Here is a 72089-nt window from a genome sequence, read left to right as displayed (position 1 = left end):
TATATATTTCGCCCGAATTATCACCCGATCCACCCGATTCATCCATGGATGACGGATGGATCGGATGTGGATGAAGGAAAATTAGGTGATGGATGGGTCGGGTGATGGATGGATTGTTGGCGGATGGAGGCGGATGAAGCATCACCCGACCCACCTCCGATCCATTGCCATCCCTACCAACAAGTTTTAGGAACTTGTAAACCGTTCACAGGGTGAAGGTTACACCCCTTCACGATCCATGAGATCACTAACTCAATAGTGGTCCTGAACCATGGCTGGATATTCGGGGATGAAGGTACAAATCCAACCTAAAAGAGATTGAACCTGCCCTAAAAAGGCCTCTACTTTATTCTTCTCATATTCATGTGCGCTTTCTGACTAACATACAATCAATATATTAATCCTAAACCTGTTTAATCTATGTTGGTTCAATATTAATGCACAAATAAATCTATTATTGGTGATTACTTGAATTAAAATTATATTAGCCTAAAAAAAATTATCAATTATCTTATTAAGCGTGATTTCAAATACAAATTCCCTTTAAACCTGCAAGAGAGGGCGTGATCAAGTAATAACAATAATATCAAGCAACATATAACATTAATACAGAAAATCATCATTATCATGATAACAATCTCATCAAAGCATAATAATATTAGCAAGATCCTAGGCATGATACTAACATGATTAATAACAAATCCTAGCATGTCACTAAATAATAAAAATCAAAGCTTTAAACCTGACATGATACTAACATGATAGAAGAAATAGGAAGCAACCTAAGCACAATACTAGAAAGCAATAAATAACATCCTAACATGATACTAGGAATCAAAATAATCTAAACATGCTTTCTAAAGATATATAACAATGAAATTACTCACTTTGTTGCCTTGTATCTCTTTATATCAAAACAATACACACGTTAGTAACTTCTAAAAGTATTAAATCAAACAATTAATTTAATCAAAGAATTGAAATAAGATTAGGGACCAAACCCTCAAAAATTATTAACCTTCCACGTCTAGGGCGAAGACAACTTCGAGCTTGGTTATGTGTGTCTAAGACTCGTGAATGCGATATTGTGTTTTTGAAAAAGGTTAGGCTTAGAAATCAAGAGAGAGAGAGAAAGAATAAGCTTTAGCTGAAAGAGAGAGAGATGGTGATTGTTGGTGATTTGAAAACGGGGAATAACGCCCCTATTTATAGAGAAAAACATCTGGAAACGATAGAAAAGAGTTTGAAATCGACTCGAAGTAAAACTGCTCCCATCGCGATGCGATAGAGCTATCGCGATGCGATAAACTCCTCGCAGCGTGATGGGCGGATATGATAAAAATGTTGTACGGAGTCATTTTCCCAATATAATTAGGTAATTAGATTCCGTAATTATCACAATTAAAAATCAGTTTTATCATTAAAATACTTGTTATATTCCAAATTAAATTTATTATCCTTTCTAAATAAAATAAAAGTATAATTATTAATCCTAATTCCACTAGAACTTAAAAGGACCTTCTAGATTATTCTAGAAGATTAAGGTCAATCCTAATGACTTTAGGAATGATATTTAAATGGACCCTTCACTTGATCATTGGGCTGTATATAAAATTCATTTTGGGCCCATTTTAGTATTTTGGCCATAACTTCCTCATTATTCATCGAAATTAGGCTTATAATATATCGCTGGAAAGCTCTTTTCGAGCCCCATCCAACTACACTATTATAAGACCCATATCATAGACCAAAATAAGCTGGACTTGATATTTTCATAAACAGGGTACGAAAAGAAATATTTTGGAAAACAGAAAGAAGTATTTTTATTAAAAACAAGTGCATCACGAGACTCTTTCACATTTCACCTTTTTCGATAATCAATGATGCGAAAGATATTCATCACTGAGCTTGGTTTTTGGGGAGACACAATCAGGTGTCTACATAAGCCCCCACTTTAACCGAGTTTGGAAAAACGTAAGTTTTAAAAACAAAAGTCAAAGTAGCGATAGGGACAGAGAATGATTCAGAACATTCTGCGATCTTAAATCATTCTTGTAACGTCGATACCTACAAACTAGCGCTAGTTTAAACAAATAAAGAGTTAAGAAACGCGTATCTTGCACCGTCGAGTGCACGTCTCTAGGGTAACCGATTTGTTACTGCATTTTATGACGACCTTCCTCAAGCTAGGGGATATCGCCGAAGACCACTTCGCTTGTAGCTTTCTTCACTTTTTTTGCTGTGACAGTCCTCCACAAGCTAGGGAACACCATCGAAGATTGCTCCTCTTGTAGCGATCTTCTGCTGTTTTGTGACCATCTTTCGCAAGCTAGGGAACATCGTCGAAGATAACTCTGCTTGTAGCTATCTCCCATTTTTATGACAACCTTCTGTCATTGAAGGTTACTCTGCTTGTAGTTATCTTCAGTTATTTGTGACTACCCTCCACATCCTAGGGAACGTCATCGAAGACTATTCTGCTTGTAACGATCCTCAGTTTGCTGATGCTTTGCTTGAATACCTGTTGTGCTGTTGTTTGTAATTTTGCTGTGCTAACACTGATGCGTTGACGCTTGTGCTTGTTTGTGAACCAATATCTTGGTGCAAAGTCAATATTTTGGCGATTAAGCTAAGTAAGACGATCGTCGTCAGGTCGATCACTTACTGTGATTGTAATCGAGATGACTACTAATCATGTCAATTTGCTTTATGGGGGCTAACTGGCATACCAAGGAACCCAAACGTTGAATAAGGTCCACATAAACCAATATGGGGCCTAAGGAATTGCATCGCCGAGGAAAGAAGATTATCGCTTACTGCCACTTGCCATCGCGACGCGCCAGACTTATCGCGTCGTGATAGCCTTATCGCGGTGCGATAACTTTATCGTGTAGCGATGGAGTCTGGTTTTCCGGATTGAAACCTCTTCTTCCTCATTTCGCCGTTGCAGCTCTCATTTTCGTTTTCGCTCGAAAAAATTTCACTTTGCTCATTCTCCATCATTTCTCAAGGAAATTCGCTCAAGTTTTTTGCAAATCGAAGCTTTTCATCTCTAGTTTGCCGATCTATGTAAGTTTTCTTCAAACTCAACTTTATTTTGTGCGAATTTTGTCCGTTTTTTGCTCGCGGGTTTTTGAAAATTTCGAAAACAATTTTGCTTTGTTTGTTGAATTTCTTGCCATGAAATCACTTGTTTATGCTTGTATATTGCCTTGGGAGTACTTTGAAGCTTGTTTGGGTTAATTTGGTGAAGAAACGAGCAAATTGCCATTGTTGAACACCTTGAGTTCGTGAATATAATGTAGCTTGTTCTTCATGTTTTCACTTGCTTTTCATGCTTAATTTGTCACAATATTTGTCATGATATTGCAAGAAATTGTTTGATTGCCCAGAAATGTTATTTTTGTCGAATAAAAAAACATACTCTGTTTTAGTACTACGTACTCTATTTTTGATGAACATAGCGTCATGCAGCTAGGCAAACCTTAGATACTATAGAACCATTAATTTACTGTTTTTCATGTTTTGAACATAATTAACATGGCTCGTTGTCGAGGTTTTGGTTCTTGTTCTTGCGGAGCTCACCGAGAGGACAAGCCTGTCGACACAGGCAAGGGGACTTCCACTAGCCTTAGGGAGTTCCCTGAGTGGGATGGGCGTACTCTGTACTTTGCGCCCAAGTTCCACATTTTGGAGTGCGTTCGGCACGGTATGACCTACGAGTGGGTTCGTTGCCATGGCTCGGGCAACGATACCATCGGACATTTGTACGACACCTACTTCATCAACAACACAGAGTTGCGCGCGCTGTGGGAGTCATGTGGCTTGACTCCTTTACTGCAGGCCACTAGGGCTCTTTATTCTTTGCGGTTGAGCCATTACATCATTCGAGCTTTGGTGGAGTTCTTTTGGGACACCACCAACATGTTCCATTTTCCATCGGGTGAGATGACCATTACTCCCCTCGACTTCTCTGTCATCACTGAACTAGAGTTCTAGTCGACCGCGGTTCCTTTGGGTAGGGGTATTACCCTTTCGTCACCAGAGGTGGATGAGCTGCTGGGTCCTATTGTCGTTCGGGCCCGTGCTGAGTCGAGATCAGTACAGATGAGCAGCCTATTCATTCACCGGGCTCTACTAGTAGAGGCCTTTTGAGATGATGTGATCACACCTGAGCAGCAGGTGCGCATCTTTGTTTTGATTATGTTGTCAGGGACCTTTTCTCCTGACAAGGGTAGCCGAGCGCTACTCTACTATTTGCCTGCTCTTCGCGACCAACGAGCGGTCGGGACATTTGACTGGGCTAGCTTGGCCTATGCTAACTTCCTGCTTGGATTGCGACTCTCCTGTCGCCATCGCAGCTACGAGCAGGAAGTCACACTCTCTAGCTTCTTGAGGATCGTAGTGGTATATTCTATTTCATATAACAGAAGCTTACTTTTGATATACGTTAGGTTTTGCTGACCCTTCCCTGTTGTACAGGTGTGGTTCTATGAGTACCTTCCGTCTTTGACACCAGCCAGGCCTTCGCCATGAGGGCTCCCCATTGTTGCTAGTTGGGGAGGCTGTTATGCTGGCTTGACCACTACCACTCTTGTTCAAGGGGCACTTCTATCGGTATGAATTGTCGTTGCTATTTCTGTTTGTTATGTTCAGTAGGATTCTGACTCATGGATGTCTCTTTTACAGGAGTTTGAGCCTTGTTTTCGTCCATGGGCTGAATTAGACGTTCATGCCTGAGCTGTCTCGTATACATCTCAGATGTCGCGGGTAAATTAGGTCGTTGGGACTACTAACCCTAACCAAATTAGAAATTTATAATACCTAAACTCTTCACTAAACTAGTTAGTGGCAAGTAAAGGGTCGAACCACGAAGACTAAGTGTATCAATCTATGCTAATTAGACTACTAGGATGATCGAGATATAGAGAGAGGAACATCTAAAACACTACTTAGAGTAAACAACGAAAACTAGGAAAGTGAAATCTAATTACATTAATGCATTCAACAACAACATTGCAATTAGATGAAAATGACCTCAATTAGGAACAATCAACACACTCAACTCACTCTCGTGCAATTAAGCATGCTAATTATCCAACTAAGCTAATTCACTCTCGTGCAACTAACCTAGCATAGGTATGGAGGAATTTAGACTCTCAAACAACTCACTTTCGCACAATTGATTGAAAGCACAATTAAGAACATAGAATCAATTAGCTAGAAAGATTCTAATCCATATAAGCATCATCCATACACAATAATCAAGGATCAATTGCATACAAATCACAATAAATCATTCAATTCATCAACATAATCTTCATCCAATTCCCTAGAATAAAATCTAAACTAACATGATAAAGAAGAACATGAAAAGCAAGGTAAAACAAGAATTAAAGCTAAAACTAAACTATTAAACTAATTAACAACTCTAATCAATAAACAAATAAAAAAAAAACAAGAAATAAAGGAATGCAATAAAGATGAGAGAAAGTTCGGAAAACTCATTGAATGTATGACAAGAAAATCCACCAATAGTTTCTTCAACCTCTCAAAACTCCATGAAAAATCTAAGCTTTTTCTCTTTAAAACTACTCCTAAATTAGAGAGAGAGACTTCTAATCTAACCTTAAGAGAGAGAAAATAACAGAAACTAAACTAATCTAATCTTGGGAGAATTATTGTTCTTTTAAAAGTCTTCAGAAATAACCCCAAGAGAAGTATTTATATTACAAGCTAATAAAATAAAATAAATAAAACTAACTAAAGTAATTAAATAACAAAACTAAAAAAAAAAAAGAAAAAAAAATGAAAAAAAAACCAAAAAACCCCCAAAATCCCATCAGACCCACGAAATTGGCTGCTCTGCATATCATCTCAATCACAACCGTTCATCCATCATCATCAATCATCACCTTCAATTTTCTTCACCATCAGCGCATCATCACCGCCATCTTCATCAACCGGCAATCAATCACAGCCGTTGGACTTCGAAAGGCTTAAGGAATCACGAGAAAATCACGTGATTTCTAATGACCCATAGGAGCGTTCGCGCACACCCATCGGAGTGGCCGCTCACACCTTCTGCCTCGAAATTGAAACAATAGAAGAAATTTGAGCGGCCGCTTCGCAATACAGAGAGCCCGCTTCGGTGGGTAAATGAAACAGGGGCTGAAATTAATGGTTTCTTGCGGGTTGCTCAGTTCTTGCGATTTGCAGGCGTTTGTTGGTTGCGGACGGCTGCTGATTGGCGGAGATCCGGCAGTGGTTATTGGCTGGGCTCGCAGGTGGGTGGCGCGAATTGGTGAGCTAAGATTGAATGTGGATTGCGTGGGAATGCGCGGCTATGAGTTGCGGGGGTTAGAATGGAAGTAGAGGTGGTGCGGCTTTTGCTTTGGTGTTGCGGTGGTGATTGCTGGTGGTAATGGTGGTTAATTGTTGTTGTTTGGTGGGTTATTGAGAGCATAGGAGCTAGTGTTTGTGAGGTGAGAGAGCAGGGGAAAATGTGAGGTAGGTTTGGGAATTTGTGTGGTGTAGGATAGGTGGTGGTGGAGTGTAGGATAAGGGAATAGCAAAATGGCAGCAGCTTGGTTATGGCAAGGGAGTGAGGGAGTTCGACTTTGCTTGTTAGAACACCTTGGATTTTCGAATATGACTTTGATTATAACCAAGCCTCCATCCGAACGTTCCTACAAACAAAACCAAACACGAGGGTAGAATCGGAAATAAAATAAAATAAATTAAAATAAAATACTAAACTAAAAAAAATAAGGATAAAATTAAAGTAAAATAAAATATTAAAACTAAAAAAAATAATAAAATCAAATGAAATGAAATAAAATAAAGAAAACAAACATGAAAATAAAAGAAAATAAAAGGAGGAAAACAAGAAGAAAAATACTAACAAGAACCTAGACTAAGAACATTATAAAATATGAATTATAAAATAAATTACGAAAATAAACTAAAAACTATTAAAAACTACTAAAATTCACAAAATAAAGATCAAATAAGGAAAATAAGAAAAAGAGAGAAATAAAGCCTAAAACTCAGGGAAATTATTAGAAACTAAACCCAAAAATAAGCATAAAAGTACCCTAAAAGTGACATAAAAGTCACTTATCACTCAGCGTCGTTATTTCCAGGGGGACGTACGACGTTGTGGTGTATTTTAGTGAGAGAGTCGCGATTCAGCACTCTATTGAGTTTTTTGTGGTTCCGAGACGTCCTCCACCACATATGATGGACCAGGAGGGTCTTAGGACTCACATGGAGAGGTCATCAGCTGGTGAAAGTTGGCAGAGACATAGCTATCCGACCCAATACTATACCGAGAGACTCTTGCCGCGGCTGGCTCCATCACCTTGCATATTGGAGGAGGAGGAGGTGTGCTTTATATCTTTTGGTTTTTTTATCCTTTCGGTAGAACCCCTAACGATTTTGATCGTTAGAGTTTATTTTTGCAGGCTGCGGCAGCGACTGTTGCGGAGTTTGTACCTTCGCCCATGTCTGTCACCTACTAGGGATCCTTTGGGCCCATAGAGAAGATGATACCTCTAGCCCCCGAGGAGTGGCGTCTGGTGGAGAGATCGATCCCTCGACGTCAGGCTTTGGTATCTCTGAATTTTTTCTGTATGTGTTTTTTGTATTTTTTCTAACCTCTTGTACTTTAATTTGCAGTTTTCTCGCGAGGTGATGATGAGGATGGCGAGAGCCATGGATGCCTTTCATTATCAGCTGGTGAGGTTGAGCCACTAGGCATCGTGTCGTGGTGATGGCGATGTGGCAGAGGTATGTCTCCTTGTATTGGGTTAACTTTAGTTTTTTCTCTATATTTGACTTGGCTTATTTTTCTGTTTCAGCCTGTCCCTCCGACGCGTACTCGCACGAGACCTGAGGGTAGGAGGAAGAGATCTAGATCTGGGTCGAGACGTCACCGCACCTCGGTTGAGACTCAGGGCCGAACGAGAGGGGTCAGATCATACTGTTGTCATAGAGTGCTCTTGCTCCTCTACTGAGGAGGAGGTGAGGCAGCCCCCTAGTCAGGGTGCTTCGGTGTTGATTCCTTTCACGGCTGGTGGGATGTACGAGGTTGGCTCGTCGCCGCAGCAGCCACAGCGGCAGGAGCCTCTAAAGGGTAAGCCAGTTGGGCTGACCCTACTCTTTCGATTCCTCCGACTGGAGAGTCTGATGTTGGGCAGGAAGTGACTCCGCGGACTTTGCGATTTTACGATACCTTCGGCATTCGTCCTCCGGGATCATAGATGTACCTGTGTTTATTTATTGTTTGACTATACAGGACTTTGCTATTCGCGTTGTATTATTAATAATTATGTTTCAGTTAGATATATTGTATATACATACTATTATTATGTTTGTTTTATTTCTTGCATTTTATTTTTCATTTTATGTGCATGTGAGTGTGTGAAAAATTGTGACAAATTTTTACGCAAATATTTCCGTCATTTTTATTACTAATGGAGGGTATCCGACTTTCTCCCTAAAAGAAAAAATGAAAAAATAAAATGAAGTTTGATTAAAAATAAGCTTAAAAACTTAAAATAATGAATATGAAATAAGTGTTTGAAGGAAAATTGCCAAAAATAGAATTGGATAAGGCTTTGAAAGGAAAAAAAGACGTAAAGTGAAAAACTGTAAAGTCAAAGTACAAATCCGAGTCGAAGTTGGAAAAATGCGCGGTCAGCATGACACGTGGCACTGTCGCAGGCAAGAGAAGGCTATCGTGTCCCGATAGCCTTATCGCATATCGCAGCGTGATAAATTTAAATTCCCGAATCCGTTTAGGTTTCGATTTACGTCAACTTCTGTTTGTAAATTGGCCCCCGAATGTGTTGAATCCATCATATTTCGAGAAGATTAAAATACTTAGCTTTTAATTTCCAATAAAGTAGTCATGGCTAAGAATTTTAGTGATTTTACTCGTAAGTGGTGCTGGTCTTTGACTGCTAAGGAGAGGAAATAGCTTGACTTTTTCCACTTGGGGAGTTTATATGGCATTAAGGGGGTAGATCTTGACATAGACTTTATTCATACCGCCTTAGAATATTGGGATTCAAATACCTATTGCTTTAGACTAGGTGATGACGAAATCTGCCCTTTACCGGAAGAATTTGGTTCTATTCTTGGCTTTCCTTCTGAAAATCTTGCGGTAATTCCTAAGGTGAGCGAATATTACTATAAAGTTTTGTGCATTTCCTTAACCTTAGGGATAGGGATTTGAAAGATATAGTGCATGGCAATGTGGTCAATTTAAAAGAGTTTGCACGTTGTTATTTTGATAGACTACGATCCGAGTCATTTCATGTTTATAAGAGGAGGGCTTTCCTCTTTTCCATGTTTAGTCAATATCTCCTCACTAGTGGAAATATTCATGAGGGTCAAGCAATTTTGATATCTGTCATGGAGAAAATTGACTCAGGGAGATATCCAAACCTATTAATTGTTCGAGAAACTATGCTTAGCTTGGATGAATTAAAAAGGGATCCAAAAGCGCCTCTTTGAGGTTCTCCAATTTTATTACAGGTAGAAAACAATACTTTTAATTACAGAAATTAAAAATATTTAATTTTGTATAGTATTATTAATTATTTACATTGTATTTTTGCAGATTTTGCTAATGGAAAGGCTTGAATTAATTAGCCCTCCTGACAAAATTGAAAAGTATACACCAAATTGTCTTGTAAGAAGGAATAAACGTTTTTCCATAAAGATGGACCGTCGGGAGTGGAGTAGAATCTTTGAAACTCGCGACTTCTCCATTAAATGGGTTGTTCCTTGGTGGAAAATTGAGAAGATGGTTGATGTCAATACTTAACCTTTTTGTCGTCTTCCAAGTTTGTCCAAGATAACTTTTTACTATCCTTCTAGAGTAAAAAGACAATATGGCCTTGCTCAAACCATTCCTTTTGGGGATCTTCGTCACCCTTATGAATTTCCTGTTTCACAAGATTTAGAAAGATTTGATGACTATTGGTGCGCTATGCCTTTATGGGAAGTTGTGTCCTACAAAGTTCCGCCTCCTTTATCTAGGGATATGAAGCAATGGCTACTTGGTAGATGTCAAAAGGACAAGAACAAAGTCCAAAACATGACTAGAGACAAAACTAGTGTTAAAGATCGTCTAGGGGATAAGAAAATTCCTCCTAAAGATGCCTTGGTGCAAAAGTTGAATTCAAGACTCCTATTATGCCTAAGAAAAAGAGTGCTGCTAAAGGCAAAGATAAAAGAAAAGCTGATTTTATAGAAAAGAAAGTGTGGGTTGAAAAGAAGATTGGTGTAATGGCCAAGGGAGAAACTATCTCTACAAAAATTGTATGCAGATCATCTAAGGGATTCCTATTGGTGAAAGAAATGGACGATGAAGAAGAAGCAGACAAGAATTGGAAGAGGGCTAGAAAAGAGAAGACCGATTAGAGCATTGCTTTAGTTTCAATTTATTAGACATTTTTTTTAATTTTCATGTCAATTTTATTTTTAAGCTTTTTTTTTAATTCCATCAATAATGTAATTTTACTTTATTAATTATTGTTGCAATTTTTCAGCTTTTCAAATTGAATCAACTTTTTATATTTGAAAATAAAAAATTTATTTTATTAAAGCAATGAAAACCACTTGGATAAATTTCGAAAATAGTTCGAGTACGGAAGTCGAAAATACCCGAAATACACCAAAATTTGCCCAGATCGACGAAAAGCACCTGGTGCTGGAAATTTGACCCATCGCGGCGCGACAGACCTTGTCGTGGCGCACTGGCCTTAAATTCTGCGCGATGTTCGTTCTGTGTTGGCGTGCTGATGTAAATGTGTGCGATTGGTAAAAATAAAGTGGCCGCACCCCGTAAAGGGTTGCCTACATATCCTTTTCCTTAGGAATCAAGATAAAAGTCGCTCTTTTGGGTATACTACTCAAGTTATCATGGGTAGAATTTCTTAAGTTTGTCAAGATTCGTCATATTTGAGAACTCATTACCATCCATATTAGTTAGTTTTGCGGCACCTCCTGATAGGATAGTTTTGACGATGTATGGTCCAGACCAATTAGGCCTAAATTTGCCTCTTGGGTCTAGAACATTTTTCCTTAATGCTTTTAACACCAAGTCTCCTACTTTGATGTTTTTTGTCTTAACCTTCTTATTAAAGTGTCTAGCCAAGCAAGTTTGATAGCACTGGGTATGATGTAGAGCCTCTAGTCGTTTTTAATCCAGTAGAATTAGCTCTTCATGACTTGCTCTAGTCTATTCAACTTCATCGAGTTTACTTTCCAACGCGATGCGTAAGGAAGGTATTTCCAGTTCTACAGGTTGTACGACATATGTTCCATAGACTAAGGAAAATGGCGTATTTCCTGTGGATGAACGAATTGACGTGCGATAACCCCAAAGAGCGAAATGGAGTTTGTCAGGCCAATCCTTGTAGTTTTCTGTCATTTTTTCGATAATAGTTTTTAAGTTCTTATTGGCTGCTTCTACTGCGCCATTTACTTGAGGTCTATATGGGGAAGAGTGATGATGTTGAATGCCATATTTCTGAAGCAATTCTTCACATTCTGCTTGAAAGTGAGTTCCATTGTCACTTATCATTTCATGTGGGACTCCATATCGACATAAAATGTTCCTTTCGATAAAGAGTGCTACATGTTTTGCGATAAGGTTTTGCATATTGTAGACACCAAATTGTGTCTCCCCAAAAACCAAACCCAGTGATGAATATCTTTCACGTCATTGATTATTGAACGAGATGAAATGTGAAAGAGTCTCGTGATGCATATGTTTTTATTAAAAATAATTCATTCTGTTTTCGATAATCATTCATTTCGTTTCCTATTTATGAAAAACGTCCAAAACAGTTTAGTATAATCCATAATCAGGGTCCAATTATTGTGTAGTTGGATGGGGATTTAAAAGACCTTTCCAACGATATATTATAAGCCCAATTCCGAGTTATAACGAGGAAATTATGGTCAAAATACTAATCTGGGTCTAAACGAGTTTTATGTGCGACCCAATGATCATGTGGAGGGTCCATTAATCTTAATCATATTTCTAAACAAATTAGGATTAATTAGAAGCTTCTATAAGTTTCTAAAAGATTTTAATTATTCTTTTTTGAAAAGATAAGATTAAAGAGTTTGAAATTGAATAAAACTTTCCTTTTTTAAGTGCTAATTCTATTCGAATTTAAAGATGTTCATAGACAGTAAGATATTATTTTTGTGCGTCATAATTTTTATCCAAATCATACATGGTTTTATAGCTCTTGAAATTATCTTTCCAATGATCTATTATAATATTAATTCCGAGCTATAACGAAAAAGATATGAAAGAAATACAAAACTCTATCCAAAATTAACACCCTTCCACTATTTCGGTCAAATATTTTTATCTATAAATTATTTTAATCTTATTCTAATTGTGTTGGAAATTAGACTTGAAGAGATTTCCAAAGACATATTATATGCCTTATTTGGACTTCCGGATAAAAAGTTATGAGAAAAACAAAATCCGCAAAAAACTGTTTTTATCGCGACCGTGATAGTCTTATCGCGCCGTGATGGTCCTTATCTTGCTGCGTCCAAAGGAATTTTAATCCGATTCAAATTCTAACTTTGTTCTAATCTTTTCCGGATGTTTTTCTCTATAAATAGGGTCATATTTCCCTGTTTTTATTCACAAACAATCATCAACAATCATCTTTCTATTCTATTTTCTCTCTCTCTATAAGCTAGAATCTTATTCTTTCTCCCTCTTTCTAAGCCTTCCCTTTTCAAATACACTATTCCTCCATCACGAGAATTAGACACGCATAGCCAAGATCGAAGTTGCCTTTGCCTTAGACATGAAAGGTTGATAATTTATTTGGGTTTGGTCCCAAATCCCTATCTCAATTATTTAAATTAATATTTTCATTGAAGTTACTAACATGTATATTGTTTTGATAGAAAGAGATACAAGGGAACAAAGTAAGTAATTTCATTATTATATCTTTAGAAAGCATGCTTAGATTATTTTAATTCCTAGTATCATGTTAGGATGTCTTATGATTCCTAGTATCATGTTTAGGGTAATAACTAATATTTCTAATATCATGTATTTCTAGTATCATGATTAGGTTCCTTCCAATTTCTTTTATCATGTTAGGGTTAAAGTTTTAATCTTTAATGCTTAGCGACATGCTAAGATTTGTTATTAATCTTGTTAGTATCATGCCTAGGATCTTGCTAATATTATTATGCTTTGAGAATATTATTATGATGATGATGATGATATGCTGTGTCAGTTATTATTATTATGTTGCTTGATATTATTGTTATTTCTTGATCACGCCCTTGCTTGTAGCTGTCTTCACTTTTTTTGCTGTGACAGTCCTCCGCAAGCTAGGGAACACCATCGAAGATTGCTCCGCTTGTAGCGATCTTCTGCTGTTTTGTGACCATCTTTCGCAAGCTAGGGAACATCGTCGAAGATAACTCTGCTTGTAGCTATCTCCCATTTTTATGACAAACTTCCATCATCGAAGGTGATTCTGCTTGCAGTCATCTTCAGTTGTTTGTGACTACCCTCCACATCCTAGGGAACGTCGTCGAAGATCATTCTGCTTGTAACGATCCTCAGTTTGCTGATTGATGAGTGACATTTTTGGCACTCATTTGGTTCCTTTTTGGATGATTTTTATTTCATTTTATCTCTCTTTTCTTTAGTTTTCCTTAGTTTTATTCTTGTTTTCTTCATTTTATGCTTTTTGTAGTTAGTTTCTCTTTTTCATGTCTTTTTCTAGTTTACTTGTTATTTTTCTCTTTTACTTGCTTTTTTTTTATCTTTTGCTTGTAGGTGGTAATTGATTGTCCAAGAATTCCCGAGCCTCCTCTCTACGAGTTTTCATTGCTTTTATGCCTAAAGAAGGTGCAAGAAGTTCCAAGTCAAAGGTGGATCCAAGGGGCGAGCTTCAAGGCTTTGTTTATGCCTTATTCATGGCTTTAATTCTTCAAGAAATTCAAGAAAGTTTCTGCCCACTTTGTCCTCCATCATCATCATCCTGGATGCGTGCACCACTTGAGCTAGGACGAAGAGAAGAAGGGGAGGAAACCCAGCTATGTGCGGGCGCACAAAGGGAGTGTGCGGCCGCACATTGGTCGTGTGCGGCCGCACACCAGGTGCGTGCGGGCGCACATTCCTGGGTGAGTCCCGTGCGCGCCTTTCTTCCTCCTCCGAGCGCCCGCACTTACGAGGGTCTATTTTTGGGTGTCATTACCGACCTCTCCTTTGTATATATAGTTATTTCTACCTATTTTTGGAGGGGAGTTAGTTTTAGTTTTTAGATTGAATTTGATAGTTAGTTTTTGGGAGAATTTTAGAGAGAGAAACTCAAGAACTAGAGAGAGAAACCCATGATTTTTGGTGATTGCTCAAGGATTCCTCATTGTATTTGATCTTTGGATTAAAGTTTTGTAAGGATCTTCTTCTTGATTTCAATACAAGTTTGATTTTAGTTGATTTCATTAGTTTTTCATATTGTTGATGATTGATTTGGTTATTGATTGAATTTTGATTGATTTTGATTGATTGTTGGTTTAATCTTTGAATTCAAGCATGTTGATGATGAATTTGATGAATGTTGTAGTTTTGATCTCCATTTCTATGGCTAGTGAGTAGTTTCCTAGCTAGGGAGATGGTGAAGCATGTATGAATGATGGAATAGTGTAATTTGGGGATAATTGATGGAGTTGATGATATGATTAAATTTGGTTGATATTTCATGTGCATGTGTGTGATTAATTGAGGTTTGGCCATCTTTGATTAATACACTAGATTACATTGTAAGCTTGCTATGATACGGACCATTGATTAGTAGACTTGCAATTTCATGATTAAGGTGCTTTGTGACGTTCCCTAGGTAGTGTTTAGCGTAGTTGACGCTAGTTAGACCTCTAGGTGAACCACCTTAGTATGTTCTTTTGGATACATGATGATTTTCCTTCATATCGCTTGACTTAGTCGGTTTGACCTCCCAAATTACTGTTTCCATTATGATTGCATGTGGATCCATTGCCCTAGTGTCTTAGATTGATTTTATACAAGTTTGCATTACCTAGTTTAGCCTTAGTTCTACCTCAAACCCCTTCTTGATTCCGAAATAGCTTGATTTAGACTTCGTGCACTTGATATCCATTCCCTTGGGTTCGACCTTGACTTGCCACTACGCTAAATAGGGGTTAGTTAAGCTTACAAATATTGTTTGATAGGGTGGGGTGGTAGCCCAACGACCTACCGTTCTCCTTCCCATCAAAATGGCGCCGTTGCCGGGGAATGGTGCTTGAGTGTATGTTGTTTTTGAGTCTATTTCATTTTGATAAAATACAAAAAGATTTTACACTTTAGGCTACACTTGTAGTCGTGCTACTAACATTTTCTTTGAGTTTTGTGTGCTTAGATCCCTAGCCATGGGAAGTAATTCAAGAGTTGCCTTGAAGGAACTTGGAGTGCCCGGTGCTTATAGGTATGAGAGCGGCATAGCTCCACCTACAACACCGGCAAGCGATTTTGAAATTAGGCCGGCAATGATCACCCTAATTGAGAGGAGACAATATAGTGGGGCAAAGAACGAGAGCCCATTGAACCATCTTAAGGAGTTTGAAAAATATTGCAACACTATCAATGTCAATGGAGTTTCTCAAGAGTTTATCCGCCTTAAGTTGTTCCCTTTCTCTCTCATAGGAAGATCTTTGGAATGGCTAGACAAAGAAGTGAAGCCCAATTCCTTGAAGACATGGGATGATGTCACAAAGGCTTTCTTGTCCCGTTTCTACCCACCAAAGAAGACGGCGGAGGCTAGAGCCTTAATCCAAAGTTTTAAGCAATTGCCTAGAGAGAATCTCTATGAAGCATGGGAGAGATACAAGGACTACCAAAGGGAATGCCCTCACCACGGAATTCCAACATATCAAGTGATCCAAATCTTCTATAGAGGTTTGAGCTTTCAAGGTAGATCGAGCCTAGATGCCGGAGCCGGAGGGCCAATCATGAACAAGACGGAAGAAGAGGTTGTGGATGTAATTGATGATGTGGTAAGGAATTACATGGATTGGCATGATGTAGAGAGGGAATCGGCAAGCACAAGTTGCTCAACCGATCAATCTTATGTCATCAACGAATTGTCCACAATGGTCTCGGAGTTAGGAAAGGAGATGAATTATCTCAAGAACAAGCTCGAGAGTCCTTCACAAGCTTCTAGTCTTCCCTCCCAATTTAAGGGGAGAGGTACATCTTCCTACTCTAACCCTCCTTTTGCTTCTTGTTGCATGATTAGAGAATGCTTGGTTTGTGATATGTGTGGAAAGAATGATCATGATGCTTCTAATTGCTCCAATGTTCCTTGTGATAGATATGATGGATATGAGAATGTGCATGTGAATTGTGATGATAATAATGATTTTGGACCTAGATTTAATGCTCAAAAGATTGTTGGGAATAGGAATTATCAAAATAATGGGAGCTATGATAATTACAATCAAAAGAGTGGTAATGGTAACCGTGTGACCCAAGAATTTTGTGGTAACCATAACAACTTTTGTTGTAATGATCAAAGCTATGGCCAAGAATATGGGGATCATAACCAAGGTTATGGTGACCATAATCAAAATTTCGGCCAAAATCATGGTAAGGGTAATTGGAGTAATCAAGGTAGGGGAAATTTTCAAAATGATGTTCAAAGAGACACCCCACCCCAAATTACTCCAAAGACTCAAAGCCAAGGTGATGATTTCTTTACTCAACAATCCCAATTGAATAGGCTAGAAAATTTCATGATGGATCAATCTAAGATGTTGAATGAATTCACATTGTCTTGTAACAAAATGTTTGAGGTCCTATTTACTCATGGAAAGATGCTTGAGAACCAAATTGTTCAACTAGCCAACCCTTTGAAAGATTGTGCTAGTCCATCTCTTTTTCCCTCACAAGAAGTTGATTCTAAGGAACCGATGTGTGCTATGACCACTAGGAGTGGTAAGGTCCTTAAAGAGAGTGTTCCTAAGAAGAGTAAGGAGAGTGAAAAAGAGAATGATTTGAGTGAAGAGAATAAGAATGAAGAGCCTAGCAAGATGAGTGAGGATTCCAATGATAAGCCTAAGGAGAAAGAGCGGAAGCAAGATGAGGTTTACAAACCTAGACTTCCTTAAGCACAATAGGCATAAATCGGATGAGCAATTTGGGAAATTCATCGACATGCTTAAGCAACTTCATCTTACTCTTCCTTTTACCGATGTTGTAGAACAAATGCCAAACTATGCTAAGTTTCTTAAGGAAATTTTGAGCGGTAAGAGAGATTGCAATTTGGTGGAACCGGCGAATCTAGGGGAGTGCTTTAGTGCCTTTTTTCAAAACGACCTACCCCAAAAGTTGAAGGATCCCGGAAATTTCTCCGTACCTTGCAAAATCAAAGGAAAATTGTTTCAAAATGCTCTTTGTGATCTTGGTGCTAGTGTTAGTATCATGCCTTATTCCGTTTTTAAGAAACTTAAGCTAGGTGAACTTCTTCCATCCAATATGACCCTTCAATTGGCCGATCGGTCTATCAAGTTTCCTAAGGGGAGAGTTGAGGATGTTCCTCTCAAGATAGGAGAGTTCACCATTCCCGTTGATTTCATTGTGCTTGAGATTGCGGAAGATGACCATATCCCTATCATCTTAGGAAGGCCTTTCTTAGCTACCTCGGGAGCCTTGATAGATGTTAAGAGAGGTCGAATTACCTTGAGAATTGGTAAGAATGAGGAAAGTTTTGATTTGAAACCAACACATGAGTCTTTATCCCTTGTAAAAGGAATTATGTGTGTTAATTCCCCTCGCCCTATTGATGATGTATGCACTATTGATTCTTCACATACCGATTTTCTTGAGAATTATGATGATGTGCTTTTGAGTTGTGATAGCAAGAAGGTTAGTGAAGATAAAGTGATGATTCCCAAGCTTATGGACGAGGAGGAAGTTGATATTCCTCATTGGTTTGAACTCCATCCTCAAGATGAAGGTGATCTTTCTATGAGTTTAGATGGTGAAGGACCATTTACGAAGAAAAACAAGACAAAGAAAAGAGCACGAGCTTCTAAGAAAAAGAGAAAGAGAAAGAAGTTGAGGAAAGAAAAGCTTGCATTTGAAGGGTCTTTGTATGAAAGCTTATCAAGCAACAATGAGAGGTTGCTAGAAGTTGAAGAGGAATTTGCTCTTTCTACTACCTTGAAGAAGGTGGTGTTCTTTGACCCTCCATGATTTGGAGGAAGGGTCGAGCTTAGGACCTGAAGCAAGCGCTTCCCGGGAGGCAACCCGGAGATTCTAACTTTTCTTTTTGATTTTTGAGTTTTCTTGTTTTTGTTTCTTTTATTACTTTTTCTTTGCTTTCACTTTTCTACTTGTTTAGATTTTTAGGATGAACTTTGCGAGATTGGATTTCTTCATGAATGCATGGTGAATGGAAGGTGTTCATGGCACATATCATATTTTGTTCGTTTCTACTCGATATTTGAGGTAAAAGGGGTAAGAATTTTAGAAAGGTAAGATAGGAATTTCATGTTTTAAAGGTTGGAGGAAGTTGATACTTAATGAGTTTTTGTGGTGAGCACATGAATCTTTAACTTTGAGCTCTTTTAAAATGTTTTTAGCTACTGCCTATGGTGTTCCTCATCACCATCATGATTCATGTGCGCACCCAAGTGGTCAGTAAGTATCAAAAATAAGAGGAAAAGCTAGAACGGAGAAGCACAGCAAGGTGCGGCCGCACATCAGGTCTGTGCGAGCGCACACCTTGCGTGTGCGGGCGCACAAGCTACAAGTGCGGCCGCACACCCCCTGTAGCCGTGCCCTTTTATTTTCTTCTTCCTTCTTCTTTCATTCATTACCTCATTCCTCATCTCCTACCTCACGCTCTCCCTCTCAAACCCTCCTCACTTGTGCACACTCCTCACTCACCATTCACCATCAAAAATCCCTTGAATCCAAATCTTGTAGTTTAGTTTAGTTCTTTAGTTTGTTTAGTTACTTTCTTCCTTTCTTAGTTTCCTTTCTTTTATTCTTTTTATTCTTTGATTAGTTTAGCTTTTATTTCCTTTAGTTGTATATACTTTTTGCTTAGTTTAGTTTCCTTTTATTTGTTGTTTTCTTTTCTTTGTTTTGAAGTTACTAACCATTTTCTTTGTTTATAGTTTCTTTTATTTTCCTTTTCTCACTTGGTTTCTTGAAGAAGCTTTTGGATAAGGAATGCAACGAGGTGGTTTCTACTTGCTTCGTTAATTTTTGCTAAGCTTGGAGCCGGTGAGATCTTTCTTATTTTTCTCTTTATTTTTCTTGGTTGCATAGAATAGGATTAGTTTAGGGGAAGTTGAATGGTTCGAGGATGGATGCTTGTTAACACGTAATGTGTTTGGGATCGATGACGATGATGTCGATCGATCACTTGTTTGTCAATTGGGATTCTTATGTGTTTAACTTGCCTTCTAGTCCATTTCATTTTATTTCTCCTATTTTCCTTTTCTATGTTCCATTACTTTGCTTTTATTTTTCTTTTATTTTCCCTTTCTTTTATTTCCTTTCATTTTTCTTTGTGGTATGATTTTGAGGCTTTATTTTTCATTTTTTCTTTTGAATTGGACTTTGTACATTGGACTTTGTCTTTTGCATGACTTTCTTCCTAGGTTGTAAAGGTATGCACGGTTTGAGATTATGTTCGGTTGACTCTAGGATAGTGTATGCTAGGGTAGTTGGTTTGAACTAGGAGGATCATGAAGCCGGATTCTACTTGCTTGTGGTATGTTGGTAGTTGCTTCCTATAGTTGATTTGACACCATTAGTGAGTTTTTGCCACAACCTTGTGAGGTTACTTGTTTTTCTAGCCTTCAACATTCCTTGTATGAGCGGCGTGGATCCTTGACTATGCAAACCTATTCTAATAAAGCTTGATTTATGATTCTCAAACACGAGACCGAACTATCTAGGAAGGACAAAGGCACATTTTTCGGGGTGGTATTTTTCATTTTTGTTATATTTTGTTATTTTCTTTTATTTTGGGTTAACATTTGCCTTCTTGCAACCATTTGAGCCTTATCCCTTCTTTTCAAGCCACATCTTTAGTTATTTGACCTTTTGTTTCATTTTCTACCTTTCTTGATTTTTGTGAAGCAATATGATCATTTGAAATGAAGTTTGTGGTGGTTAAGTTGGAATTTTGGTTTTTATGAAAGCAAGTTTGTGATTTCATCCTTTTTGTGAATAATGGCAAATATATTTGGAAGAGCCGTCCTACTTCTCAAAAGGCATGGACTAATATATTGCATTTAGAAAAAGCCGTGCGAATTTAGCAATAGGCAAGGACTTTGCAATTACAATATAAAACCAAAAAAAAAAAAAAATGAAAAGTGAAAAATTCAAAAATATTTTGATGTATTCTTTTCTCCTACTAAGCATTGAGGACAATGCTCCATTTTAGCTTGGGGGAGAAGCGTGTACGCTTTTTGTATATATTTTTGTGAGTATAGCTTCAAGTAAGCTTGGGGGTGTTGTTTTTGTTTGGTAATTTCTTGATTGTGGTGTTAAGGATTGATCACCCTTTTGCTTCACTTTTTAGGAATATCACCAAATTTTTAAATTTTAGCCTACCTTCACCCTTTATGCCTTACGTTACAACCTTGGGGAAAGACCTTTCGACCTAGATAGTTGAGTCACTATTCGGGGGAGGGCATCATGGGTCATTGCCTAAGGAAAGGGGATGCATAGTCAAGATGTCGAGTAGCCTAAAAATATTTCTTTTCCGGTTCCTTCGAGGAATCATTGGGACACTCACTAAAGGGAGATTTGAGACTAGTGGGAAGAACGCGGTAAGATTGTTTGGGATGAAAGTGAATTGTGATAACTAGTTCCTATGCCTAGCATACCCTATGTTTCAATCAACCTTGGATATCTTGAAACGTGCATACTTTAACTACTTGAGAAAGATTGTCATTCATTTGCTTTATAGTCTTTATGTTGATTCATTTCGTAAAGGTTTGTTTTTCTTTCTTTTTCTTCTATGGTTTGCCTCATTGATGTTTGGTGGAGAGTTATGGGTCAAACTCTTAGGATACCCTTACGAGACCTCACTCGTCCTCATAGGCGACTTTGGGGTTTAAAGGGCTTGTTGTAGCTAAAAACAACCGTGATTCCTACGACAATGAGTTTAAGTGTATATTCTTATCTTGAGTCTTTCTTTTTCGTTTTTAATAAAATTTTCATCCTCTCTTTCTCTTGCTTTGTTTTGCTCGAGGACGAGCAAAAGTTTAGCTTGGGGGAATTTGATGAGTGGCATTTTTGGCACTCATTTGGTTCCTTTTTGGATGATTTTTATTTCATTTTATCTCTCTTTTCTTTAGTTTTCCTTAGTTTTATTCTTGTTTTCTTCATTTTATGCTTTTTGTAGTTAGTTTCTCTTTTTCATGTCTTTTTCTAGTTTACTTGTTATTTTTCTCTTTTACTTGCTTTTTTTTTATCTTTTGCTTGTAGATGGTAATTGATTGTCCAAGAATTCCCGAGCCTCCTCTCTACGAGTTTTCATTGCTTTTATGCCTAAAGAAGGTGCAAGAAGTTCCAAGTCAAAGGTGGATCCAAGGGGCGAGCTTCAAGGCTTTGTTTATGCCTTATTCATGGCTTTAATTCTTCAAGAAATTCAAGAAAGTTTCTGCCCACTTTGTCCTCCATCATCATCATCCTGGATGCGTGCACCACTTGAGCTAGGACGAAGAGAAGAAGGGGAGGAAACCCAGCTATGTGTGGGCGCACAAAGGGAGTGTGCGGCCGCACATTGGTCGTGTGCGGCCGCACACCAGGTGCGTGCGGGCGCACATTCCTGGGTGTGTCCCGTGCGCGCCTTTCTCCCTCCTCCGAGCGCCCGCACTTACGAGGGTCTATTTTTGGGCGTCATTACCGACCTCTCCTTTGTATATATAGTTATTTCTACCTATTTTTGGAGGGGAGTTAGTTTTAGTTTTTAGATTGAATTTGATAGTTAGTTTTTGGGAGAATTTTAGAGAGAGAAACTCAAGAACTAGAGAGAGAAACCCATGATTTTTGGTGATTGCTCAAGGATTCCTCAGTGTATTTGATCTTTGGATTAAATTTTTGTAAGGATCTTCTTCTTGATTTCAATACAAGTTTGATTTTAGTTGATTTCATTAGTTTTTCATATTGTTGATGATTGATTTGGTTATTGATTGAATTTTGATTGATTTTGATTGATTGTTGGTTTAATCTTTGAGTTCAAGCATGTTGATGATGAATTTGATGAATGTTGTAGTTTTGATCTCCATTTCTATGGCTAGTGAGTAGTTTCCTAGCTAGGGAGATGGTGAAGCATGTATGAATGATGGAATAGTGTAATTTGGGGATAATTGATGGAGTTGATGATATGATTAAATTTGGTTGATATTTCATGTGCATGTGTGTGATTAATTGAGGTTTGGCCATCTTTGATTAATACACTAGATTGCATTGTAAGCTTGCTATGATACGGACCATTGATTAGTAGACTTGCAATTTCACGATTGAGGTGCTTTGTGACGTTCCCTAGGTAGTGTTTAGCGTAGTTGATGCTAGTTAGACCTCAAGGTGAACCACCTTAGTATGTTCTTTTGGATACATGATGATTTTCCTTCATATCGCTTGACTTAGTCGGTTTGACCTCCCAAATTATCGTTTCCATTATGATTGCATGTGGATCCATTGCCCTAGTGTCTTAGATTGATTTTATACAAGTTTGCATTACCTAGTTTAGCCTTAGTTCTACCTCAAACCCCTTCTTGATTCCGAAATAGCTTGATTTAGACTTCGTGCACTTGATATCCATTCCCTTGGGTTCGACCTTGACTTGCCACTACGCTAAATAGGGGTTAGTTAAGCTTACAAATATTGTTTGATAGGGTGGGGTGGTAGCCCAACGACCTACCGTTCTCCTTCCCATCACTGATGCTTTGCTTGAATACCTGTTGTGCTGTTGTTTGTAATTTTGTTGTGCTAACACTAATGCGTTGACGCTTGTGCTTGTTTGTGAACCAATATCTTGGTGCTAAGCCAATATTTTGGCGATTAAGCTAAGTAAGACGATCGTCGTCAGGTCGATCACTTACTACGATTGTAATCGAGATGACTACTAATCATGTCAATTTGCTTTATAGGGGCTAACTGGCATACCAAGGAACCCAAACGTTGAATAAGGTCCGCATAAACCAATATGGGGCCTAAGGAATTGCATCACCCAGGAAAGAAGACTATCGCTTGCTGCCACATGCTAGATCTAAGTGCTTGGGAATCTACCACTTCTCTTTGCTAGATCTCCGTTTAGAACACTTATGGACTCCTTCTTGTTGAATCAAAGGGGTGAGTGTTTAGGACAAGAGGGGTTAGGTAGCACAAGTTCACAAGTTTTTTTGCCAGAGTTTAGGGTTAATTTCTGTCTTTTTAAGCCTCGGATTAAGCCTCTATTTATAGGGAATGAGTAGGTTTAGGGTTTAGAACATTCTGCCGTAGCAGGTATCGCGCGCAACTGGATAAGTTGCGCGCGACCACCCAGCGCAAGTGGTTGAGCTGCGTTGCTATAGGAAGCACAACTAATTATCTTGTGCGTGGCTTTATGGCAAGATTCGATTATCCAATTTTCTGAAATTTTGAATCTTTCACGAGCGCAACTCTGGAAGTTGCGCTGAGTGTCACGCGCAACTAAATTAGTTGCGCGCGCCAACCCAGCGCGACTCCTTGAGATGCGCGTGTTATTTTCTGCGACAGCTCTTATTTTGACCTAGGCGCTCCTAAATCCGTCATTATTTGGGTTTTAAGTATGGGCTTAAGCCTAATTATGATCGGATTTAATTAATTGGACTTTATTTGGCTTTGTTTCTTGGTTTGGGCTAGTCTTTTGTGTTTTGTGGTTTAACCAGTTATCCATAAGCATTCTTCACTTCGATCCAACACGAAGATGGTTTTATTTATCGTCATTGCACTTCCTGTCGGGATAGGAGGCCAAAAGTAGGTGTCTACAGTTAGCCCCCACTTTGATCGAGTCTAGAATAGACGATAATCAAAGTAGTCAAGGAAATAAATCCGAGACTCATTCTGCAAAGTTCTCAAAGAGTAGAGAATCTTTTAGAAATGCTAAGGATGTAGAAACGATCCTTGATTCGCTAAGTGTATGAAACAAGTAGCTATTAAGGCGAGAAAAAGTTATTTCTAGTCTTAACTCGCTAAAGAATCTAGATTGATCCTTTGCTTTTGTAGAACGCTTTTACAAGTAAAGGTGTTCTGGGTGATGTCAAATCATGAAAAGAGATCGGTTTAAAAAGAGTAAAAGGGGGTGATTTCCTCTCAATCATGTCATCGTTGGTCTAAAGTCCCTCGATATGTCATTGAAACTTTAGCCTGACTTTAACAAAGTAAAAAGATGAAAAAGGCGTTTTCGGCATTCGAGCCTAAATGTTTCGGCATTCGAGCCTCATCGGTATTCGAACCGGATGTCCACAAGATAGAAATACATGTCTCAGGACTGGAGGCACATATCCAAATCCAGTGAGAGAAAAGAAAGTTAGCAACTCTCTCAGAAGTTTTGTCCACAAGATGAGTACACGTCTCTCAGGACTGGGGGCACGTGACTACATGGGTGCGACATCGTCTCGTCACTCTTTATACAGGGGGTGGACGGACACCCTAACTGTCCAGTAAGCTAGTAAGCTCACTAACTACCGTATTTTCTTCCAATCAAGAAGTGTCTGTTCCTGATGGTTCGGCGGGCCTGTCTACTCGTGAGCTAACGCCTAAAGTAAAGTAATTCTCTACCTTTTAGTTTCGAGAGGTAGATCTCGCAAAGCTTGGGCTGAAGTGAAATTTTGCGCAACACCTACGCCATACAATTTTACGATGTACGATACACCTTGCATTTTTACGCTGCATGATGACGCCTTCCTTTTTGTTTTGGACGTGAAAAAAGAAGAAAAGTCGAACATTTATAACGTCAGTACAGTAAAATGACAAACCTGTCTATGGGAGCTTTTACGTAAAGCACCACCACGGAATGTCTTAAGACACTTTTACGAAAAACGTTCAAAACGTATGCTTAGGGAAGGCATAAAGCACGGTGTGCATGTAAAATGATGCAAAAAACTATCAAAGAAGAAAAGAAAATACTAGATGCAAAGCAATTTTAAAAGATTTCGATAATTCACGCGTTATTACGTACAAAACTGTTGAGAAAAATTCAAAACGGATCAAAATCTGAGTATTGGTCTTTTAAGTGATCAGTGTCCGCGCGCAACTCAGTAGGTCGCGCTGGCCAAGCGCGCGCAAGAAACTGGGTTGCGCTGGGATGCCATGCGCAACTTAATGAGTTGCACGCAACATGTGAATTAGTGAAAGATTTGGAGAAGCACGATCTGCAGCTCACTTTCTTCTTCTCCTCTTTCTCCAATTTTGATCTCTTTCCATTTTTGGTTGTCGTTTGAAGCTAAGGAAAGTAAATCTTTCTCCTTTTATTCTACCAGACTTTGATCTTGGTCAATAAAATGGAGAAATCGAATGAAGAATCCTAACAAAAGTTGGGGTTTTCGATTCGATTTGTTGTCATGAATTTGTTTGTTTGTTGTTGTGACATGTTAATTTTAATGTAAATTGAAGTGTTTTTCTCACATAGACTATACTTGTTAATTTTAATGTAAATTGAAGTGTTTAGATCAACAATTATGCATTAAAATTATGAAATTTTGAACTTTTATAATAGCATTAATTTGTTCTTGCGACTCATATTTTTTTTCATGCGTATGTTGCAAATTTGGCTTTATCAATGATAAAAATAACCGATGGTTATTATTGTTCACTTATAAAACTGTGATTTCAAGATTTGCACAAAAATAGTTAGTTTAGGAAATTCTTGAAGAGATCATCGAACTAGTGTAGCTTGATTATATTTTGGGTTCGTAAGCCCCCATTTTACATTTTCCAATGTTGTAGCCCCCAGTGTCGAGTGACTTCGATGATTTGCTTGTTGTCAATAATTAGACCCTTTCATGTTGCTTGAAATGGGTCTAAAAAACTCCTGTGTTTCTTCTTATTATGATAACAACTAGGATCTTGGAAACGATTAAACTAGTGTGTTTAAATCGTTTTTGACCATTCATAGTTTTAACAAAGGAAAGTTGCTAAGTCTAGTAATATTGGTCATTCATTAGAACAAGTGAGAGGAAAAAAATGAAATGTTGTTCAAATTTTTCGTCTATTCTTGCTACTTTTGAATTCTTCTTTTTTGAGTTCAAATTTTGTCACTGTCTTGAAGCTCGAGAAATTAGATGTTATCCTCCTTGCGTAATTCCAATGTGTGCAACAATGGAGAATAATTTTAAATGAAGACTCCTTAATTTAGAATTTAGGAGTCTTTTGTTTACATCTAACTCAAGAAATTGTTTGTCTTATGTTAATAAAGTGTCTTGATACAATTTTCATGATGAATGATTGAGTACTAAACTTTCATATGAGCAAGTATGTATCATGATTTTGTTTCTTTGCTCTATACTAGTCATACTCTCTAACCTTTAGAGTAAATTGAAGTATCGAAACAACAATTATGCACTAAGATTAGTTTTTGAAGTTGAACTTGAAAATGGCTCGAATATGTAACTTGTTTAATGGCCAAGTTCAGTTGCAAACTTAGTTTTCAAAGGAATAAAATGATCATTAAATCATTGTGATGCATTTGAAAATTGTAAGGCTCGAGATCTACGTAAACCATTTGTAGCTTAGGCGATTCCCGAAAGTAGCTCGAATGGCATGAATATCTCATTTATTTTTTTTCTTGTGGATATTGGAGCCCCCATGTGTCGGGTCATGCGCATTCTTGCTATTTCACAAGTCTTGGAGCCCCCAATTTGGGGTAGTTATAATGACTTGCTATTGTTTAGGCCATTCATATGATACTGAGATGCACCTATGTATATGTCCTATTTTTGTTTTGAGATATTTAAGACAATGACATGGCTTTTGCATTTTAGTTAAAGTCATGTTCAAGAAAGCAAGTTAGTTCTTTGCTTGTTTATAAACCAAAACAATTGTGTTTAAGGTTTAGTAATCTTACCTAATGTCTAAACGGTTGTAGTAATCTTACCTAATGTCTAAACGGTTGTAAGGATCATTGCGGTGATTTTATTCTCAAATTTGATTTAGAGCATCAAATATTTTCTTTGTTCTTATCAGTCTTTGATTTTGGTCTTGTAGGTGGGTTTTTTTTTACCATCCCTTAGCCAATATTCGCAGGGGAACTAAGCGAGAATAAGTTCGAGTCAAGAAGAAGTCGAATCTTAATTCATTCCTTATGGAAATATTTATGTATATACATGTATTATCCAAACGGTTATTGAGAATCTGAAAATTTATTTATTTGAGAAAATGAAGCAAAAATTTAGAAAGGAAATTTTGAATACAATTTTTTTTGCTAGAAACCTATTATTTCGAACTAGAATTCAAAATTTGAAAAGGGGTCCAATAATTATATTATTTTCAAAACTGGACCCAAAATGGAAAGAAAAGTCTAGCTCGTAATTGAGTGTGACTTTTTTGTCCAAGATTGATGAAGATAAGTTGTAATTTGCAACTTATTTCAACAATGATATGAAAATGTGAGCAAACTTTCGTATATCTGATTTTGTTTATGTTTTTCTGTTTGTCGTCATTGTCATATTTTGCTAATTGAAAGTGAATTTCTTTCAATTAAATAAGCACCGTAGTTTGAAAATGAATGTTTATCAAACCTAGGTTTGGTGAAGTGTTAGAATAATTTGTAAAATCATTCGAATCACTTTCCAAAATATGGACTCATTTTAAAATGAAAGTTAAGGTGAGACCTATATTTTTAATTTGAAGCCCCCAAGTGTAGACTTAGGTGGCTTTGGAATTCATGTATACATATGCTAGGGGATGTTTCTCATGTTTATTTAAGGTCCCAAGATTTGTATTTTCAATTTGCGAAATATTGCATATGTTTTTCATAAATTGTTTGATCAAGTAACATAATTAATTATCTTGGTCAAATAATAGGAAGTGGTATTCTTCCCTTTGTCATTTAAAGTTATTAAGATGGTTCGTAATAAGCTTTGCATGACATTGATTTCGCAGCATAAATAGCGTGTTCAAATCTGTAAATAGAGTGAAGTGGAGATGTCCTGGCTTTTTTAAGCCCCCAATTTGAGGCAAAGAGCGGAAAAATTATACTATTTTCGAGTATTTTAGTTGCCAAATGGGAGGGATCATCCCGACTTACCCCCTAAAAAAGAAATGAACAAAAAAGACGGATTTGTATAGAAAGGAAGGGGAATCCAACTTTCCTATAGAAGAATAAAGAAAGAAAATTAGACATGTTTTCGAAAAGCAAGGATTATTGACTTAATATTTGAATCATCGTGATGACTTGGCAGTGAGGCATACGTGTGATAGCGATAACGATCATTTTTTTCATGTAGCGATCATGTTCAATCAATGTTCCTCGCTTAGAGAAGATGGAGATATCTCACGCAGGCGGACATATTAGTTGCTCATGATAAGTGAGAAGACCAATGCTCAAGAGTTGTAAAAGACATCTAAAGTTGACGTCAAGGCTGTCGATATATCAAATCAATTTATTGTGTTAACTCTTTTTCTTTCTAGGCAATGTATATAGAACCTGAATTACCTTGGTAATAAATAGCCATATTATTAAAAGAAAATAAGATGATTTTTTTTTTAGTGATAATCATCTCATTTTCCTTTGGCAAAAGATATGGAAAACATCGAATTTAGTTTGATTCGATTGCTTTACTAACATGATGTAATCAAGCCAATGGCTATCAAATCATCCAAATCATTTGAATTTTTTTTATATGATCTTGTAATCATAACTCAACACTTCATGCGTTTTATATATGGGCATAACTACTCAATAGTAGGTCCATATGTGCAAAGGCCTAAGATTGGCCATATTTTCATGGAATGATGATTTTGGTATATGGTTATGGTCTACCTCAAGGAGGGCCTTTCCAAAGTCGTAACGTGGCTAGGCTTAGGGTTATGAACAATGGACATGCTCAAATATACTCCCAAAATCCCTTACTTTTGGTGCTTCTCAAATTTAAACCTTTCTGCTTTGTGTGGCAACTTCCTACATTAGGTGCCTTTTCCTTGTCATCTCTCTTTTGTTTTTTTTTCTCTTTTTTTTTTTGACAAGTTTTGTTTTGGGTTCGGAACGATTTTTTGATCATTCCTTTTGGGTTTAGAATAACTTTGTGTCCCCCTCTTATGCTTCGTTCCCCCAATTTCCTATTGTCACTTTGCACCATTCCCATCCCAAGGTATGGAATAATGTAGGTTGAATAACTAAGGTTCAATTAACGAGGCTCAAAAGGGATTTCAAAAAGATGGATTTTCTCTAAGGTTAAGAACATGGGATTATATTTGTGGAGTTTCAAGTTGCCTCCTGTGTTGGTGAAATCATCATATCCTTTCTTTGTGGGCCTAAGATGGGCCTCTTTTCATTCAATACATCTTGTAAGCCAAAGCTCATCAAGATTCTTAAAGTGTTGAGTATGTATGCCTTTTGATATTGCCTGTTTGTATGTATACATTTTATTTAATTCAAGTCAATAACAATAAAGAGATTGAAAAGAGAACAAGATAGACGTACTTGAAAATATATATTTTTTATTCATTAATTAATGAGAGTACAAAATAAGTAGATTCGACAGCATGAATCTCTTAGTCTATCATAAAAAAAAAACAAAGGAAAGAAACAAAACAAGACCTAGGGTGCTACATCTTGAATTGTTGACAACTTCTTGAGATTGTGTCTTTTAGCTTTGTCTGTTTCCGACGTAGGTGAAATCCTCTCTAAAAATCAAGTCCATCTATATGATTCATGGTTTCATTTATCAAGTCCCTTTCAATTAATATTTCCACAGTATAGACTTTTTGAAATGTGACTAAACTAAGGTATTGTAAATGGCACTTGTATGGTGGAGACATATTGTCTATAAACTTTGGGACAAATTCATGATCCGGAGGTCTTTGTGGAATAAGAGCAACCTTTGATCGCCATCTGGAAAAGAAATCAATGAAGCCTTCTTCTTCCCCTTGATTAAGAAATTCGAGATCGCACAAGGTAGTTGTGAGCTCGATGTTATCTCCATATTGGGTTAAAAACGCTTTTACAACGTCACTCCAAGTGGAAGTTTGTTTTGCATCGAGGTTATAAAACCATGATCTAGCAGTTGGGTCCAATGAAAGAGGAAAAGTACATGCATATAGGCTTGGCTCAACCCCTTTCAATGCCATAATTCCAATAAAGCTCATTAAGTGAGTCCTAGGATTTTCTGTAACCTTAAAGGTTGGCAAATCCGTAGTCAAGAATTTTTCTGGGAGAGTCTTGCCACTAGGTTGTGGTGCAAGCTCATAATTGAAGTACTTATTCCCTGAGTTAGCTCGAAGGACAAGTTTCTCCAAGGCCTCTACTCTTTCGGCTCTTGCTTTTTCTTGCAGAATGATTTCTTTTTCTTTTTCTGCTTTTATTTTAGCCTTTTCTGCTTTTTTATAAGCCTTCATTTGGGCTTCTTCTTCTCGTAGGGCCTTTAGGTTTTGGAGTTCCTCTCTAAGTTTCTCCAATGCTGCTTTGTCACCCATGATTGGACTAGTATACGAATGTGAAAGATGATCTAGTAATGTGTATCACGAGAAATTGAGCGCGTTCACCTAAACCTTTTCTGCCAAGCATTCAAAAAATGAACCAAAGTCAAAATGATGGTTTTATTTAATTTTTTTTTTAATCTTGTAATACGAATTCACTTTAAGCAAGTTTCTTGATGAAGAATGTCAAAAAATTCACGAACAATCATTAATGGAATGTCATGATTTGTGTTGACTTCAACAAGGTAATCATCTAAGGATTTTACTTTAAATGAATTGTTTTCGAAAAAGGTAGAAGAGAAAGACAAGAAAGTTGGATTGAAAGTGCTCATCAATTTTAGGAATAGTAATCAACCCGAACATACTCCTTAAAATGATCAAATATACTATGGTATTTGTTGATCACTTAGATTGCAATAGAGATCTATATCATTTTTTTTCAATTATGATTCTCATATTGCTCATCTTTAAAGGATAATATTTTACTATTTGCTTAAAAAGAATGATGGCCTCCGAACGTAAAATCCAAGAAATAATTAAATCATTTTCTCGGTTTTATCATTCATTATCTTCTCTTTTTTTTTGAGAATTATAATAATTTTTTTTTTTTTTTTTTTTTTTTTTTTTTTAAAAGAACAATTTTTTCGTTCTATCTCTCTCTCTCTCTCTCTCTCTCTCTCTCTCTTTTTATTTTTTTTTTTGTGAAGCAAACATCCCATGTAAGGTTCTCGGGATTTTCTTTTTAAACCATAGAAGATGTAAATAAATTACACTTTTAAATCAAGGTTGATCAATTACAAATAAAACATGATGAACACGAAATAGGCACATTTAAGAATAAACATATTGATGACGTCCTATTAAGGGATGCGAACTTCTAATGACGAACCTCATAAGAAGTAATGTCATTAGTTCGATTGTAAAGTGCGTAAACGAATCATTATAATAAAAAATAGTACCGCGCGCAATTTTCCACCTTGCGCTAAGGTGAAAAGTGCATCCACATGCGTTTTTTCTTTTTTTTTTGTTTTGTTTTGTTTTTTTTTTTTTTTTTTTGCGAAAACGCAAAAAGAATGATAAAAAAAACATTTTTTCGAATTTTTTTTTGTGCGAAAACGCAAAAGGAAAGAAAAAAACACATTTTATTTTATTTTATTTTATTTATTTATTTATTTATTTTTTTGAAAAAACGAAAACGACGATCAAAGTAAAGGTAATTAAGTTAGACAACGTTGTTAGCCAAAGAGATACTTTTAGCATCTACTTAACGATTAACCTTGAAGCAGTAATATCGTTTTCTCCGTATGATATTGCTCGTAACGAGTCAAAGTCAACGTTGAACAGTTGGCTCGTGCATGACACAGAGTTGCGGGGAGGTGCTGCGCGCAACTTCTGAACTTGCGCTTGGAGGGCGCGTGCAACTGTGACAGTTGCGCGTGCCACTTGGTAGGTTGAACGATAAAAAGAACTTTTTTTTTTATTTATTTATTTTTTATTATATCTCTAGGTAACAAGTTGGAATTAGTTAGATTAGACACGAAGCACATATTCATGTAGTCACATAAGCACATAAAAGGAACCGTCAAAGCATACAATGTAATTCTAAGGTCAAGGCTTGGGTGTCCAAGGGTACCATATCTTAAGAGACGATGCACGAATCAATCACTCAACGTGTTGACCCATGACATAGCCTTCTCAACATTTTGTTGGCGATATGGGTGAGATGATTGTTATTGATTTCGGGATAGAAGCCTAATGTTGGTAGCCCCTAATCAATGAGCCAATCCCCAATGGTTAGATTGTGCGATGCTTATGCGTGATGCAATGTTGCTTGTTTGGTTTTTACTTTTGTGCAAAAGGAAGATATTATGCGTTCAAGTCTCGCTCTCTAACTAGAGATTATCCAAGTTAATTCCCGTTACAACCCATAGGCAACCTAGTGTTGGAAACCTTGGACCATAACTAAGAACTAATCTTGTAACCTCTAAGTCCCTAGTGGAGTCGCCACTGTAAGAAGGGTGATCCCATCATAAGGGGGTCCTTCCTTAGATTCCCATGGCCATTTAAAAGCCTAGGACTTTACACTTGTTAAGGTATAGTAGGATTTGAATTCCTGACTATTTGGGGGACCTTGAATTAGAATTGATTCTATCATTACACTTTTTTATAAGAAACAAGTAGGAGTCGCCAATGAGTTTTGGGAAAACTCATAAACCTCGTTCATGCCTTTCTTCCATGTGGAGTTCATGGAATAATTAGCACGAATCGTAAGTTTACCCATTCCCAAATTGGTCTACATAAACCAGAAATGAGTTCGGGAGCGAGGGTACTAAAATAACATTCCCTTTAGAGGGGAATCGCTATTCTAGCCCTAGTACGACCTCTACTAGCTCTTCCTTTCTTACAATTTCACCACCAAACAATGTACACAACGCGATACCTAAAACTAAGTTAGTTGATTTTATTTACACATATTCATTCACGTAGGAATTACATTGCAACGTCATTATTCTTTATTTAATCAAATTCGTGAATATGACAAGAAATAAACAATATTCGCCTTGGCTTAAGTGATCAACCAACAATTAATTATTCAATTCTAATCTTATTTAATGCAAGATACTACGTGGAATTGATTAATTAAACCTTTTAAAGTGATCAAGCAACACTAATTAATTAATTAAAGTTCTTTTAAACAAGAAAATAAAAATGATTTATCTAAGTGCTAGGGAATTTACCACTTCTCTTTGCTAGATCTCCGTTTAGAACACTTATGGACTCCTTCTTATTGAGGAACCTCCACCGTAGTAACAAAATATCAAAGGGGTGAGTGTTTAGGACAAGAGGGGTTAGGTAGCACAAGTTCACAAGTTTTTCATCAGAGTTTAGGGTTAATTTCTGTCTGTTTAAGCCTTGGATTAAGCCTCTATTTATAGGGAATGAGTAGGTTTAGGGTTTTGAACATTCTGCCACAGCAGGTATCGCGCGCAACTGGATTAGTTGTGCGCCACCCAGCACAAATGGTTGAGCTGCGCTGCTATAGGCAGCGCAACTAATTGTCTTGCGTGCGGCTTTATGGAAAGATTCGATTTTCCAATTTTCTGAAATTCTGAATCTTTCACGAGCGCAACTTCTAGAGCGCAGCTCTAGAAGTTGCGCTCAGTGTCACGCGCAACTAAATTAGTTGCGCGTGCCAACCCAACGCGACTCCTTGAGATGCACGTGTTATTTTCTACGGCAGCGCTTATTTTGACCTAGGCGCTCCTAAATCCATCATTATTTGGGTTTAAAGTACGAGCTTAAGCCTAATTATGATCGGATTTAATTAATTGGACTTTATTTGGCTTTGTTTCTTGGTTTGGGCTAGTCTTTTGTGTTTTTTGGTTTAACCAGTTATCCATAAGCATTCTTCACTTCGATCCAACACGAAGATGGTTTTATCTATCGTCATTTCACTTCCTGTTGGGGAAGGAGGCCCAAAGTAGGTGTCTACATAGTCCAATAATATCCTTGGAGCATTATCTTTTGGAATAGGATTTTTCCATTCATATGAGTTCTACATGCTCCTTCGTGGATTATCCTCATTGCCATTTGAGCTTCCTTTTTGCCCACACATAGGAGAGCCCTACCTTTAGGTATCCTTTTATGTAGCTCATCATTTATGAGCACATATTGGGAAGCCAAAAGTCTTAGAGCTAGTTTTGCTCTTTTGTTAGCATGAAGTGGATATTCTCCTTTGGTGACATAGTTGAGGATGTCAGTGGACCAAGGTTCCTCCTCCTCTTCTTCTTCTTGAATGACCTCATCATCTTCTATAGCTTGGATATAAGCTGGTTTATGCCTTTTTTCTATTGTTAGAGGCATTTGCTCAATTTCATTAGGAATTCTAACCATCGAGGCTAGTCTTGCCAAGGCATCAGCAAATTGATTTTCTTCTCTCGGTAGATATGTGTATTTTACCTTTTTGAATTAATCGGTAAGAGTTTCCAGATATGTTTGGTAAGGAGCCAAGCTTTCACTCCTTACTTTCCATCTTTTGGAAATTTGGTTGATTAAAGAAGAATCTCCGAATATTCGAAGCTGTTTCGAGGCCTACCACACATGCTTTATATTTCGCAGCACTATTGGCAACGTCGAAATTTAACTTTATTGAGATTGGGACGGTTCTTCTTTAGGTGATACCAATAATACCCCTAAACCACATCCTTTTTGGTTGGAGGCTCCGTCGAAGTATAATGTCCTGGTAGCATCTTCCGTAACCATCAAATCTTCGTTTGGGAAATTGTCCTCATGCATTGGCGTCGAATCTTCTATTGGAAAGTCCGCTAAGAAGTCCGAGACCACTGATCCTTTAATGGCTTTTTGAGGCATAAACCTTACGTCGAATTGGGCTAAGTTGACTATCCATCTAGATATTCGCCCGTTGAGTGTAGATTTCTGGAAGAGATACTTAAGTGGGTCCATTCGAGATACTACATAGACCGTATGGACGAGCATGTAGTGTCTTAGCTTGGTTGTTGCCCACACTAATGCGAAGCACAATTTCTTAAGCGGCGTGTAGCGTACTTCATACTCGAGCATCTTTTTACTTAAGTAGTAGATGGCGTTTTCTTTACCTTCTACTTCTTGTGCAAGCATAGCTCCCATTGTTTCTTTAGTGACTGTTAGGTACAATCGAAGAGAGATTCCTGGAAGCGCTGGACTAATACAGAAGGATTAGTGAGATAGGCTTTGATCTTATCAAAGGCCTTTTGACACTCATCATCCCATATCACTGGAACATTCTTTTTGAGTTTCTTATATAATGGTTCACATATTGTACTTAGCTTAGATATGAACCTATTTATGTATTGTAACCGGCCAATAAACCCTTGCAACTGTTTCTCGGTCTTGGGCGGTGGCATTGACATGATTGCTTTGATCTTGGTTGGATCTATATTTATTCCTCTAGAGCTAATGGCATAGCCTAAGAGTTTTCCTGAGGTGACTCCAAAAGCACACTTTGCTGAATTTAACCTCATATTGTATTTCCTTAGCCTTTTGAAGAATTTTCTTAAGGCTATTTGATGTCCTGGACGGTCCTTTGATTTTAAAATCATATCGTCGACATACACTTCAACCTCTTTGTGCATCATGTCGTGGAGTAAGGCAGTCGCTGCTCTTTGATAAGTGGCACCCGCATTTTTCAACCTGAATGGCATCACCGTGTTATAGTAACTGCCCCAAGGTGTTATAAATGTAGCCTTTTCTGTGTCTTCTTCGGCCATGAGAATCTGATTGTACCCTGCGTACCCATCCATAAACGAGAGAAGTGCGTGATTCGTTGTGTTATCTACTAAAATGTCGATGTGTGGTAAAGGAAAGTCGTCCTTTGGACTTGCCTTATTTAGATCTCTGTAGTCGACACTCATTCTTACTTTTCATCTTTCTTAGGAGCTGGTACCACATTTGCGACCCATTTGGGGTATTTGGATACCTTGATAAAATTTGTAGTTATTTGTTTTTGAACTTCTTCTTTTATCTTAAGAGCTACGTCGGGTTTCATTCGACGTAACTTCTGTTTTACAGATTTCATTCCTGGAATTAGTGGTATTGTGTGTTGAGCTATTTCTCTATTTATTCCTGCCATATCTTCGTATGACCAAGCAAACACATCAATAAATTCTTTTAGTAGATTAATTAAATCAGTTCTTTCTTCCTTGTTAAGAGTTAAACCAATTTTAACCTCTCTTTTAATGGTGGGATCTTTTGAGATATCAACTGTTTCGGTGTCTTCAATTACTGGTGTATTATTTTCAAGTGTTTCCATTGCTTTAATTATTTCTTTGTCACTTTCATTGTTAGCTATGTAATGCTCATCATCCTGGGTGAGAGAATGACACGAGGAGTAAGCGAATAAAGACATATTACTAAACTCGGAAATCATTACATCAAATAAAGAAACGTATGTTGGTAATGACTATCCTAGGAGTAGGTTTTGAACTAGAAGGGATAGAAGGAGACGCAACTATAGAAGGTTTAGAAGACTTGACTACAAAAGACTTGAATTCAGATTCAGGTTTGATGAGTGTCATTTATGGCACTCATTTAGCCTCTTTTAGGATGATTTTTCATTGCTTTTACATCTCTTTTATCTCTTTTTCTTTAGTTTTACTTGTATTTTCTATAGTTTGTGTTTTCCTTAGCCGTTTTCTTATTTTCTTCCTTTTCTTAGTTTAATTTGCCTTTTCTCCTTTACTTGTTTGCTTCTCTTTGATTTTAGGAGATTGGTGATGTTCGAGAAGCTCATTAGCGTTCTCACGATGCATACATAGCTTAGGATCCAACCTGGTTCTTCCTCTTGAAGCTCAAAAGTGAAGGAGTGCAAAAGCCAACTCTTCAAGGCCGCGCTCTCATGCCGCATGGACATCAAAGTCGGTGTTGAACCCACCGTGAATGCCTCTAGTAACTGCCTCCCCCAACGTGTATCAAGTAGAGCACACGGGAGCATCAACAAGCGCACGAAAGAGGTCTCCCGTTCTCTCAGGCGTGGGCGCGCACAAGGGAGAAGCGGTCACGCAGGTGGCTTGAGTAGCCGCGCAGCCTACTTCCCCCTGTTCCGTACCCATTTTGTTGCGGTCGCGCAATGGGATGAGAGGCCGCGCCATTTGGGGTTATTTTTGGACGTCTAACTAACTTCTCCTTAGTTAGTTTTACTATATATAAAATTCCTTCATTTCTAGAGAGAGAATCATTAGAGAATAATTAGAGAATTAGTTTTGGATTAGACTTTGATTAGAATTTTTGAGTGAGAAGCTCAGGATTTTGGATGATTGCTACATTTTGATCTTCCATCCTCTTTAATATTGATCAAAGTTTTGTAAAAATTCTTTCCTTTTTAAAGAAATTTTATGTTTGATTTTTGATATATTGTTGAATTTCATTAGTTTTGTTTGATTTGATTGTTGATATTTGGATTACAGTGCTGATGATGGAATTGATTATTAGTTTTGTTATGCTTTTCAAATTTACAATGTGTAGTGAGTAGTTCCTTTGCTACGGAAGTGGTGAAGCATGTGTGAGTGATAAATTATAGCTAATTTGGGGTTTTTGATTGATATGATGATGTGATTAAATTGGTTGATGAAATTTGTGCACGTGTTTGATTTGAAAAGGAGTAGCTAACCTTGATTATCAAGCAACATTGCATAGTAATTTTCAATGACACGAAAAATTGATTTGGAAGCTATTATCATCGATTGATCTTATTTTGTGATTTTCCTTTGAAGTCATTTGTAGAGACATCTAGCTCTACCCTAGGAAATAGCTCTTTTAGTGATTTTGATTGCGAATATCGATTTCCCTCACATTGCTTGATTGATCAAATTCCCGACAAATTAGCAAGTTTATCATGAGTGCATGTGGATCCTAAATTCCCTAGTTCTTTGATATTTGAATTCAACTTTTTAAGCTTTGATTGAGTTGATTCGATAGTATAGCTTAGACCAACCCATTGTTTTAAGACTTCAGAATAGCTTTGCTAGAGACCTTAGCAAATACCGCATTCCCTTGGGTTCGACCCGGACTTACTCCTATACTTAGGGTTGGGTTTTGTTTTATATATTTTGTTTTGATCGGGGAATCTTAGTATCCAATGACCTGGGTTTCACTCGTGTCAAAAATGGCGCAGTTGCCGGGGAATGGCATGGTGATTTGCTATTATTGATTGAGTCTATTCCATTTATTTGAAAAATACAAAAAGATTTTCTTCCTTTTAAGCTACATTTGTAGCCGTGTTATCGATATTTTTCTTTGAGATTTGTATGCGTGGGGCACGAGATCGAAATTTAGTGCCATTTTTTATCTGGAAATTGAGAGGAACATAACAAGGATAAGGGTTGCTAATCGTTCCTCAAGCTCAAGTCCCCCAAGAAAGGAAATCCATCAAGAAGAAGAAGAAGAACGAGAAAGAATGGGTGCTAATCTGAGAGTAGCATTGAAGGAGTTGGGAACTCCGGGAGCTTATAGGTTTGAAAGCGGAATTGCTCCTCCTACAACACCGACAAATGATTTTGAGACAAGACTGGCGATGATTACTTTGATAAAGAGGCGCCAATATAGTGGTGCAAAGCATGAGAGTCCCCTAAACTATCTTAAGGAATTTGAGAAGTATTACAATACCATCAAGGTGAATGGGGTTTCTCAAGAGTTCATTCCACTTAAACTTTTCCCCTTTCTCTCTTATTGGACGTGCTCTAGAGTGGTTGGACAAAGAGGTGAAGCCAAACTCTTTGAGAACATGGGATGAAGTGACTAAGGAGTTTCTATCTCGGTTCTATCCACAAAAGAAGACGGCCGAAGCAAGAGCTCTCATTCAAAGCTTCAAGCAAAAGCCAAATGAAAGTCTTTATAAGACATGGGAAAGGTACCCACACCATGGGATTCCCACCTATCAAATCATCCAAATCTTCTATGGAGGTCTAAGCCCCCAAGGAAAGTCTTGCTTAGATGCCGGTGCCGGAGGCCTTATCATGAACAAAACGGAAGATGGAGTGGTGGACTTAATTGAAGATGTGGTAAGGTATCACATGGATTGGCAAGAAGGTGAGAGAGAGTCGATAAGCAAAAGCGGTTCTACGTTTTATTCAATCGACCATCTCAATGCCATCAACAATTTATCCTCACAAATCCAAACTTGGGAAAGGAGATGACCTCAATTAAGGCAAAGCTTGAGAGTGCTTCTTCACAAGCACCAATTCTTCCCTCCAACAATAAGGGGAGAGGTACATCTTCTAGCTCTACTCCTCCGTCTACTTCGAATAATATGCCAAATGGATGTGTGTTTTGTGATGTATGTGGGTCATATGACCATGATACTTCTAATTGTCCACATGCATTTCAAAATTGTGATGATGTTGATAATAATGAATGTGAGCAAGTGAATTTTGTTTCAAATAACAACAATGGACAAAGATTTGATGGACCAAGGAACTTTGGGAATAGAAATGCTCACCAACAAGGGAACTTTGATAATTATAACAATGGTGGTTATAGAAACCAAGGAAATCAAAATTTTCGAGGAAACTATAATAATCAAGGCTATAAAAATCAAAGTCAAGGTCAAGGGTATGGAAACCAAAGCCAAGGTCAAGGCTATGGTAACCATTATCAAAACAATGGCCAAAATCAAAACCGAGGTAGTTGGAGCAGCTAAAATCGGGGAAATTTTCAAAATAACAATCAAAGGGGACCCCCACCCGGATTTGCTCCAAGAACTCAAGGTAATGGTGAGAATTTCTATGCTGAACATTCATCTTCTAAAACTACCTTGGAAGAAATCATCGAGAACCAAACTAAAATTTTGAACACTTACATGTCGGTAAGTGACCAAAAGTTCAATGAGATGATGACACACAACAAGATGCTTGAAACATAAATCACTCAATTAGAAAATACCTTGAAAGAGAGTGTGAATGCTAGCCCTTCTTCATTACCCTCACAAGGAGTTGAACCTAAGAAGCCCGTGTATTCAATCACCACAAGGAGTGGGAAAGTTCTTGAATAGAGAGTTTTTAGGAAGAATGAAAAAGGTGAGAAGGTGAGTGATTCAAGTGAGGAAAAAGAGATTGATGTGTCAAAAAAGGTGAGCAAAGAAGCCCAAGAATAAGAAAAGAGTGATGAAAAAGTGCAAGAGGAGGTGATCAAAGCTAAACTTCCATATCCCCAAAAGTTTTTGAGTAACAAAATTGATGAACAATTTGGGAGATTTCTTGACATGCTTAGTGAAGTTCATCTTTCAATCCCTTTCACCGAAGCCATGACCCACATGCCAAGGTATTCTAAGTTCCTTAAAGAAATCTTGAGTGGTAAGAGAGAGTCCAATGAGATTGACTCGGTAAAGGTTGGGGAATGATGTAGCGCTTTGATTCACAATGATTTACCCAAGAAAATGAAAGATCCGGGTAATTTCTCTATCCCTTGCAAATTCAATAGAAAATTGTTTCAAAATGCTCTTTGTGATCTTGGTGCTAGTGTGAACATCATGCCTTATTCGGTCTTTAGGAAGGTTAAGCTAGGTGAGCTTCTTCCAACCAACATGATTTTGTAATTGGCTGATCGATCTATTAAGTTTCCAATGGAAGAGTTGAGGATGTCCCTCTCAAGATAGGAGAGTTCACAATTCCGGTTGATTTTATTGTTCTTGAGATAGCGGAAGATGACAACGTACCTATCATTTTAGGGAGACCTTTCTTAGCTACTTTGATAGATGTGAAGGGTGGCCTTATTACTTTGAGGGTTGGTAACAATAAGGCTAGTTTTGAGCTTAAATCGACGCATGAATCTTTGTCTCTTGTGAATGGAATTATGTGCATCAATTCACCTCATTCCAATGATAATATATGCAGGAGTGTTTCTTCGACTAAAAATGTTCTTGAGGTTTGTAATGATGTGCCCTCGAGTGTTGAAAGCAAGAAGGTTAGTGAAAACAATAAGGAGCCTTTAAAGCTTGTGGATGAGGAGGTGATTGATATTCCTCCATGGTTTGAGCTCTACTCGAAAGAGGATGAGATTAACTCCAACAATGTTGATGGTGAGAAGCCGTCCACTACAAGGAATAAGAAGACAAAGAAGAAAAAGAGAGTTTTTATGAAGAAGAAAATGAAGTTAAAGCAAAATGAGCTTGTTTTGGAAGTTTCAACAAATGAGAATACAACAAACAATGATTAGAAGTTGCCCAGGAATGAGAAAAAGTTTGTTTCCTCTACCACTTTGAACAAGGTGGTGGTCTTTAACCCTCCATGATTTGGAGGAAGGGTCGAGCTAAGGACCCTAAGCAAGCGCTTCCCGGGAGGCAACCCGGTTTTCTAACCTTTTCTTTTGATTCTATCTTTCTTATTTTTCTTTAAATTGTTTTTCTTTCTTTCACTTTTTTTGTGTTTGGATTAATAGGTTGAATTCTTGGAAACCAGACCCTCAAAGGAGCATAAGCACAATGGGAAGGTGTTTCGTGGTAATTTGTGAGAGTATGCTTAATATTATTGAATTTGGAGTTGAATGGGTAAGGTAATCAAAGAGGTAAGATTGGAAAAGTTGTGCTTAAATGTGAAGCAAATTTGTGCTTGGTGGGTTCATTATGGTGCACTCATTAATTTGGGATGTTGAACCCACTGTCAATGGGTTTATAAACTGATGCGTTTAGTGGGTTCAATAATCTCGGGATGATAAAGATCATTAAGCCCATGGATGAATGCACCAAAGCAAGAAGGGCAAGCAAAGAAGAAGAGAAGCAGGGGTGCGGGCGCGCGGGCGCTCAGGCTGCGTGCGCGAGCGCGCACCCCTGCTGCGCGGCCGAGTAGGTTCCCAGCCGCACCTACTTTTTCTTCTTTCTCCATTCTTTTCCTCATTTCACTCTGAACCTCACCCTCGTCTGCACTTCTCTCTCTCTCAAACCGAAACCCTAACCCTCAAACAACAAAAATTATCCCTCAAATCCTTCAACCAACTCTCAAAATCAACAAGTTCCTACTCAAATTCCATCATTTTCATCAAAAATCATACTACCTTCCTCCATTTCTTCTTCTCCAATCTCTTTCCTCCATTGAAGAGCAAATGGGGGATATTCAGTGTGGTGGATTTTGGTGCTCAAAACTTGATCAAACTTGCTTCTGGTATGGTATAACCACCTTTTCTAACTTTATTTTGCATTATTACATTAATTTGTACCAAGAATTTGATTATGCATACTTGTGAATAGTAGTAGTATTGTTTTGGTTGAATTTGATGATTAATTGAGTAATTTGGTTAATTATATGTGTTGTTGTGATTAATATTTTCTTACATTGTGTTGTTGTTGATTGTGTAGCTTATTTGTGAAATTTGGTGGATATTTGTGGAAGGTTAAATTTTGGTATTGGTGGTAGTAAGTGGTGATTGGAGTATTGGTTGGTTGAACCAAGTATAGTGGTAGTGTTGTGGTTGTATTGTGATTGTGGTGAATTGTGAAGTTGTGATTGAATTTTGGTTGTGAATTGGTGAAACAAACATGTCTAAGATCATGAAATCCCTCACTTCCAAAAACAGAAAAACAAACATTTCAATTGAAGAACCTTCTCCCTCAAACACACCTACTTCCCAAACACAAAATGAAGACCCTCTACCACTACCCAAAACACGATTCGCCAAACCAAATCATAAACCGCTTTGGAATGAATTCAAGAAAAGAACCATAAAGCCCTCACGACACTATCATCAATCGAGTATGATTAAATTGGGAATTGATGAGGACTTGTGGGTCATATTTGACAACCTTAGGTTGGGTAGATTCGTTAACAAACACTACCGAACCTACCTTGAGCCGACTAGGGAGTTCTTAGCTTCTTTGACTACCACTCTAGTCGGTGACAAGGACTACCAAATAACCTTCCAACTCTTTAATGTGGAGCATCAAATGTCTTTAGCCGAATTCAATGCGGCCCTTGATTTCAATACGGGGGCGGATATCCTTTTCTCTGAGCATGATTATTTGGATGGGTACGCCCAAAATGCATGGTAGCATGATATCTCGGGGTTGGATGACTTTACCGCTCGCTATTCTCTTGCAAGCGACATTTTCCAACCATGCCTTCGAGTGCTTCATCGGTTGTTGGGTTACTCAGTATTCCAAAGCAAGACTTGGGAAAGATGTCGCAAGCCGAGTTGCGAGTTCTTTGGATGGCAACTAGAGAAGAGTTGCGTGGGAGGTTGAATTTTGGGAACATATTCTTGAGGATTTGTATGGATATGCGGGGCAAGAAGTCGGGAGACATTCCTTATGGTAGCGTGGTGACTAGGTTGGCTACCAACCTTGGTTATGGTAGATATCTCCTTTCTTGTACTCCGGTGGGGGACGTCGACACCCTCCACCACGACATTGCTCAACTCAAGAAAGTGCAATTCATAGCAAAGGGCAATGACGATGAGGTGTTTGATTGGCTAGTGAGGAATGCTCATCGATGTTTTCTTCAGAACCCACCTTGACCTCCCTCCACCAGCATGCCTCGAATGTGTGGTTTTTTCCCATTAGCAACCTCATCCCCGATGAAGATGAAGACATGCAAGATGTCCTCAACGAAGAGCAACAAATCCAATAAAATCAAAATCAACGTCAACAACAACAACAACAAAAAGAGCAAAAAGTGTTTCAACCTCAACATCAACCATATCGATTCTCCAACCCTGACATGGAGGCTTTGAGTGCCCAAATGGCGGGCATGCAAGTTTGATTAGAGGGGATGTATGATCAAGACTTCGAGGCGATCTACAACCAAATGAGAGGCATCTCCGAAATGCAACAAGGTATGTTTCTCCAGCAATAACTCTATGATGCTAGTGTTAATAGTGGGGAGATCACTCCCCCGGTTAATTATCACTACTAGAAAATCAGTGTTTTTTGGACGTCTTTTTAGCTTTTTTTCGTCGCCAAAAAGCGTCGAAATATTTTTTTTTTTTCGACGCCTTAAAAAAGCGTCGAGAAAAGGTGAGTCGAGAAAATTAAACGTCATAAAAAAAGCGTCGCAAATATCGACGCTTTATTTTGTCCAAATTATTGTACGAAGCGTCGCAATTCGAAGTAGTTGGCGCACTTTCTCAACTTTAGCGACACAAAATTTGTGTCAGAATCATTAAATTGGCGATGCTTTGTTATGTCTAGAGTTTCATACATTGATTTTAATATTTTGACGACGCTTTTTTCAGTTAATATTTTCTATGTTGGAGACGCTTTCTTGTCCAAATTCTTAAATATATATCTAGAATATATATTTTATAAAAAACATTATTTCACACTGATTATTATTATTACTATACTTTGTATTACTAATAAAAATAGAGAGAGAGCAAAATTATGGCAATCTTTTTTAGTATACATGTACAATATATCATATATAAATATATTACAGTATATATGTACAACATCTCTTAGTAATGAGAAATACAACAGCTATATTTCCATCTTATAAGTTGTAGACTTGTAGTGGAACAAATATGCTCATTTCTTTACAAAAAAAAAAAAAAAAAAAAAAAAAAAATCAATCAATCTCTAATTTAGCTGCTTCTTAATCGTCTTGCAAAAGCGCGTAAAGCAATGTTTTGACCAATAACTCATTGTTAGCCTTGAATTCACCGCACACCCTTTGATGTTTATGAATCCTTATGCAAGAACTACTGCTTTAGTGTGGCTTGGGGAGACAGAAAGCAACATCATCGTGGAACAACAACACCGACATTATGGAGCAGCAACATTAGCAATGAGGAGCAACAACAGTGTGGTCAGCATCCTAAAGCAACAACAACATCAATATATTTATTATACAACTTATTGTTCTAATTTTGATGCTATTTGTGTTTAGAAGAAACAAGGGATGGTGAGAAATATCGATGAAAAAAACAAGTTGAATAGTGGAGATGCATTGTCATGACAATACATGGGATATTCCATTCAGATTTCCACATAATCATTTCTATTTCTCACTGATCTAGCTCAAGCTAAGACATAAACTCATTAGTATATAGAAAACAACTTCAAAATATAAAATACAAGGGAAAAAATAAAGAGCTAGAGAGCCAAAATGAAAACATGTACAAATTTTAATAGTTACAACACAATATTACTACAAATTATTATATGCAAAATATCTTAGTTGAAGTAAACTTAGATGAATAACATCAAGGCTAAGGAAAAAACTTAAAACTAAATAATGAATTCACTATTATAATTATAATGCCTACAAAGAGGAAGCCTCCATCAGTTCACCAATTGCACATAAATAAATAAAAAATTAAAAACCAAAGGTCTAACCAGCAGATTAGAGGTTACCTTATCAGGAAGGATCCACCTCTTGAATCACTTAGCAAATAGCTATGTTGGAAATCCACCTTGAACTGAAAAGGCACCAAAAAGTGATGACGTTGGGATTTTGGGAACATTACGTCGGTTTTAAGTTATTTTGAAACACTTGGAAACTACCAAAAAAAAAAAACAAAAAAAAAACAATTTAGAAACTTCAGTAAGGCTAGACACTCATATCCGAGTCTGAGCAACATAAGTATAATGCTTATTTTAGAAAATGGTCAAAATCACCCCCATTTTACACCAGACACATCATATAATTTGTAGTCACCTCTCAGAGCATTCTAAATAGAATGTAACACAGAGTTGCTACCTGGAACCATTAACTAGCCAAAATAAAAGTTCAATGAGCAGAATCCTCACCTCTCATGAATCAATAAATTAAAATTCTATATTATTAATTACCTAATTTCGAATTATTCTTCTTGTGAAAAAATAAGTAAAATTCTGTAAAAGTAAAATTCCAGAATTTAGAGAAGATAAAAGGCATAAAAATACAATTTTTTTTTCAAAACAAAACCTAAAAAAATAAAAGTTCACAATAATAGAAATATAGGGAGCAAGCAGCAAAGTTATAATAGAAATATAGGGAGCAAGCAGCATAGTTATAACAAACGCAATATTTGAACAAAATTTATGCAAATCAATATAACCAAAATCATGAAGCTAACCATCTTGGAATCTAAACACTAAATTTGATGTAATTCTGCAATTAAGGAAAAAAAACCCACTAACATCTATCAAACCTCTTCTTACCCGAAAATGAATTTATCTCAGCCTAGTTAATCACCAATAATAAATCACATCAAAGCAACAAATTAAAATAGAAATCAAAGTTTCATAACAAAGAGACATAAATTCAGCAATTTTCGCTCGTATTGTTAGAGACCAGAGTTTACCCTGCCCAACATTTACTGTGATCTTCGGTTGCAAAAACCATTTTAAACTTTGCTTTGGTCCAACCAATTACTTTGTAATGGAGTAACAAAATCAATTGAAACAATAATAAAGTAAGACTTACCCAAATCAATTTAAAAATACCCTAACCATACTTAGTTTGAAATTAGGGAAAAAAACAATGAAAATAACATCAATTGGAACTAAAAATTGCAAAGAACTACTCTGTAGCACGTTAAAATAAGCCATATATTTCATATATTCGTTTCAAGTTTGCAATAGTATCAGAAATTAATTAAAACTCGTTCAAACTCATTAAAAATTACTTACATGAACAACGAGATCTGGAAAATTTTCAATCTAAGATAAACACCAACTTATTATTCTGGAAATTCGATAAAATTGTGAGCGAAAAGATAAGTTATTACACCAAAATAAGTAATTAGAAGTAGATCTTGAAGAAGAAAAAAATTGAACAATGAGAGAGATAGAGAAGTAGAGAGAGAAAATGCATAGAGAGGCGGTTGAAAACGAAGATAATGGGGAAGATAACCCTAAAATTTGAACACGCGGGCTCCAAGATAGTTTCACAGACAGGTCACGTGACTATTATTAATCTCTCGACGTGAAAAGTAGCCGACAATTTTAAAAGATGCTTAAAAGCGTCGACAAAACACGCAAAGTCCAAATTCACAATGACGGTCTTCCTAGGCGTCGAGATGATAGCGTCGAGAAAATAAGGTTTTTATAGTTGTGTACCTGTACTTCCCTCCCCAACTCGGTCTCGTACCGTCTAGAGGAGGTGATGGGAAGCTTACCTACCCATATTGACAAGGACCTCAAGGGTCTAACATCGAGACTCGCTCATTTCTGGATGAGCATGGTAACTATGACTACCGTGTGCCTAGTGGGAGCGACTTTAGGGGTGATTCTAACTACCCTATGTCAATCCCACCCATTCGTTACCACTTGAGTTGCCCAATCAATTTACTCCCTTGGCCCCTTGGCAACAAGATAACTTTAGGGGTCACTATGGTTGGCCACTCGGTTACACCGGGGGATAGGATTTTTATGGTCCCTATCCGGCTTCTCATATGATAGGAGGATGATGATGATGGTGCCGGGCATAGAGGTAACTAGTTCCCCTCTTTAAGCTTTTACCTCCATCCCTTTTATTATGTGATCTTTGTTTTATATCGATGGGATGTTGAGATGTATTTTGTTTAGCTTGGGGGGACACTAGTCTTATGGAAGGGTCTTGGTGGCCAATTTTGTTCTTGTTGGATGTCCTTAATTTTTCATGCCTTGATAGTTTATGATTGTTTGTCTTGATCTATACTTGATGTTGTTGAGTGTTGTTGTTTTCCATGATTATATCATGTTTTTCTTGTTGAAAATCGTTTGATGTTGATTTTGATGATGATTGCTCTTTCATGATGAGTTGATGATTTTTCTTCCTTGAATCCATATCCCTAAATCCAAAACCCTTGAATCCAAATCCCTTTGATCCAAATGATTGTAGCTTAGGTGTATAGTTGATTTTGCTATTTTGAGTGTATAGTTGATTTTAATATTTTGATTGGTTTGTTTTTATTTGATTTTGTTGATTAGTTTGATTTTGTTTCTTTGTCTTTTCATTTTTGATTTTGCTTTCTTATTATTTTGTTTTGAAGTTACTAACCGTTTTCTTTGTATATAGTTCCATTTTCTCTTTTTCATTCTCACTCAGATTTAACAATTCTTGCTATGCTTGATTGGAGCTTCATGGAGGTGGTATTTTCATTACCCCGCTTTTCTTAGCTTAGCTTGGATTCCCGGTGAGATCTTTCTTCTTTCCTTCTTTTCTTTCATTGTTTTCATAGAATAGGATTAGTTTAGGAAGAGTTGAATGGTTCGAGGATGTTTATTTTGTAACACCAATGGTTTTTAGGGTCATTGGCGATGTTGTCGAATGACCACTTGTTTGACGATTGGGATTTATATGACATGCATGCATCTTTGTACTTTTTTTATCTTTTCCTTTCTTTTCCTATTCTTCTCTTTTCTATTTTCCTTTTTCTTTCATTATTTTCAAAAATGCAAAAATCCAAAACTATGATTTTGAGGCTTTCTTTTCGTTTTCTTTTCATGTTATGCTTATGTTATGGACATAATATCATCCGAATTTTTGCTTTTGAATAAATGGTTTCCTATGTGGTAACGGTTTGCACAGTTTGAGAGTATCTTTGGTTGACTGTAGGATAGAGTATGCTAAGGTAGTATCTTTAGAACTTTTGGGACCTTGAAGCCGGATTCTTACTGTTTGAGGAAAGTTGGAGTTGCTCCCTTTGGTGAATTTGAAACTAATAGTGAGTTATTGCTATAACCATGTGAGGTTTAATTCTTTTCAAGCCTTCTACATATTTTGCATGAGAGGCACATGGATCCTTGACTATTGCATGCTTTATCTAGAACTTGACTCTTGTCAACCGAGATCACGACCGAGCCATTTAGGAAGGACAAATACATCTTTTCCCGCTGGTGATTTTTCTTTTTCTAGGAAGTTTTCTATTTCTTTATTTTGGGTTTTCATTTGCCTACTTGCTAACCATTTGAGCCATTAACCTTCATTTAAAGCCATATCTATAGATTTTGAGCCTTTTATTTCATTCTTGTTTCCATTATTGGTTTTTGTGAAGCAATTAATCATTGTTGGAGATTACGGTGGATTACTTAAATATTGGTTCTTATAATGTATGCAAGTTTGTGTTATAAATATCTTGTGAATAAAAGGAAAATGCCAAGTTGAAAAAACCGTCCATAGTTAAAATAGGCGAGGACAATGAAATAATGTGAAATATTGAATAAATTAAAAAATGAGAAAAAGCAAAGCGAATTCAAAAACCTTTGGCAAAATTGAAAGAATGTGAAAATTGAAAAAGTTCAAAAATATTTTGATGTAATTGTTTTCTCCCTATTTTAAGTATTGAGGACAGTGCTTCATTTTAGCTTGGGGGGAAGCGTTCTTATGCTTTTTGTATATATGTATGTGATTTTGGCTTTGAATAAGCTGGGGGGTGTTGGTGTTTTTTTTTTGTGATTGCGTAATTATGGTGTTGAGGATTTATTACCCTTTGCTTAACAATTTAGGTATAACACCAAATTTTAAATTTTTGCCTACCTTCACCCTTTTTGCCCTTACATTACAACCCTTCTCAAGACCTTTTGACCTTTTGGGTTGAGTCACAAGTCGGTGGAGGGAGATGGGAGTCAAGCCTGCAGAGCGGTGTGCATTAGTCAAGATGCCGAGTAGCCTTAAATCTCTTTCTTTTTCCAGTTCTGATCACGATAAAGTAGGTCGTTGAATCTACTACCCTAATCAAATTAATTATTTATAAACTTAAACCTTTCACTAAACTAGTTAGTGGCAAGTAAAGGGTCGATCCACGGAGACTAAGTGTCAATGGTTTAATCGATTAAACAACTAGATTGGAAATGAAGTTGGTAAAGAACAATAAGGAGCACAAGTAAGACAAATAAAATCAAGCGTTAAAAGCACTAGGGAAAGGGGAATCGAGGCATATTAATGAATTCAACTAACCAAATGTGCACAAATTATCATGGGCTTAATTAGGAGAAATTAACACATTTAATTCACTTTCGCACAATCAAACATGCTAATTAACTCGACTAGATCAATTCATTCCCGTTTAATTTAACTAGCCTAAACATGGATGAAATTAAACCCTTAATTAACTCACTCTTGCACAATTAATTAAGAGCACGATAAAAATCATAGGGGCAATTAGCTAGAAAGTCCCTAAGCAATAAAGTCATCATCAATGCTCACAAATCAAGCCTCAATCACAATTCAAACACAATTAATCAATTAAAAACATCAGCATCCCCTTCATCAATATCCCTAGAGAAAAATCTAAACAATCATGATGAACAAAAGCATAGAAAACAAGGTAAAACATGAAATAAAGCAAGAATCAAACAACTAATCTAATTAACTACTCAAATCAACAAAAATGTAAGCAAAATCAAGAATTAATGAAAGCAAGAAAGGTGAGAGAAAGTTAGAAAGACTCATTGAATATATGAGAAGAAAATCCACAAATTGTTTCTTCAACCTCTCAAAACTCCATCAAAAATCCAAGCTTTCTCTCCCTAAAACTACTCCTAAACTAGAGAGAGAGAATCCTAATCTAACCCTAAAAGAGAGAGAAAATAAAAGAGGGACTAAACTAACCTAAGGTGAATAATTGTTAAGAGAAAAATAAATCCACAAGGGGTATGTATATTACAAGTTAAATAAAATAAGAAAAGAAACAAAACTAATCAAATTAATTAAATAAAAAAATTAAAATAAAATAAAATAAAAAAAAGAAGTGCGGGCTCATTCGAAGTGCGGGCTGCTCTGCTTTAAGTCGCCGGTACAGTTGTTGTGGGCGGTTTACTGCTATTCGGTGTATAAAGGAGGTGGTGCAGTGTTTGAGGTAGGCTGGGATTGGTTGTTGAAATTGGTGGCAGTCTGTGAGCTGTTGGAGTGAATGATGATACGGTGGAAAGGTGGAACAGGGGAGAAATGTTGTGAGTTTAGTGTGTGGTGGAGGTTAAGGAGGGGTGTGGTGATGGATATGAGCAAAGGGGCAGCAGCTTGATGCTTTACATATGGCTCAAAATCGAAAATCCGAAATTGATTTCAACTTGAAAATCGAGCATCGATCCGAATATGCCTACAACTAAGAACAAACTCGAGGGTAGGATATAAAATAATAAAATAAAACGAAGTAAAATAAAAGGTTAAACTAAAATAAAATAAAGATAGAATTAAAGTAAAATAAAATATTAAAACTAAAAGAAATAATAAAATCAAAAGAAATTAAATAAAATAAAGAAAACAAACAAGAAACTAAAAGAAAATAAGAATCATAAATAAATAACGAATTTAAACTAATAACTATTAAAAACTACAAAATACTCAAGTAGAAAGATAAAAGACGAGAATAAGCAAGTAATAGAAATATAAAAAGAGTCAAATTATTGGAAAATAAGCCGAAAAACTACTCAATAAACACCCCTAAAAGTGACATAAAAGTCACTTATCAAACTCCCCCAAACTAAACTCTTGCTCGTCCTCAAGCAAATTAACACGAAACACAAGATAAGGACAATGATTTATTCAACCAAGAAAAACTAAAAAGAGAAAGAATATACACTAACTCACTTTCGTAGGATTCACGGTCAAGTTTAGCAACAAAAGACAAGCTTTTTAAACCCCTAGATTGCCCTAAAGGACAAGTGTGCTCTTGTGAGGGTTTCCTAAGAGTTTAACCCACAACTCTAGACAAAAACCAAGGCAAGGCAATAAAAAGAAAAGAAAAAGAAACATAAAAAGAGAAAGAAAACACAGAGTTCATATTTGGACAAGAGAAAAGAACAAGCACCAATGAATGAATGCAAACCTTTCTAAATAGACAAATGTATGCACGTTCTAAGATGTCAATGGTTGATTGGAACATAACATATGCTAAGCATAGAGAACTAATGAGGACTCAATCCACCCTCGCTCCAACCTATCGGGCCGCGTTCTCTCCACTAGGTTCAAATCAACCCTTAAGCTTGCTTCTCATGATTCGTCGAGGGAACCGGAAAAAGATAAAGAAATTAAAAACTTTGAGATGGTTATCCCGACGTCTTAGCCATGCACACTCTTTCCAAAGCTTTGACAACTATCTCCCTCCACCGATATTGACTCAACCCTCAAGGGTCTAAGGGTCTTATATTGGTTGTAACGTAAGGCTAGGGGTCAAGGAAGCGTAAAAATTTGAAAAATTTGGTGATATTTCCTAAGTGAAGCAATAGGGTGATCAAACCTCAAAAACAAACTCAAGAAGTCATAAAACATGAAACAAAAATACCAATAATGCCATCTCCCCCAAGCTTACTCAACACCAACACACGATATATACAAAAACGAAATAATGCTCCCCCCAAGCTTGAACGAAGCATTGTCCTCGATGCTTAAATAAGGGAAGAAAACGAAACCAACTAAAATATTTTTGAGTTTTTTTTATTCTTTTCCATATTTTTATGGATTTTTTTTTACAAAAAAAAAATAAAAAAAAATAAAACTCGTATTTGATGTCCTTGCCTTTTTTTTAACTATGTACGACTTTTTCTTAAATGCATTTGCGTTATTAAACACAATATATACAATTTACTTTCTTGCTTGGTCCAAAAGAGCATATTGCTTTCTCATTTTCATTCAAACCATCACAACACAAAACAAACTCTAAACCAAAATGCTTCAATAAACTAATGGTTAGGGAAACGAAAGGTCATAAGGCTTGTCATGTGGCTCATAATCAAGAAAGGGAATAGGTTCAAAGGGGTAGCAAGGTAAGCAAATGCAAAATAAAAACAAAATATGTAACAAAATAAAAAGAAGAGAAAGAAAAATGAGAAAAGGTGCTCATTTCCTCCCCTAGAGTGGCTCGGTCATGATCTTGGGAGATAGAGGTCAAAATAAGGATTAAGACATGCATAACTAAGGATCCTTAATTGCCGCTCAACAAGGTAATGAAGGCTAGAACGAATGAAGCTCACAAGGGATAAAAGCAATTACCAACTAAAGGGCTTCGAATCCATTATGAAGAGTAACTCCATCTTACCACATTCCCGTGAACTAGGGCTTCATGGAACCCAAAAGTTCTCAAACCGACTACCTTAGCATATAGTATCCTAGAGTCAACCAATGACACTCTCAAACCATGTACACATTTACCCTTAGGAAGAAAAACATTCAAGAATATAAGTCCTAAAATAGAATGTCCAAAACAAGAACTAACAAAATACATTTTGCCAAAGTTACCTTAAAAGTAAACAAAAATCTTTTTGGATTTTTCGAAATAAAAGAAAAGACATGGAAATGCATATACTCAAGTGCACAACATACATGAATCAACATCCCACCAAACATGATATAATACCCTCCCCCAAGCTTGAATAAGACAAAATGCTAAAACATAAACCAAAGAATCCATGGGAGGGGAAAAAAAGAAATCAATCCAACAAACCAACACATGTCCAATAAGTCACAAACCATTAAAGATAGGGCAAGGAAAGATATTTGTAAATACCCGTAAATGACCCAATTTAACCTTTCAAACCCAATTTCCTCTTGAATTGAATCTTAGTTTCCATATGCTAGCAAAAATAGGAGTCAAACTTGTTTCTTGATCCAAACCAATGCATAAGTGTATATCAAGTCACGTACCTAGCAAGGGGCACACAAACATTTCCATGAGAGAAAATCTAATCTAAAAAGAAAAGAAAATGAAAGCAATAAAAACTCGGGTTACTTCCCGAGAAAGGCTTATTTAACATCCAAGCAAGACCGCTCTAGTAAATAATATTGCAACGAATGCTACTACACATTTTATAAGATAAACAATAGGAAAATGACGAGAGGAGGACATGTAACAAGATTATTGCACGTAAGTGAGGAGGAAGATGCCAAAAGAAAGAAGAAAAATTAAAAGAAAAATCAAGAAATTAAGAAGAGAAAGAAGAAGAAAAATAAGGCAAACTCTCCTCAAAATATTTTTGGGTGGCACAATCACCTATATCCTCAATAATGGGAGGATGAGAAGGAAGAGTCTCATCAAAGAAGAGAGGGTCCTCAATAGGCTTTTTGAGAAAAGACGGGAGGAACATAGGATGGTAGGGGATGTGGTCAAATTTCCTTGAAAAAGGGACATGAGGAAGGGGAGGAGAAACAATGGTCTCACAAAGCCTCACATCACCAATGAGGGCAGGAAAATCAATCATAGAATCCTCAAAAGAACAGTCATGACTCACATCTCCCTCAAACAAAAACTCTCCAAGAGAAATAACCTCATTATTCTCTCTATCACATCGATAAACAACAACTCCCTTCACAAGCTCAAAGCCTAGAGTCTCTAAACCATGCATGAAAGGATAAAGGTTTATCTCAAATTCATCCCTTTCCCATGAAGCATTGCCAATGAACTCTCTCAAAAGGCTATAATGCTTTGTTACTCCTTCAATGAATATACTAGAAATAACCTCAAAGGAGTCCAAAGACTCATGGATATAAAGGTCACAAACATGCAAAGTAGACTCATCAAGATGGTGAAGGGAGTTGAAATCCTTAAAATCAAAATTTGCTTCATTCACAACTCCTCCGCCATCACTCAAGGGACTCTCAATCTCTCTTGGTAGCTCAAACTCATCATCATCATCCTCATGAAATCCCTCATTCAAAATTGAAGATGGCTCACTCACATCCTCACCAAGGGTAGCTCTCAAAGGGAGTGAATAAGGGGAAGGATGGGACTCAAACTCAAAAGGGGAATGAAAAGGATCAAAATCCTCAAAAATCCTCTCATCACAAGAAATCTCCCCTCACCTTCACACCCTTGGCCCATATACTCCTCAAAAACACTCTCACACTCCAAATGAGGTGTCTTACATCCATTTACATCAACTCTAGCACTCATCGCTTGGGCAAGTCTCTCTTCTCTCAATTTTTGTTCTTTTTGAAGCTCTTGGACTTGTTAGGTGAGATATTGTATTTGAGAAAGTATTTGGGCATCAATGTTATTGGGTTGAGGTTCATGATCAAAATCAAATTGCATATCATCAAAATTAGCACAAACCTCATCACAATGAGCATAAGAGGGGAAGGGGTCAACATGCATACTTGGATCATCACAAGGCATATTAGAAGCATCAAGAGAATTCATGCAAAAATTAAAAGAATCTTGACATTGAGAATCAAAACAAGAAACATGACATTCTCTATCATAAGAATCTCTAGCAAGTCAAGTGAAGAAATTCCAAGCATCTTGCATAGACAAAAGATGGAATCTACCATTATACATATTCTCAACCATTCCCCTAGTATACTCATTCATGCCCCAATAAGCAATACTACAAGCATCTCTAAGAGAACACCTATGGGAAAACCATCTAATCTATCAAAGTTAGCGTAGAAGGGTTCATCATCAAATTGAGGAAAAGATAAGCATGCCATTTTTTTACAAAGAACAATGAAAAACAAGCAAAAATCAAATAATATACAAGATTTGATCAAATAATCTAACCAACACAAATTAAAGAACGCCTTAGTCACCGGCAACGGCGCTAAAATTTGATCACGATAAAGTAGGTCGTTGAATCTACTACCCTAATCAAATTAATTATTTATAAACCTAAACTTTTCACTAAACTAGTTAGTGGCAAGTAAAGGTTCGATTCACGGAGACTAAGTGTCAATGGTTTTAGTTGATTAAAGAACTAGGTCGGAAATGAAGTTTGTAAAGAACAATAAGGAGCACAAGTAAGACAAATAAAATCAAGCGTTAAAAGCACTAGGGAAAGGGGAATCGAGCACATTAATGAATTCAACAAACCAAATGTGCGCAAATTATCATGGGCTTAATTAGGAGAAATCAACACATTTAATTCAATTTCGCACAATCAAACATGCTAATTAACTCAACTAGATCAATTCATTCCCGTTTAACATAACTAGACTAAACATGGATGAAATTAAACCCTTAATTAACTCACTCTCGCACAATTAATTAAGAGCATGATAAAAATCATAGGGGCTATTAGCTAGAAAGTCCCTAAGCAATAAAGTCTTCATCAATGCTCACAAATCAAGCCTCAATCACAATTCAAACAATATTAATCAATTAAAAACATCAACATCCCCTTCATCCATATCCCTAGAGCAAAATCTAAGCAATCATGATGAACAAAAGCATAGAAAACAAGGTAAAACATGAAATAAAGCAATAATCAAACAACTAATCTAATTAACTACTCAAATCAACATACAAATAAGCAAAAACAAGAATTAATGAAATCAATAAAGGTGAGAGAAATTTAGAAAGACTCATTGAATATATGAAAAGAAAATCCACATATTGTTTCTTCAACCTCTCAAAACTCCATCAAAAATCCAAGCTTTCTCTCCCTAAAACTACTCCTAAACTAGAGAAAGAGAATCCTAATCTAATCCTAAGAGAGAGAGAGAATAAAAGAGGGACTAAACTAATTTAAGGGGAATAATTGTTAAGAGAAAAATAAATCCCCAAGGGGTATTTATATTACAAGTTAAATAAAATAAAAAAAGAAATAGAACTAATCAAATTAATTAAATAAAAAAAGTAAAATAAAATAAAATAAAAAAAGAAAGTAAAAAGGAAAAAGAAATTAAAAAGAAAAAACAAAGCCAAAACCCACGAAATAATCAGACCCCCCTCGCTTCCTCTTCTTTTCGTGGCTGCTCTTAATCACTTCAATCACAGCCGCACATTAACCATCATCATCAATCGTCACCGTCGATCACACACCTAGAAGACCGCGCCCGCGGAACACAAGGCCGCGCCCGCGGTGGCCTGAGTCGCGCCTTCTCCTAGGCATCTCCTCGGCATCTCCCACTTCAAATGTTAAGCTCCAATTGAAAGCGCGCCTGCGGTGGCAGAGGCCGCGCCCGCGGTGAACTAGGTGCAAGTTGGGGCTGCTTCGAAGTGCGCGTTGCTCTGCTTTGAATCGCCGGTACGGTTGTTGTGGGCAATTTACTGTTGTTCGGTGTATAAAGGAGGTGGTGTAGTGTTTGAGGTAGGCTGGGGTTGGTGGTTGAAATTGGTGGCGGTCTTTGGGCTGTTGGAGTGAATGGTGAAACGGTGGAAAGGTGGAAAAAGGGAGAAATGTTGTGAGTTTAGTGTGTGGTGGAGGTTAAGGAGAGGTGTGATGATGGATATGAGCAAAGGGGAAGTAGCTTGATGCTCTACATATGACTCAAAATCGAGAATCCGAAATTGATTTCAACTTGAAAATCGAGCATCAACCCGAATACGCCTACAACTAAGAACAAACACGAGGGTAGGATATAAAATAATGAAATAAAACGAAGTAAAATAGAAGGTTAAACTAAAATAAAATAAGGATAGAATTAAAGTAAAATAAAATATTAAAACTAAAAGAAATAATAAAATCAAAAGAAATTAAATAAAATAAAGAAAACAAACAAGAAACTAAAAGAAAATAAGAATCATAAATATATAACGAAATTAAACTAAAAACTATTAAAAACTACAAAATACTCAAATTAAAAGATAAAAGACGAGAATAAGCAAATAATAGAAATAAAGGATAAAAAGAGTTAAATTATTGGACAATAAGCCAGTTAACTACTCAATAAACACCCCTAAAAGTGACGTAAAAGTCACTTATCAGGTTCCATCGAGGAATCATTAAGATGCTCACTAGAGGTGGATTTGAAGCTAATTGGGAGAACGTGGTAAGAATGTTTCAAATGAAGGTGAATTGTGTTTCGTTAGTTCTCTATCCTTAGCATATCCTATGTTTCAATCAACCATAGAATCTTGGAACGTGCATACCTTCATTTTATTGAAAGTTGTTTATTCACTTGCATTTAGTCATTGATGAGCGTCGTTTATGGCGCTCAAAAGAATAAGATTTAGATTCATTTTCTTTATTTTCTTTCATCATTTTCATATAATTCTCTTAGTTTTATTTGATTTTCCATTTTTATAATTCACTTTGGTTCTCGATTAGTTTTTACGAGTTTTTCATATTTTTAGTTGATAATTCATAGTTTTAGTTTTAGTTTTATTTTGTTATGCTTTCTCTCTTTGTTTTATTTGTGTTTTGTAGGTGAATAATGAAGTCAATTTGCTCATTTTGGGACTGCCTTTCTCGCGGGCATCATCTCGAGTGCATAGATGATGGTGATGCTCGGGAGTGCGGAGTTTGATCAAGCAAGCGAAGGAGCCAAGGCCTCGTGCACCACACAGGGGTGCGCGCGCGCGGCACAGGGGTGCGTGCGTGCAGACCCAGCTGCGCGCGCGCGGCTGGTCTGTGCGTGCGCATGGCCCTGTGTAGCCTCCTTCGCTCGATTTTTCTATTTATAGCTTTTGACTTTCTTTGTCATGACGACTTAACTTTTGTACTTGAGATATAATTTTCAAGAAATAGTTGAGAGAGAAAGTAGAGAGAGAAGCTTAAGATTTACTTGTTTGTACTTGAATTTGATCTTAGATTTCAATTTGATTTTAAAATTCCTTCTTCAATTCAATGAAAGTTTGTAAGATTTCTTTCCTTTGATTTACTTTTAATGCAATTCTTTTTAGTTTCCTGAATTTTGATTGAGATTACTTTCCTTGCTCTAGAATTTGTTGATTGATTGATTTTCTTTTGATTAAGCTTCAAATGAATATGAATTTGATTGAATTTGTTTAGTTCCTTAATTTCACCATGATTAGTGAGTAGATTAGTTGCTAGGGAGAAGGGAAAGCATGCTTGATTGATGATTTTTGCTAGTTGATGATGCTAAATTGATTTGAATGTTGCAATTAAATTGGTTGACATAGTTGTGCATGTGATTAATTAAACTAGGAGTGATCAACCTATAAGATTAATCTAGATTGCATTGCATATTTCAATGACATAAACACTTGATTTGAGAATTGCTTTAATTGATTGAATTTGATTGTGATTTTCCTTGTTAGCCATTCATAGTGAACCCTAGCTTGGCTTATAGGAGATAGCTTTTGGATTCCTTTGATTGCAACTATTGTTTGTCCCTTGTGATGTTGAATCGATTGAGTGATCTATAAATTAGCATAATCATTGAGCTTGCATGTGGAACCTATATCCCTAGTGTTTAGAATAATCTATAAATTAGCATAACATTTGTCTAGCTTTTTGACATCTTAGTTACCAATCCCAACCATTTATATTCTTCGAATTAGCTTGACATAGGCTACAACATTGTTCCTACTCATTCCTTTGGGTTCGACCCTTGACTTACCATATACTTGTGTTAGGTTGGTCGAGTGTTTACAAATTAAGTTTGGCTCTAGGGAGAGGTAGATAGCGACCTACATTTTCCTCTTGTCAGTCATTTGTAAAATACCATTTCAAAACCTACTTGTTTAAATTTTTTATTTTACTTTCTTTGGTTATTTGCCTCATTTTTATCTTCAAGAGTTATGGGTCAAACTCTTTGGATACCCTTACGAGACCTCATTCGTCCTCATTGGCGACTTTGGGGTTTAAAGGGCTTGTTGTAGCTAAAAACAATTGTGATTCCTACGAAAGTGAGTCTTAATGTACATTCTTATCTCTTTCTTTCATTTTTCTTGTTTGAATAAGTCTTTCATCCTATTTTTTCTTGCTTTTGTTTTGCTCGAGGACGAGCAAAAGTCTAGCTTGTGGGAGTTTGATGAGTGTCATTTATGGCACTCATTTAGGATGATTTTTTATTGCTTTTACATCTCTTTTATCTCTTTTTCTTTAGTTTACTTGTATTTTCTCTAGTTTGTGTTTTCCTTAGTTGTTTTCTTATTTTCTTGCTTTTCTTAATTTATTCTGCCTTTTCTCCTTTACTTGTTTGCTTCTCTTTGATTTTAGGAGATTGGTGATGTTCGAGAAGCTCATTGGCGTTCTCTCGATGCATACATAGCTTAGGATGCAACCCGATTCTTCCACTTGAAGCTCAAAAGTGAAGGAGTGCAAAAGCCAAGTCTTCAAGGCAGCGCTCTCATGCCGCATGGACATCAAAGTCGGTGTTAAACCCACCGTGAAGGCCACTAGTGACTGTCTCCCCCAACATGTATCAAGTGGAGTGCACGGGAGCATCAAAGAGCGCACGAAAGAGGTCTCCCTTGCTCCCAGGCGCGGGCGCGCATAAGGGAGGAGCGGCCGCGCAAGGCTGTGGCACGGACGCGCAGCCTGCTTCCCCCTGTTTCGTACCCATTTTTTTTTATCCGTGCAATGGGATAAGAGGCCGCGCCATTTGGGTTTCTTTTTTGACGTCTAAATAACTTCTCCTTAGTTAGTTTTACTATATATAGAATTCCTTCACTTCTAGACAGAGAATCATTAGAGAATTAGTTTTAGATTAGATTTTGATAAGAATTTTAGAGAGAGAAGTCAAGCTTTTGGAGACTTTGTTCTTAGATTTTCGAGAGAGAAACTTGGTAATTAATGATTGCTACATTTTGATCTTCATTCCTCTTTGATATTGATTAAAGTTTTATAAGAATTCTTTCCTTTTCAATGCAATTTTATGTTTGATTTTTGATATATTGTGGAATTTCATTAGTTTTCTTTTATTTGATTGTTGATATTTGGATTACTATGTAGATGAAGGAATTGGTGATTAGTTTTGTTATGCTTTTCAAATTTACAATGTGTAATGGGTAGTTCCATTTCTAGGGAAGTGGTGAAGCATGTACAAGTGTTAAATTATAGCTAATTTGGGGTTTTTGATTGATTTGATGATGTGATTAAATTGGTTGATGAAATTTGTGCACGTGTTTGATTTGAAAAGGAGTAGCTAACCTTGATTATCAAGCAACATTGCATAGTAATTTTCAATGACACGAAAAATTGATTTGGAAGCTATTATTATCGATTAATCTTATTTTGTGATTTTCCTTTGAAGTCATTTGTAGAGACATCTAGCTCTACCCTAGGAAATAGCTGTTTTAGTGATTTTGATTGCGAATATCGATTTCTCTCACATTGCTTGATTGATCAAATTTCCGACAAATTAGCAAGTTTATCATGAGTGCATGTGGATCCTAAATTCCCTAGTGCTTTGATATTTGAATTATATTTTTTAAGCTTTGATTGAGTTAATTCGATAGTATAGCTTAAACCAACCCATTGTTGTAAGACTTCGGAATAGCTTAGCTAGAGACCTTAGCAAATACCGCATTCCCTTGGGTTCGACCCGGACTTACCCCTATACTTAGGGATGGGTTTGGTGATAGAGGGAAAGTAGGTCGTTGGGTCTACTACCCTAATCAGATTAGAAATTTATAATACATAAACTTACACCAAACTAGTTAGTGGAAAGTATAGGGTCGAACCACGAAGACTATTTGTATCAATTTATGCTAATTATACTAGTAGGATGGTCGAGATATAGAGAGAGGTACAACTAAAAAGCTACTTAGAGAAAACAACGAAAACTAGGGAAAGTGGAATCCAATTACATCAATGCATTCAACAACATTGCAATTAGATGAAAATGACCTCAATTATGAACAATCAACAAACTCAACTCACTCTTGCGCGATTAAGCATGCTAATTATCCTACTAAACTAATTCACTCTCGTGCAACTAGCCTAGCATAACTATGGAAGAATTTAGACTCTCAAACAACTCACTTCCGCACAATTGATTAAAAGCACAATTAAGAACATAGAATCAATTAGCTAGAAAGATTCTAATCCATATAAGCATCATCCACACACAACAATCAAGAACCAATTGCATACTAATCACAATCAATTATTCAATTCACCAACATAACCTTCATCCATTTCCCTAGAATAAAATCTAAGCTTACATGATGAACAAAAGCATAGAAAAAGAAGGTAAAATAAGAAATAAAGCAAGAATCAAACAAGTAATCTAATTAACTACTCTAATCAACAAGAAATTAAGCCAGAAGCAAGAATTAAAGGAAAGCAATAAAGATGAGAGAAGGGTAGAAAGACTCACTGAATATATGAGAAGAAAATCCACAAATTGCATCTTCAACCTCTCAAAACTCCATGAAAATCCAAGCTTTCTCTCTCTAAAACTATTCCTAAACTAGAGAGGGAGAATCCTAATCTAATCTCATTCCAAGTTGATTAAAAGCTTAGAGAGTATTAAACCCTAAAAATGGTTATTTATCATACAAGCTAAATAAATTAAAAAATAATAAAATAAAAATAAAAGAAAAGGAAATAATGAAAAGAAAAGGAAATAGAAAAAGAAATAAATTAAAATTAAAAGAAAATTAAAAGGAGGAAAACAAAACAAAATTCCCAAAAATACAATCAGAGAAACCCACGCATCATCATTCTCTTCGTGCTGCTCTGCTCTCCGATCTTTACCATCAGCGCATCATCACCGCCATCTTCCATCATCAAATCAGTACCATCAACAATTATAAGCAAAAAAATCTTGACCGGGTTTGGTTTTTGGGGAGACTAATCAGGTGTCTACAGCCGGTATTCCCTCTCCTTTTCTTTTGTTCAAACTTGGATCTTGTTTAATTTTAATTTGATTGAGAGTTGCTATGTTCCATTAAATTTGATTGATGGGTATCTTAGGATTGAATTTGATTAATGTGTAAATTGGGTATGGGGTTTTATTTTTACAGCTTGTTGCTGGGTGTAAATGTGAGGAAGCTGCTAGAGGGTGGGTATCTGTGGTGTTGCTGATCTTAAGCAGCTTTATATAGATAAGGTTACTGCTGTTATTTTTAAGTTTTGTTTCTGTATTTGTTTTTGTCTCTGTTTTGTGTTTAGAACTTTATTATGTTTGCTAATTATAGGTCATTTTTTTGGTGTTAATTTGCTTGATAGATATTGTGACATTTTATATAGGTATCAAAGTATAGTTTGTACGTATTGATTTGAGGCTCTAGTTATGTTAATGTTGATTGATGTTGGGGTTTAAGATTGTGTGTTGATTACACCTTAGAGCTATGAATTTATAAGCCTCGAATTTAAGTTATTTAACTTATATGTAGCTCTATATTGAACCTATAGCTATAAGCTGGACTTAGTCGACTTTTCAGAAAATATACTTTTGGGTTGCTGAAATACAGGTGTTAATATTTAATTAAAGTTGTGGAATTCATTAATAGTATGTTGTTTTATGTACTTGACTTTAATGTATATTATTAATATTTAATTCTTAGAATTGTTCAATTGCCCTTCATGATTCAAAGCATTGTGTACTGAACTTATGTTCTGCAACACTGAATTCGACTTATGTTTTGCGGTCTGGGTGCTTAAATATATGCAGCTCTACTTCTGCTCAGAATGTATGCTCTAAGCTGGTGTAGAGGCTAACTTTAAATTTCTATCTCCTTTTTCTTCTATTTCTATTTAAACTTTTTTTAAGGGAGATGGATTGGATAGTTTAGGCATTTTAGAGAATGCTTGCTATTAACTTATTAAGTCATGTTTGTTATCTTATTGACATACTGTGATAATGTGCTAGAGAGAAGTTAATACTAGCTTTAGTTGGTGGTGGACACTGCATTGCGAGATCTGATTAATATAGTTCTTCCTTTCTGTAGTTAATTATGTTGTGTTTACTCCTTTACTTATCATTTTCCAAGGAAATGATGTAGGAGTTTATAGGTACAAATGCGGAAAACATGAATCATATTCATATAGCACCTAATCCCAAGATCATGCATAACACATAAAGAATTAGAATTAATACCTTTTTAGCGCGATTCCACGTGTGATCGAACAAGAACAGGAGAGATAAAGAACCTCAAACGTGATTCCTCTACTTGGTCCACGGGCACGGATTAAGACCTCCACTAATTCTAGTTAGTTGCAATTGAACCCTTCAATTGACCTTCTATGGAGAAGAACGAGCAACGAACCAACCACGAACCACCACACGCGCCACTAGGAGTGGTCGGCCGTAAGTCCAAGGGGGAAGAGAGAGAGAGCCATGGGTTAGAGAGAGAGTGTGAGGGTTTTGGGATTTTTGGTTGCTTGATTCACAATCAACTGTTAATTGTTCAGTCAATTGTTGTATCATACAACCCTAGGCATGGATCTTATTTATAGATCTCATCTCTAAATAAGAGTCCATGACAAAGCCCAAATCCTAACTCTAATCTAACTATGCTAGCGTAATCCAATTCATGATTAGTTACTTGTTCATGAGGCCCATAAATGGGCCTCTAACTTGCTTAACCCAATACCCTTGTGTGTGACCTCATAGGATCCATTCTAGTGGGCTTTGGACTATTTGACTATCCCAAAGATCATTGATCATAGTCTAGCAACAGATAATGACGACCCAAAAGAACGAACTTATTATCTCCATAATAGTGATCCTTGATATATCTTGTAATTGCACTTATCGAAGACATAATTCCTTCAATCTCCCACTTGTCTGAGATAAGTGCGCAATAGATAACAACGGAACTCTTTCTTGGCAAAAAGATACTTGAGAGCCGCATGATCCGTGAAGACAATGGTTTTGGAACCCAATAGATAACAACGGAACTTCTCAAAAGCATGAACTATAGCCAAGAATTCCTTCTCCGTTGTAGTGTAATTCCGTTGAGCTCCATTTAGAGTCTTGGAAATATAGTAGATCACATGAAGTTTCTTGTCCACTCTTTGACCCAAGACACCTCCTATTGCCGAATTACTTGCATCACACATCAAATCAAATGGTAAATCCCATCTTGGAGCTTGAACAATAGGAGTAGAGATTAAAGCTTTCTTCAACTTATTGAATGCCTCCAAACACTTATCATCAAACACAAACTCGGCATCTTTTTGAAGAAGATCATTAAGGGGCTTTGCAATGAGCAAGAAATCCTTAATGAATCTTCTATAAAACCCGGCATGCCCTAAGAAAGATCTCACTCCCTACTATTTCATTGAATTGAAGAAGGAATTTCAAGATCAAATTGAAATCTAAGATCAAATTCAAGTACAAACAATTAAATCTTAAGCTTCTATCTCTACTTTCTCTCTCTACTATTTTTGGAAAAATTCTCCCTCTAGTACAAAGTTAAGTCGTCATTGAAAAGAAATTCATAAGCTATAAATAAGAAAAATCGAGTGAAGGGGGCCACACAGGTCGTGCGCACGCACAGACCAGCCGCGTGCGCGCACAGCTGGGTCTGCGCGCACGCACCCCTGTGCGATGCACTAGGCTTTGGCTCCTTCGCTTGCTTGATCAAACTCCGCGCTCCCGAGCATCCCCATCATCAGTGCACTCGAGATGATGCCCGCGAACAAGGCAGTCCCAAAATGAGCAAATTGACTTGTTATTCACCTACAAAACACAAATAAAACAAAGAGAGAGAGAGCGTAACAAGGTAAAACTAAAACTAAAATTATGAATTATCAACTAAAAATATGGAAAACTCGTAAAAACCAATCGAGAACTAAAGTGAATTATAAAAATGGAAATTTAAATAAAACTAAGAGAATTATATGAAAATGATGAAAGAAAATAAAGAAAATGAACCTAAATCTTATTCTTTTGAGCGCCATAAACGATGCTCATCAATAGTCATCAGCCAGAGGTCTTTACTGATGATGAGGATGATGATCCTCAGGTCGAAACATACATAGCCAAAGATGGCTCTCTCATTACTAAGCGCATCCGTCCAAGAGACACTCTGGAACGAGGTGAAAGCCAGGCGGGTACCAGTAGGCCCCTTGGTCAGCCGGAAGGGGAAACCCAGTCGGCAAGAGGTCAGGCTCCAGTCATCAAAGACGAGCTCATGAAATTAATGAAGAGTTTCAAGGGTGAGATCAAGGATCTGATTGAAAAGAAAACGGCTGGCTCTAGCAAGAGCCAGCCGGCCAAGAAGTCTCCTCGAATTGCGAGGAAGAAGCCAGTCAGGGACAGGCAGCCAACTCCACATCCAAAGGATAAGGCAGTCGCAACCCTTGACTGGTCGAAGATCCTTTTGCCCCAGAAGGGTCCAAGAAGTCCCCGCCTGGAGAATCAACCGGTGGGTAGCAAAAAATCTATCCCTAACGCTCGGCAAATCATCGAGCGTAGGAGAAGTCAGCAGCTGTCTGAGTCAGCCTCTACTTCGAGCTTTCCAGAAATCTTTAAAAATACATCTATAGGGAACATTCAATCCTTGCATGAGAGCCATACAGGCGGTAATACCGTCCATTCTAGCCCTCAGATGATTGGGAATGCACCGTATGTACCCCCTATGGTCTACGGTCCGTATTCTCCTCACTTCATGCAGCCGGCCTTCTTTGGGGGTCAGGCGGCATATAACGTCCAGCCTTTGGACTGGTAGCTCCGTCTACTCAAACTTAGTGAACATACTTCTGCGTTCACCAAGGAGATAACCGAGGCGGCACAGCCGGCCAAGGTTAAGAATGTGTTGGCTGGTGCTTATGATGGTACCACCAACCTTGAGGACTACCTCATGGCCTACTCTAACCTCATGCACATGCAGGGGCTAGAGGATGCTATGTGGTGCCGGTGCTTCCCGGCGACATTGAAGGGCATTGCCCAACAATGGTTTGGCAACCTGCCAGCCGGATGTATCGACATCTTCAGGAAGCTTGCCTTCTTGTTTGCCTCCAATTTCCCAATGAACATCCCTGCCAAGAAAACAAATCTTGACTTGAGTACCATCCGGCAGGGAGATAGGGAAGGGCTTCGCTCCTATGTCAGGCGGTTCAACCTGGTGAGAATTCAAATCCGGGGGTTGTCTGACGAGGTAGCCTATACAGACTTCTTCAAGGGTCTGAAGGACGGGTCGACCTTTAAGTTCGACCTTGTCCGAAAAAGGGTTTTCACCCTTCAAGAGGCGTTGATAGAGGCGGAGAGCTTTATTCAAGACACCGACCTCTACTCGTCCAGCCATCAGTCGGACTCCAGAAATTCCGACAAGCAAACCGAGGGTCGATCTGCTCAGCCGGCTCAGAAAGCTGAAGAGAGCAAAAAGAGAAAAGAAGTCTAGGCGGTTGAGGAACCTGATCAGCCGTCCAAAAAGAAGAAGAATGAAGGAATTCAAACTGTATGTCTTACTGTATGAATTCAATAAAGACTGTTACACCATCTTTACATAGGTGAAGGACCGGCTGACCATTGAGAAGCCGAATCTTATGAAGAGTTCCGTTCACTCGCAGAACAAGAATAAATTTTGTCACTTCCATCAAGAGGTGGGCCATGACACCAACGACTGCTATAGCCTCAAGCGGACGTTGGACCGTCTGGTTGATAAGGGCTTGCTGAAGTCCAAAGCGACTTCTAAGACAAATCCGGGGCAGTCGTCAAAAACTGTCTAGCCTACTAGTAGTTCGGATACCGACAAGGATCCGGTCTATACTATAGCAGGCAAATTTGCATGCAGTGGCCCGACCATCCGCGGCACCAAGGATCATCTGAAGAGGATGATTCACTTGATTGATGATGGACAGGCGTCCTCAAGTGGAACATTCCCAGTCGTCCTCATCACTGAGAAGAACCGAGGTAAAGTTCACCGACCGCTTGACGACTCAGTCGTTATTGAATGCAAGGTCTCCAACCAGCTGGTTGGCCGGATCCTCATAGACACGGGTAGCTCCTCTGATCTCATCAGCTATAAGTGTCTGTCCTGGCTTAATTACAAGCAGGATAGCCTGTGTGACGTCTCCCATCCACTAGTTGGCTTTGGCAGAGGGGTTGTGCACCCAGTCGGACAAATTGACATACCCATCCGGCTGGGGGAGAAGGGAAAGGGGCGTTACATGGCCGTGCGGTTCCTGGTGGTTAAAGAGCTAACCCCCTACAACATCATTATTGGTCGACCCACTTTGAACGAGTGCAAGGCCGTCATCATCCCAACTGTCATGCTTCTCAAGTATGAAAAGGATGATGGCTCTGTTGGCTCCCTCAATGGGGATCAGAAGACGGCAAGGGAGTGCTATCTCTCAGACGTAAAGCCGACTGCTGTTGCAGCCGGTCAACTGAAGGAGCTAATAGACCTTGACGATGTCAAGGACCCTGATTAACCCCCTCCAGCAGTCGCAAAGAAAAGAAAAACTAAACAGCTGGTGGAGGTGAAGAAGGAGAAGAAATAGCAATCACTGACCGGGGAACGGTTAGATGATCTCCGTTCCTAGCCGGCAGGTGAGCACATTGATATTCCTCTAGACGACAGCCGTCCAGAGCGGACTTTTTAGGTGGGGAGAGCTGCCTTTGAAAGGCTTGGTGCAAACTTGCACCTTCTACTAAAGGAATTCAAAGACATCTTTGCCTTTGAAGTGGAAGAGATGCCAGGCATCAGCCCGGATCTCGCTGTCCACAAGCTCGCCGTGGATCCAAAAAAGAAGCCCATCCGGAAAAAGAAAATAAATCACGGAGAGGAAAGGAGTCAGGCGGCAGCTACTGAGGTCAAGAAGCTTTTAGACGCCGGGTTCATTCGGCCATGTAACTTCCCTGATTGGGTTGCGAGCGTGGTGCTTGTAAAAATCCGAATGGAACTTGGCGCATGTGTGTTGACTACTCTGACTTGAACAAGGCATGTCCAAAGGAAAGTTACCCGCTTCCAAAGATCGACATCCTTGTCGACTCTACAGCCGGGCATGCCTTGATGAGTTTTATGGATGCCTACTCCAGCTTCCATCAAATACCCCTGTGGAAAAAAGATCAAGAAAAGACGGTCGTCGTCACTGATCAAGGGTTTTTCTGTTATACGGTGATGCCGTTTTGCTTGAAGAATGCGCCGGCTACTTTCCAACGGATGATTAATACAGTCTTCCTTAATCAGATTGGAAGGAATGTAGAGGCGTACATTGATGACATGATAGTCAAATCCAAGCTATAGACGGATCACCTTGCTAATATCCGAGAAACCTTCACCACACTCAGGCGGCATAAGGTCATGTTAAATCCCAAAAAGTGTGTTTTTAGTGTTGAGTCTGGGGATTTTCTCGGATTCCTGATTGACCAAAGGGGGATAGAGGCTAACCCCGAGAAGATACAGGCGGTGATTGACATGAAGTAACCCCGCTCTGTCAAGGAAGCTCAGAGGCTTACCGGTTGTCTGTCTGCGATTGGGAGCTTCCTCAGCCGGTCAGGTGACAAATGCCTTTACTTCTTCCAAGCAATCAGGAAGAAGACTAGATTTGAATGGGGAGATGATGCTGAGGCGGACTTTCAAAAATTGAAAGAACATTTACACTCTTTGCCAAGGCTTGTTAGCCCTCTGCCAAAGGAGATTCTCTATATGTACCTAGCCATCTCAGATCATGCCCTTAGTGCTATTCTCCTTGCTGAGAGAGGCGACAATCAGCTCCCGGTCTATTTCATTAGCCATGTGCTCAAAAATGCTGAGCTCCGGTACCCCATGGTTGAAAAATTTGGCCTTGCTCTTTACATGGCTGTTAAGAAGTTAAAACCATACTTCCTGGCACATCCGTTGGTGATCTACAGAGATCAACCCCTCAAACGGCCAATGACAACACTGGACTCATCCAGCAGAATGCTCAAATGGGCTATTGAAATGCAAAGTCTTGAAATCACCTATAAACCAAGAAAGGAAGTGAAGGGCCAGGCGTTTGCCGACTTCATTGTCGAAATGACAAGGCCGGTTGCTCCGGATAACCTTGATCAGGTTTGGAAGGTGCATGTAGACGGGAGCTCTGCTATGAACGGCTGTGGTGCAGGCATAATCTGTCAATCTCCGGAAGGAGATAAATATGAGTATGCACTACGGTTTAAGTTTCAAGCCTCAAAAAATGAGGCAGAATATGAAGCTCTGCTAGACGGCATCCGCATGTGTAAGGCGGTAGGGGAAACAAAAATTGACGCGTGCTCTGATTCTCAGTTGGTCGTTAGCCAATACCATGGTGAGTATGAAGCCACCCATCCGGCTATGATCAAATATTTGCAGGCGGTTAAGGCTGAAGCTGGGACACTTGAACAATTTCATCTAAGTCAAGTGCCTCGGTCCGAAAACAACCAGGCGGATGCTCTATCTAAGTTGGCACCCTCCGCGTCCTGTGATACGCCTCGGTCAGTCTTTTGGGAAGTAATGGAAAAACGAAGCATATCTGATGATGAACCCATTGGAGTGCTAGACCGAAGTTCAACTTGGATGGATGGCATCCGGGCGTATCTGACAGACGGCACCCTCCCTAATTCACCTCAAGAGGCAGCCGTGCTGAAGAAGCGTGCAGAAAACTTCGAGTTGAGAGAAGGAGAACTCTTCAAGGCGAGTTTTCTAAAGCCTCTATTGAAGTGTGTTACCCCAGAAAAGGGGAAAGAAGTTCTCGAAGAGTTGCATGCGGGATACTACGCTTCTCATTCAGGCGGCAAATCCTTAGCCGTTAGGGCCAGGCGACATTACTTTTAGCCCACTCTTGAGTCAGATGCCATGGAATTTGTTAAAAAATGTGATCAGTATCAAAGATTTGATAAGCTAATCCATCGGCCGGCTACTGACCTGACTGCAATCCACAGCCTCGTCCCGTTTGCTAAATGGGGCATGGACATTCTAGGTCCGTATACGCCTGCACCAGGCGGAAAGCGCTATGTTCTTGTGGCTGTGGATTATTTCACTAAGTGGGTGGAAGTGGAGGCGGTAAAAGGCATCAAGACAAAAGATGTCATCTCCTTCATCTGGAAGAACATTATCACCCGGTTCTGGGTACCTATGTCTATGGTATTTGATAATGGACCTCAATTTGAGACGCCTCAGCTTAAAATTTGGTTGGAAGATCAAGATATCTCACATTTTTTTGCATCAGTCGGCCGATCCCAAGCAAACGGCCAAGTTGAAGCCTTCAACAGACTCATCTTAGACGGTATCAAAAAGAAAATTAAAAGAGCCGGTGGTTTATGGGCTGAAGAGTTGATTCATGTCCTATGGGCCATCCGGACAACTAAAAAGGGGGCAACCGGTGAAACCCCATTTCTCATGGTTTACGGTGCTGAAGCTGTCTTGCCTATCGAGCATTATGAGCCGACTCCGCGAGTCATGCTATACGATAAAGAGGCAAACTGGGAGGCCATGCGGCTGGCATTGGACTCACTCCCAGAGCGCAGGGGCAATGCCGCCTTGCATCATGAGATTACTGTCTGAGAATGACCCGTGCCTACAACAAGAGAGTGCACAAACGGCCCTAAAAAGTTGGGGACTTTGTGTTACGAAAGATGGAGAGAACCAGTAGGGCTAATGAGCAAGGAGAGCTAACTCTTGATTGGAAGGCCCCTACCGGATCTATGAAGAAGTAAGAAATGACACCTATCGCTTGGAAACTCCAGACGGCAGACGGCTGCCAAGAACTTTGAATGTAGATAACTTGAAAAAGTACCACTTCTAAGACTTGTAAATAAAAAGCCTATCAATGCAAAGTTGCCTTTTGTTTTCAATATTAATTGTTTTGTATATATACATGCGCAACAATATACTACCGCCTGTTGAAAACACAGACGGTCTATTGAATAAATAAGCTAGGTTAAAAACTTAGCGGCTAACCAAATATTTAAAATTGGTGGACCATCGTTAGTGCAATGCACAGACGACCCCGATAATGAATAAAACTAAGCTAAGTTAAAAGACTTAGTGGCTAAAATGATATTCAAACCGAGGCCAATGGCTAGATGCAAACTTATTTTATAAATTCTTCTGCTCCTATTTGAGTATGGCGTCCGGCGACGCCCTTCTGGGTGTTATCGTCGCAGAGGGCATTCTATCGTTTGCTCTACCAGCATATGCAGACGGCAAAGATTGAACGACCAAATTGGTCAACTCATATATGTCTGACCAAAACAGTCTAAAAGAATGATTAAGCTTAACACCGGATGTCAAGTAACATCAGCCGGTAAATTACAGAAGTTCTCTGTTAGGCTGTTCAACGAAATTGTACCAGTCCCCCGAATGGGGCAGACAAACCAGGTGCAATGGATTGCGGGTATCCCAGACGGCCTTTAAGCTGTCTGGGATCAATCAGGCAGGCGGACAATATGTTCCTTGTTCAATTAACTGTAAAGCGGTCATTTCCCGTCTGGCTCACAAAGGTTATATGCGAATACTCGGTTGGGTTAAA

General features: G+C 37.8%; 1 long non-coding RNA gene and 1 other non-coding gene across 2 annotated transcripts; both read right to left on the bottom strand.

Annotated features, from left to right (window-relative positions):
• Window positions 1–15841: 15841 nt before the first annotated feature.
• Window positions 15842–15947, bottom strand: LOC145565863 (small nucleolar RNA R71). The gene has a single exon (XR_014095229.1). It is a non-coding gene; the product is annotated as a small nucleolar RNA R71 (small nucleolar RNA).
• Window positions 15948–44579: 28632 nt separating this feature from the next.
• LOC145563843 (uncharacterized) lies at window positions 44580–47005 on the bottom strand. Its single transcript, XR_014094631.1, has 3 exons — window positions 46806–47005; window positions 45546–45691; window positions 44580–45006 (listed from the first exon to the last, which is right to left on the bottom strand). It is a non-coding gene; the product is annotated as an uncharacterized LOC145563843 (long non-coding RNA).
• Window positions 47006–72089: the final 25084 nt, after the last annotated feature.

This window comes from Chenopodium album, chromosome 10 (genome assembly GCF_948465745.1).
Source record: "Chenopodium album chromosome 10, dcCheAlbu1.1, whole genome shotgun sequence".
NCBI classification, from domain to species: Eukaryota; Viridiplantae; Streptophyta; class Magnoliopsida; order Caryophyllales; family Amaranthaceae; genus Chenopodium; species Chenopodium album.
The sequence above is the reverse complement of the archived record's forward strand: the minus strand, read 5'-3'. Positions and strand labels throughout refer to the sequence as shown.